Source organism: Magnolia sinica, chromosome 1 (assembly GCF_029962835.1).
Source record: "Magnolia sinica isolate HGM2019 chromosome 1, MsV1, whole genome shotgun sequence".
NCBI classification, from domain to species: Eukaryota; Viridiplantae; Streptophyta; class Magnoliopsida; order Magnoliales; family Magnoliaceae; genus Magnolia; species Magnolia sinica.
Genome location: NC_080573.1, coordinates 140,817,723 through 140,881,390, shown reverse-complemented (window position 1 = coordinate 140,881,390; position 63,668 = coordinate 140,817,723). Strand labels below are relative to the sequence as shown.

Below are 63,668 nucleotides of genomic sequence, written 5' to 3'. Positions count from 1 at the left end.
CATCTTATGGGCCCCACCTTCAATGTAGGCCATCCATCATGCGGAGCCCACGTTGGGTCTAGACCATTCATTATTAGGAACCTACCTTTGATGTGGAGAATCCATTGTGTGGGCACACCTTTGATGTGGGTCATCCATAATCCCACTTTTGATGTGGACCATTCATCATGTGGCCCCATCTTTGATGTGGACCATCTACCGTGTGGGCTCCACCTTTGATGTGGAACACCCATCATGTAGAGCCTCTTTCGATATGGACTATCCATAAGCTGGAGAGATAAAGAAGTAGAAAAGCCAAAAGTTGAAAAGCAGAAAAATAAAAATAAAACTAATTTTTACAATTAACCACTTTGATACCAATTTGATGCGGGACAATTTACCACTTGCTCTAAAAGCTCAAACTGTTAAAGTATGGTGAATTAATCCCTTTATCTCATAGCCCAGGCTCCACATCTCATGGGTTAGGACCTCCGCCGAACCCCTCTCGTGGGCCCCAAATCACATGGGCCGCCCACCTTAAGTGTGTCCCCGCATCCCGTAGGCTACCTCACTCGAGTCTGGTGTAAAATGCGCATTAATCACTCCCGGTGAGGAGTCTCGAACACGAGACCTCCCCCGTGGGCCCCAAATCACCTCTATAAGTATTTTATCCCTTTTTTTTTTTTTCATTTTGGTTTTTTTTTTATTTTTTTTTATTTTACAGTTTATATAATTTCAATTATATAATCCAACACACATAATCCTATCCATCTTAATCTTTGCGGGAAACGAGAATATTTACCGCTATTTTTAAAACATGGTCAACCACGTCAAGTTTCATCTGATGGACGTGTTTAAACTTATTTTTGGCGCCTTAGCGTGGACCAATAAAAGGCTACCACGTGTCGACACTACAGGTTTAGTGAGGGCAAAAATCTTACTCATGCTTGAGAGTATTTTCGTTTAATCTTCTTTCGATGTTACACATTCCGTTATTAATGTGAAGGCACAGGCTCTTACCCATGCTCTTAAGAGAACGAATCATGAATATTACATGCCCGCGTTTATCATGCTAATTAATGAGGCAATATGCCCATCACATTTATAAAAGTCCAACAAGATAACAAATCTTATCATGTATCTAGCTATGATATACTCAGCGAGGCTGTTTCTCACAATCCTTCAAAATAAGAGGTTTTCCTAGAGATATTTAAAGAGTTTGTATCATTCGAGAAGGTTCTAAATATTAGGGGATCGGATTGATATCTAAGCAAATTCGACTATGATTTAAACCCAAATTAGGAGAGCTAGACACAACAGCTAGATTGGGTCCCAATTCTATTCATTGATTGAAATTAAAAGAATAGGAGAGCCTGACGACCCGATCCTTCAACGGACGGTTCAATTGGGATAAAGAGAATGAGAGAAGTAGATTTGATCTAGTTCAATAATAGATCAATATCATGTGTCAAATCCATCTAGCATTCAAAACCATCACGAAGCAATGTTAAATGCAAAAGGTGGTTCAATTTGGACCGTCCAACACCTCAATTGGAATTACATGATGTGGGTCACTATATCAGCGACCATGATCAACTTCAAGTCTGGGATTAGCCTTGATTTCCTTGATGGGTCCTTAATCTTGGCTTGGTTGTCTTCATCAAAGGGATCTTTGTATTCCCGGCAATGATCCCAAATCCGATTAGTGAGCCACAAACATCTCCTATCAAACGAACCAGTTACAAAAAGAAGATCCGAGTAGCTAGTTTCGGATCTATATGTAGACTTTCTTATCTGGAGAACATCCCGGATATACAAAGGATGCAAGATTAGCAAGGAAACTGAACAAGGATTTTCCGCCTTGACAAGTTATAAAAGGAGCACACAAAGAAGAGTTCGATGTCCTACACTAAACACATTTATCTACTTTTCAATTTATTTTAGTATAGCCTAACCTAGTTCTAACATAGATTGTTGCTGCCTAGCGATTTCCATTACAATACCCTACAAGTATAGTTAAATATCTACAACCTTAAATATTATGATCATGATTAGCTGAGTTCCTATTTATTTGATCATACTCATTAGTCACATCCTACCGACCATTCACCTCGATTCTCTTCCAATTGAGAGAAGATACCTTGTTTCAACACTGAGGTCATGGTAACGATTCCCTAGTGGGAGTGGCTAACGGTGGAGGGTCTACTAATAGCAGGGTGTGTACTGACCAGCTAACCCATATATATATATATATATATATATATATATATATATATATATATATATATATTATGATTGTTTAATATATCGTAAACTATAATGTGTTATACATTAAAATGTTAATAAAAAATTTATTATTTCAATCTTTTTTATTTTTCTATTTATTTTTATTTAAAAAAATTAAATTAAAGTACTAGTGAAAGAATAAGTTCTTAATTTCAAAAATGCAAATCTCTTAAAAAAAAATCTATTTAGAAGGGTTAATTTTTATCCTTTCATAAATGGCGTAAACGGTCAGCTCAATCGATGATTGAGAGGATATAATAGGATCCTGAATCATGTCTCAAATAAACACCGGCCCTTGATTCAAACCTGGAGTCAAGTTGAGTAGACTTCAATACGTTCGGGCATCATATTCGCACACCAAAACCAAAGGCCTGGTTTACACGTATTATCTTGCTTTCAGGAACAGGACGGATTAGATTAGTGCATCACCTTACCACGTGTCCAAAGAGATGACGATACGAGTCCCTCCTTCCTCGACCTCAACGTTATCATCTCTCCCTCTCCCACGACACTTCCAAAACCTCCTTATCTCACTGCTTTGAATGACTTAAACACCCTCCTCTGTATTTTACCAAATTTCATCAATGACATCGCCTCAACGATGATTCTAGACGAGGGTATTTTGGTCAATAGAAACAAAAGGTACTCGTCCATTCATTAAATAACATGTACCATTTTGTAATTTACCTCGGAATTATGAACCGACTCTCTTCAAATAGCGCGGCAAATGCGACATGCACCACGTCACCAAAACCACGCAGATAACTGCATGTATCCAATGCCACGTGTAATCGCATGCGGTCACCTTCTACATGCAGGGGCGGCAATGGCCTAAGGCCCCCTAATTACGAAGGCTTTATATATTATAATAAAGTTAAAATTTCTTAATTATGAAAGTTCTATATTATCGCAAAATTAAAATTAAGAAGAAAAAAAGCCTAAATTTTTTAAAATAAAACTTATTAAAAGGTGAAACATCTAAAAATTAGTTTACGAATTTAAAATTGGAAATAAAAAACAAATCTTAGAAACTAACACTACAAATAATAGCAATCGAACTCTATCATTTCATTTCAATATAATAGCATCATTCTCAATAAATTCTTCTCCTAAAACCTAGGACCATAACTACTTATTTTATTGCTAATTAAGTTCTCAAAAAATTAAATTCTAAGCCTCTTTTAATGACTTGCCTACCTAATGCCCCCAAAAATGTTGCAGCCGCCCCTGTCTACATCCTCTGCCACGTGTCACGATCTATCTAACAGAAGAACCTATAACCCATGCACCAATCTTCACGACTCTCTGCCTCTCTCTGTCTCTCTCAAAACTAAAAACATGGCCATGGCTTCCAAAGACGAACCTATTCTATCCCGACTCGACCGCCTAGACATTATGGTAAATCTTTACTGTTCTTTACCTTCTAACATGCGCCGTAGGAGCTGAGACCAACTTATCATGTTGAAACACCCAACTCTGTGGGGCCCACCATGTTGTATGAGTAAGATCCATTCCGTCTATCATGTGCTGTCGTCGATGTTAGGCCTTGGGACCAAAAATCAGCTAGAAAGGGGATTGGATGCCAACCATATGTTTTAGTGCGGGGCCACCATGGTGGGTGGGTATCTTTCATGAAATCGGTTACAGGTGTAATACTTCAGAATGAAGAAAGTTACAAAAATCAGCCGGGACGGCTACATCACGTGAACTTTACATGTATCAGGAGATATTTCACATTATTCTCATTGATGTGGCCTACCTGAGTTTTCTAACGGTCCGATATTTTGTATGTACGGTTAAAATAAGGCTTCTAACATGCTGGACGGATTGAATTTTTATTAACACAACATGATGGGGCCCACAGCGTGAAGCAGGCGTTGTGGACGATTCGGGTCTAAGGCGCGTGTTAGGTTCATCGGTCAGTTCATAATTTCTAGTTATTTGCTGATGGCATATTTGTAATTTTATTGTGCAGATGGGGTATTTGGAGGAAATACGGGGTTGTAATAAGTCGGCGAAAAGCTCGTGTCCGTCTACGCCGACGAGTGGTACGGTGACGACGAGCGACGGAGGCAACTCCTCCGTTAATTCATCGCCAAAGAGCCTCGAGAAGCGTTGCCGTCCCATTGACGCCGTTATGGCAGAGACGCGGGTCAAAGGGACCCTCGTTGACCGGCTCATCCACCTAGAGAACCGGGTGTTGAAGGTACGTGCCAGAAATGCACACGGAAAATCAGGCTATGTGATCTGACCATAGAACTGATGGCCTCTCATCAAGAAAATTGCATGGATATGACTCTTTCAACCATACTACTGGATGGTCAGCACAAGCGTTGTGGGCTGTCCCATGAAGTATAATTCCATGCAATGATTGTTGGGCCGGGCCATCTTAGAGTGGGAAGGCCGTAATTTTTATTTTTATCCTGCAAAAATCTGGATTGTTCCTGAATTTGTTTTATTTATTTAGTGTAATAAATGTTGCAGCTGAGTATGCTGATGGAGCAAGAAATAGAGGAAAAGAGGAAGGAAAAGGAGGCAAAGAGCGAGAAAAAAGCCCATCAAAAGAGTTTAAAGCGCCTCGTCAAATCATTTGTGAAAGGCAAACCCAAGTCGAAGGACTGATGAGCCCCACCATCCATTTCATCCCCCTTCACAAAAAGCCCTTTTTCTTTTTATTTTTCTTTTTCTTTTTCTTTTTCTTTTTTAGTGGTTTTATGTAATTTATATGGTTGTATGTAATGCGTATTTCCTTGTATGTACGTATATATACTACGAAAATAATAAATATAGCCCATGAAGATGAGAGCATGCTGCCTTATTACACACACGGATCTTTATTATACTATGAAAATAATAAATATAGCCATTTGAATGCCTATGGTTTTTAGACGGGGCCGCCTATTCATCAACCAAGTAGCCCTGTGGTCGGATGGTGCAATGCAAAGCTATGCCATTTTGAAGTAGGGGTGGACAATGGTTCAGATACACCAACAGGAGGTAGGTGCATGTATGCCATCTAACGATCCAAACCGTGCTGGGTGTTAGGGTTGATACCTTTTCAAGTGGAACTTAGAAAACATAACCACACACATGTTTTCAACAAAAGGACAAGTGCAAAGAACCTTTCAATTGGCTCACCATTAGTTGCAACTGTCACTTCCTTTCGGTTGGTTAGAATTATAATATACGTCTTTTGAAATTAAAGATTTATGAAGAGAACCTTTCAATTGGCTATTATAACTGTTGCTTGAAAACGTTGATCAAAAGATCCTTTCAAGAAAATACATCTCATGGTTATATCATATTAATTGGACATTTGACGATGGAAGGGTGTCGCCCACCAATTCGCTCCTCATCTCTCAACTCTAGTGATTACAACCTTGCAGAGGCGCCACGCAATTGTGTTGCACCAAGCATAGTAAAATATTTGGTTCTAGATTTTCAAATTTTGAGGTTTCTCAAATAATAAATTTAGAATATTTATTGTAAATTAACAAGTATTTTAAAATTCAAATATATATACATTATATTATAATGAATTGACCAATTGGTTTTCACTTTTTTCTTTTTCTCTTTTTTTGAGTTAAAATGCAACATGAAAACAAGATTATTTAAAATAGGTTCATATTTTTTTTAAAATCCGTGACATATCGTCTAGTGTTTTCGGCTGAATCATTGTGGGACTTTCAAACTCTCGAGCAGAGTATTTGTTAAATTAGTGTTGGGTCAGATGAGTTACCGAGTCCATCCGACAAGTCTTTCCAATGACTCTGCTCCAAATGCAGAGAGAGATTGTAAAAGAGTCCTTCAAAGAAACAAAAATGCCAAACTAAGAAGAGTTTGAACTGGAAAAAAGAATCAAAACAAAACAAAATGAGAAAAAACGGCTTTACATGCCCATATGTTGATTGATCCGTCTCTACTAAAATTTTGTCGTTCTCAATTCCTATCAAACAGGTGTCAATCACTAATCTCTACTTTTTAAGTTGCCCTCGAAAAGTTTTTCTGAATAAAACACCTCATTTTTTTTTAAACTAGGTGAGTCAATTAAGGCCCATTTGGATACCCCACCAAATAAGTTACTTTTTCTACTTGCAGCAGTAGATAATTAACTTTTTTTGATAAGTTTAGTTTATGATTAGTTATAAGTAACTTTTCATTTAAATTTTTTAACTTTTTTACTTTCATAAGTGGCTGAAGAGAGGCATAGGAGAGACAAGAGAGGAGAAGAAGTTGATAAGTATGTTGTTTATCTAGTATACTTTTCTTAACAAGTAGAAGCTACTTATAGCATAAGTAACTTATCTTAAGAAACTTAAGATCCAAACTCCCCCTTAGGGAGTCAGACAAATTGACTTGGATCGGCTACAACCGTTGATTCACATTATGAATATGTACTATACAAAACTCACATTATATATGCATATGTAATATACAAAACTCGTCTGCGTTTTTTATTACTTGGGTAGATTTTTGCATCGACTTGGCCACCAAACTGGTCGGTGTTTTCTAATGCTTTGGCGGATTTTTGCATTGACGCAAGCGTGAAAACTCAGCCTAAGTCATTTATTATCATTATTATTATTTAAAATGCGACCAATCTTTTGGTATAAATGAACAAGTTTCTATTCCTTTTCTTATAAGTTGCATTTAATATTTACTAGCCATTCTTAATCTATTAATATCTTTAATTAAATTTTACATCTATTTATCTTCAAACCATAATCTTCTATTGTTCAAAAAAAACAATTTCCTTCTTTTTTTATCCACTTTCCTATATAATAATATTATCTTCTTTTTTAAAATTATTAGCCAACAATTTTTTGTCACAATATTCAAAATTGTATTCTTAAACTACTTTTGACAAATTGGCCCTTTGCAATTATATTCCTGCAGAATAGAAATTCCAGACTCTGAGGCGATCCTCGCCTTTCAATCAATGAACATTTTTTAACACTTTTTCCTATAAAATAGGATTTTTTATGGTACTGTCGGTTGGTAGGCTTTCGAATATATAATTAGTATTGTCCAGTGTGACTTTTGAGAGTTATGGCCACTCCACAACAGGGCCCATCCGATGGATAGCTTAGATCCAATATCTAATGCTTACATGCCTTGAGTGTTTGAAATTTGGATCATGAAAACTCATAAGGACTCTCTGAATACACCTTTATAACCAGGTTTTTTTAAAAAAATAATAATAATAAACTGATTCACTACTTGTCTAATAAAAAATAGTTTGGTAACGTAAAAGTAGTTCATTAACTTACCCCACATGATGAACAATTAACATTGATGGTGGTGCCCACGAGATGGATGTCCCACATCAAGGCGGGTCCCACACAAAGGACAGTCCACATCAAAGGTCGGCCCCTTGTGATGAACGACCTACATGCAAGGTAGGCCCACATGGAGGCCCACTTCAAAGTTGGCCTTGCATGGTGGACAGTCCACATTAAATGAGAACCTTGCATGACGGAAGCCCACTTCAAAGTTAAACACTGCATGACCTGCAGTCCACATTAAAAGGGACTGCGTTAAAAGTGGGCCCTGAATGATGGACGATCCACATCCATTGTTCCACATGATGGACAACTCACACGCATGATGGATAACCCACATCAAGATGGGCCATACAAGGTGGATGATCCACATTGAAAGTATGCCCCACATGATGGATGGACGATTCATATTGAAGACGGCCAAAGTAGGCCCAACACAATGAATGGTTAACATCAAAGGTTGGCCCCACATGACGGATTGTAGATATTAAAGGTGGACCCCTTGTTAAGTAAAAAATTGAAAGAGATTTTAATGGAAGGTATAGATTTAAAAATTAATTATATAATATTGAAAACTAAACAATCTTTTCTACAATTTGGTTGGTACGTATGCCACATTGACTGTCGCTGCATCTACCCTCTCTTTAGGAACACATTTCACCCATTAAGGATCAAAGCTATGCTCAAAGCCCATTCCATTATTCCAATGGCCGTTCCTTTCTCAACTGGCCAATCATCAGTTTTTGGTCCATTTAATAGTTTCATACACCTCAAGAATATAATTTGACATGGTGCCAACATCAGCAGAACTTACAGGCCTGCTCTATAGTGGGGAAACAAAGTAGGGCCATCTGAAAGAATACTGTAAAAACAACCGCTGGAGACGTAAGAATTGTGCTAGGTTCTCTATGGAATGGAGTATCCAACTTTGAATTGACCCAGTTCTCATAGCTGGTGGGTTCGCCATGGAAAGGAGTATGCAGTGAGTTTGAATTGACCCAGTTCTCATAGCTGGTGGGTTCGCCATGGAAAGGAGTATGCAGTGAGTTTGAATTGACCCAGTTCTCATAGCTATAAGGTTCCTTGCGCTACTATCTTAAGGTTCAACCAAGCAGTGGTTGGCTCTAACAAGATTTCAATGAAGTTAGGAGATTGGTGGTGATACAGGGTGAAACAACCCCGCATTGGAGGTGAATGATGCAATGCACCGAAATTGATTTTTAAACCAATGGTTAGGATATTCCAATTTGGGAGGTTTTCCGGGTGGGTTTGATCCATGTACAAAATCCTGCACATCAGCAAACTGTCCTTTTGCTTATGTGGACAACCCCATTGTTCCTCTTGATTACTGTTAGCTATGACAGCTCACATCAGCCTGAAATGATCTTTATGAAGTATGTGTTGTGCAGAAGTGAAGAAGTGAGCGAATGTTCGCATCTACACAAGGGTTCATTATTCTAAGATACAAAACTGCTTCCAAGGCAGTTGGAGGGACTGATTCAGAAAATCTACATCGTGCCGAGCTCTGACACGCAAAAAAAGAAACAAAAAATAGGACCCGCATTTCAACGACAACCCATTCTGGAACTCAACAGAAAGAAGGCTGGGCTTCCCGACTGATCGCTATTTGAACCAGCATCCCATGGCTGGAAAAGCATAAGCAGAATTGAATATGAAGATGTCATTGCAGAAACTCCTTCAGAAGTAAAGATTTTACCATTTTGGCCAGCAACGTCTTGGTCATCTTGCAATAAAATGATCCGAAGCAGTGCAGCAGTGCAACGCATCTGACTATCTCCTCGATCAATAAAACCAAATGCTTTGGTCATGATTTCTGGAAAACAAAGTATCCTACAGAGCCGTTCCCAAAGGTCATGCACTGTTCAAGGGCAGTTCTTACTCGAAACTGCAAACATGTAAAGAGGGTTATAAGTAACTCCAGCGGCAGAGCATGTTAAAATCATAGAAGGGTTAGGGTAGGTTTGGAAGTACACTGGCGATCAGGCTGCATGGAAAGCTTTTGCAAAAAATAATATTCCATTTGTTTCGAGCAGTGCTTGAAGCGAATGGAAGATCATTTCAGGGCTGGAAAAGTGTTAACCCAAACATCTGGCTTCCATTTTCCTGCGCTGTCCAAATGCTCAGTCAATTCAATTTGAAGTCACCCCACGAACACATTCAACCAAAGGTAAATTTGGAGGGTACTTCCAAACACCACAACAAGAACTTATTTGCACATAGATATTTGATAAATAACGATACGACCTTTACATCCAAGCAAGGATCATTGACCATGTGTTTTATTTGAGAAACTACGCCAGCACTTCTTAGTCTCATGACACGATCGGATGCACTGAGACTGTCCGGGTAAGTAAGATTCACGATGCACCAAATGGCAGCTGTTCGTAGCTGGCTGTCGTTATCCTGCAAAAACCTAAGTATAACAGATGGAGCACATCCACCTGCTTGAGGTGGAAGGAGGTGGTGCATCACCGCTTCTTTATGGAACTCATTCCCAGTCGCAACATTGCTGAGCACATACATTCCCTGGAGAGAGGGTTCCATGACTTATCAGGAACCATATGGTAAACAGTATCATTATCATTCATGCCTTCTGTATTTCACAAAGATTGCTCATTTTCAAAACCCATCATGCACGGGTAGGAGACAAATCACAGTTTAAATATGGAAGTATTTTCATAGAGGAAGCATCCACAAATCTGAAACAAATGAACATATGCTCTCGTACCCACAGAAGACTTTATTTATGTCAGATCTCTCCAAATAACGAGAGGCTAGCAGTACAGCAGAAGCTATCTCATTTCTAAAAAAAATTAATGCATTTATGTATGCATGTATGAATTTAAAATTTTTAATGCATTTATGTATGCATGTATGTATGCGTGCGCGTGCAGCAGTAGTAACAGAACTTCAATAACTGAAACAGGGATATTTTAAGGGACAAGAAAAGAAGCACAAATGAAGTTCAAACCTGAATGCAGACTTCTGATTTAGTAGCACTCCACACTTGCTTTGAAACAGCATTTATAATTATACCATCTTCTGCAAAAATATGCTCAATTGAATCGATGCCTCCATCAACAAGATTACGGACAAGTGCCATGGCTTGTTCTTGGATGGGAGGCTCTGGGTCTGCAGGATAAATGCAAAGGAAGTCGTTTAATTCACGTATTGAATATGAGTATCTTCCTGAGACAAACTTCAGCCATCAATCAGAAGTGAACATCATTACCACCAATCAGGCTTGCTAATGTTGATATTGTCAATTCCAGAACAATGCATTTTTTGCTCACTCTGTCAGCAAGGAAGATCAAGTTCCTCAAAGCCCATACAGCATGCAACCTGAGATTTGAATCCATTGATTTGGATAACTGAGCAAACTGTTTAACAGCTCCAAACTGGATGAAGAACGATTTACGAGTAGTAAAGTCGATCACAATATTGCTGATAGCACCAAGGGCTGCAACCTGAAAAAATACGTTTACTGAGGCAGATCAGATAAAAGCAACATTCCAAATGTTATGTCACCAAAATCTGGAGGCACTGATATTGTAAGATTCTAGAATGTATAAGCTTCGCTAGAGAGGATTGCCCCTCCTACTCTACCTCATGGTGATCCAGAGCGCCCACCATGATGTACTCCACGTAAATGGCCTACATAAAAATCCAGATGATTGGAGATCCCCATCGTTTCTTACACGTGTTAAAATCTGGAACATCATTTTTCACTCACCTTTGTATGGTGAGGATCTCCTAGATGAAACTCGGATCATCACATGGTGAGGCAGAAGGGTGAGCATCCCTAGCATTACTCTGTATTTCTTATATACTACAGGACTGTACATTTGTAGAGCAGTTTTAGATATTGCCCAAGGCTAGATTTTAGAAGATTTAGCATACTAGTGTTTACATCAGACTTTGATGACGAACGATGGAATCTGTCAAACCATCAGATCAATGGAAACATCAGATACTAATAGATGGCAGTCGTGTCAAGGAGATAAACATGCGCAAAATGCTTGACAGACAAAAAGTTAGAAAAAAAAAAGGTTAAAAAAACACCGAAGGCTAAGATATGTTCAAAGGTTACCTATTTGCATTTGAATGTCCAATTTACATCAGATGTTTGTTATGGTCAAAGCACTCTATAAAATTCTTCCTAAACCACAATCACAAACTTGATTCACGAGTTGATTATCCATAACGGATATACATAAAGGCATCTGAGGATATTACAAGACAGTGTATTAGTACTAATGGAACTTTTTATGTTTGGTTTTGTTAGAGGTCGTTGACCTAAGCAACTCATGTTTCAACAGGATAAATTATTCTCAAGTGGTTCGTTGTAGATCTTAGTAATTTGTAATGAGATCGCCTTACAGCATTCTCTCTGCAACAGGAAACAACATACTGCATTTGCCACAATAGGTTAACCATTAACTCACTCAGGTGTACCAATTCACTGAAATTTGCTGACAGGTAATACAAATAAGAATATAATCAGTTTAAAATAGAAGGACAGACAGAAAAAGTAAACCTGGACTGAAGTAGATGGGTCATGTAAAAGCTGGATCAAAGGAACGACAATCATTTCATTCGTAAAGCGACCTGCACTCAGATTCTGAAGAAAAATCATTTCATTAAATCAAATAGACCGTGGACCAGACCTCTAAATATCACTAAAATATGCTTCCCAGTTGCGAACCTTAACTGACCGAGAAATACTTTTTATACAGGTGCACGCTGCAATACGTACTTCAGCACAGTCATGCTTTAGTGCATCGATTACTAAGTTCAACACCTGTACATTGATTCCAAGAAGAAGAAGAAAGTTAGCACTTGCAGGTAAGGCAATCTCAAGTGCATATGGATGGGTTGATAGAGAAGATCTTACTCTAATCATCTAACTGTAGCCAAGTAGTTGCAGACAACACTTAATAAGTGTTTTTTTTTTTCCTTTCTTTTTCTTTTTTTCTTTAACTTGATAGCAAATTTAGCTTAATTGAAAGTGATAGCCTAAAAAAGAAACAGTTTTGTGCATAAATAACAAATTTGATGCGTCCTCCACAAGGGACCAGCACATGCTCTTCTGATGGTGAGAACAGCCTCTTCAGCTGCCCAGCCACTCAATGCCTCCTATCCTGTTGTGCAATTTCTAACCAAGAGATGAGTCTTTCAATATATGCAGTGAGATCTAGTTTAGTTATCTCTGTAGTTCATGCATATAATTATATGAGATTTTTTTTTTCAGCATTAAATCATCATATAGGTCAGCCCTGTGCACCTACAAGTAAATAAGAAGCGTCAAGGATAGTCCTAGTAATACCGGACTCCATAATACTATCGTTCATGCACTCCATACACTTCTATTTTTTAAAAATTGCAGGCTATTGTATTAGATCATCCCCAGGCACTTAACGTAAATAGGTAGCCACAAGGATAATTCTAACAATAGCACTTTCTGAAAATCTTTAGTTTATCGAAATAGTTAGTTCTCTACATCTTTACAACTTCTGCAATAAATTTTTTGGTCTTTTCAAATCAGTCCACAATAATTTCTTTCGTCTTTTCAAATCGGTTTCTTTTTCATACAAACATGGATGTATCGGTAAACCTAGAGTCTGCTAACAGATTAAACCCTTGGTTATCATCCACCAACAGTCTAAACAGTAAGCGTGGATGTTGGCCCCCAGGCATACATGTATCTTCAACAGTAAGTGTTGATGTTGGTCCCCAGACACATCAACATGGCATAACTTTAAGTGGCATGTCCTTATTGCATAGGGGAGAAAACCAAGCAATATAAAGGATACACGTACTTATTACCAACCTAGAACTTCCAATGGGCGAGAAACCAAAACCTGGACACTAGAACTTGAGCATGGACATGCAATCTTTTTTTATTTTTTTTTTTATTTTTAAATATATTCAGACCCCTTCCTTTCCTGGACTGCCCATGATCAGTTGTGAAAATGTCCACAATACCCTTGAATTTCTACACAGATATCAAATCTATACTTAGAGATGCAAATAACTAAAACAGCCACACAAAACAGATTTGGAAAGTGCAACCTACAGGAAAAGTTCAAGATGATTGAATTATTAAATTGGAAGGAAAAGAAACCAATCAGATCAAAAGAAAGCTAAAGGGATGCATCCAGTAGTCAACCATGCACAAGTCAATTCATCATGTGAAATAACACACCTGCAACGAGAGGAACCGACTCCTGCAACTTTCCAATTTTGAGCATAGTTCAGCTAATGCAAGCAATACACCTTGAAGGCGTTTGGCCTGTAATGAACCTTTAAGCAAGAAGTTGCAAAGTTTTTCAACAGCTTTGGCGCCAGATGCTAGTTTCTGTAAATCCTCCTTGTTTGCAATGAAATTTGCAAGCGCAAATGGAGCCTCATCACCAGCTCGACCCGATTCTTCCAAAAGCTCAAGTAGGATCAGTATCAACTTGGTTCTGATTTCTAGCTCTTGCAGATGGCATTGAGAAGCATGCCCTATAATTATCAAGCATACGCAGGCAAGCAATCTTGTCCTTGGATTCCTATCCTTCATTAACTCAGTTACAGCCCTCAAGGCTCTGCCATTGTCGAGGCCCAGAAACTTCGAGACAACTTCTGGGTTGTTTTTGAAAATTGCTGCTAGAGAATCTAAACTCGCATCCCTTTGATTTAAAGAACCTTCAAGTAGACTATTAAGCCTCTGTAGAACCCCAGAATCACACAGCGCCTTTTGCTCTGCAGTCGTCTCACAAGAGTGTGTTATGATACTTGCAGCAAGTTCTGTCACATTTTCATTCTCACTATTCAATAGTGAAAGAATGAACTCCATGTTTTTCTCTTTAAGGACATCATATTTCGGGGCCAGCTTGGATTGAAAAATCATCCTTAAAGAACGTGCACCTGCATCCACAACCTGAAAAACAAGCCAAACATCAAAATGACTTTTATAACTTCACATATATTGCGGCCAACTTTGATTTAGAAATCATACTTAAAGAACATGCACCAGCACCCACAACCAAAACAATCTAACTAACTAACTAACTAACAACAAAAGGCAACAAATCAAATGACATTTAGAATCTCAAATGATTAATACAATACTGATCCTAGTGGTAGGGCAACTTTGGCATACACATTCAATTAATAAACAATTTCTCATAGATTTGTAAGTTTATAACAAGTTGAGAGCAAGGAATAGGGGTAGCAATGTGTGCCAACAATACCACACTACTTCCTGACAATTTGAAAGGATGTGCGGGTTAATGATAAAGCAAAGTGTTCACCAACAGTACAGAACCAGTGCACTTCATAATATTCGCCTCTATCAATGGAGGCTAAATTGAAGATCCAATTCAGGTGAGGAGCAATGTAATCAAAGGCGTTTCAGGCACATGCCTAGGCGTTTTGGATACTTTGCACCTCGCCTAGACCCTAGGCGAGGCGTTTACCTCAGAAGTGGTCCACACAATAAGTGACAAAAAACACTAAGATTCCCCCAACAAGTAACTCTAAGAATCACATGAGAAAAAATGCCCAATCATGTGAACCACCTTCTGGACCACGCATCAATCAAACCACCATCAAGGCTCACAAAACTGTCCTAACAGAATTTGGAGCCCAGATTGCTGATCAAACAAATCTTGGGTCCCAAATTCTTATTGGCTAGTTTATAGGAACTGCAAAAAAGAAATGGGATTTTTATGGCAAATAATGCCTATAGGAATTGGGAATTGGAAACTCCTAGGTGGTGCTTTCAAGGAACTACATTACCAAAATGCCTTTGTTTATGTTTCTCTTCAAAAAGTGGTCAATTTGAGAATTTTTGATGCAGGACATGATGTAATGCTAGCATACAACGTGGAGATTATGAAAGAGTCTATAAGGTAATTCAATTAAGAAAAGATGCTAATCCACCAAATAATTAAGAGTAGGAAATAAAATCTTATTTAACCTAAATCACATAAATCAATTAAAACTAGGCTCGATGGAAGGATAGAACTTCCAATTTAGCATAGGCATGTTCCACACTCAAGGGAATGACTAGTAGGTTTTATGATTAGGGTTAGGAAGGGGAAAATCTGAAATTTGGAAAATTAGGGTTCATGGGAATTGGGGATTTTGGAATTATGGTTTTTAGAAATTGGGGAAAAGAGGAAATTGAAGATCTAGGGTTTAGAAGGTTGTAATGGAAGGAAAAAGAGGAAGACAAGAAAAGAATAAGAAGAGTACCTTTCGAAGAAGAGAAATATGAAGAATATACCTTGGGGAATCCACCACCAAACAAGCTTCTACCATTCCACAATTTAATTGGAATGGAGTGTTTCCAAAAAAACCCTAGAAAATAAGGAGGAAAACTCCTTCACACAAGAGAGCTTCTCTCTTCTTCTTCTTCTTCTTTTCTCAAATCTCCACTAGGGTTGGAACTCCACCCCCGTGCTTTTATAATTAAAAATTCAGAATTAAAATTCAGCATACTTACAGCTATGCCACTCAAGAGAAGTGGCCCATCATCCAAAATAAGAAAACTTTTTAAACATTTATTATCAATCCCAACAATCAAATAACTCATAAAAATAATAATTAAAAAAAAAACATAAATAAAGCAAGATCAGAGTCCAAGGGGCCCAGATTTAAAAGATCTGATGGCCCGATCGACAAAATCCAACGGTCAGATCGACACAAAATAGAAATCATATTAATAAAATGATCTCCCAAGCAGCCCACATGCATAATCCCAAAGTGGGGTCTTCCTGATGCACGTCCAATGCATGTGAGGTCTTCAAAATGGCCCGACAGGCCCCATCTGGAACTCATCTCCCATCTACAAAGAAAGTTTCGCTGATGTGGGTGGTCATCTCCATCTCTGGTACACGAATAGGTCCTTTAATGTCCCCATCAATTGTGGAGCCCACATGGTATGCGTATGATATCCAATCCATCCAAGATATGCACCCTGCCATCATGATCAAACTAACCAAAAATCTGGTGGATTCAATTATAAGGTCAGCCACACAACAGGCAATATACACCACTTAAAAACATCCAAATTCATGTGTTGCCCATCTGATAATTTGATCTAACAAACTATTTGTTTGTGTGCTAATTGCAGTGGGGTGCATATATTGGACAAGTTGGATATCATATGCATACCACACAGGCCCCATAATTCTTAACTTTATCACCTTTTCAAAGAAAAAGGAAAAAAAAAACCAAAAAGGCATTCTAGTAATCTCCCATCAAAAAACATTGTCCAGGAATTTCAGTTTGTCGAGGCATATTTGCTAAAATCTGGACTTTCTGAGGAAATTAGCTGTAAAAATCCCAAAAGAAAACCTCAAATTAAGCATGCTCTTAACCTTGCTCCCATACCAAAACCAGGCATTACAATGATGATTGGATGGTCATGATCAGCAAATAATCTCAATCTCAATACTTTCAAAACAGATCAAACACTAATTTTAAAATAACGACTAGATTCACATATTGAAGTCTAACAGCACAATTGGGTAAGCAATGCACCTTCCAATAATGATTAGATCACACTAATAAATGCAACCATCACACTCTGAACGAACATAGCATCACACCATGCCTGAATCGAATATCTCAACCAACAGATTTTTGGGATAGCTCCCTGTTGAGAGTGTAGTATGTTATAAGTTTTAAAGAGTCAATGGTTTGTATGCACCTGCACAACACCGTGGCATGTTAGAAGTTCTAAAGAGTCATACGAGGATTTTATTCTCATTTATTGTATTCTTATCTCTTAGGGCCTGTTTGGTTTTCCAGAATCCAAGTAAATCGCTGTAAAAAAGTAATCATTACATGTTTTCACTTGTTTGGAAATGAGGGAGTAATTTCACCTAGAAAACCGGACAAAAAATGTTGACTTAAATCCGTGGGCCCCACCATAATGTATATAATATATCCGTGTCGTCCATCTGTTTTATTAGAATATTTTGAGGCTTGATCCGAAAAAATTAGGAAGATCTAATGTTCAATTCGCCCACATGAAAGGAAACAATGGACTTAATTTGTCCACCGTTGAAAGTTGATTCTTTTACTGGGCCCACATTGAGGTTTATTTTCCATCTAACCCGTTCATAGGGTCATATGGACATGGATAAGTGAAAAATATAAATATAAGCCTGATCTAAAATTTCTAAGGGCCTCAACAAGTTTTTAATGATAGGCATTCAATTCTCATAATTTCGTGTGGTGTGGTCCACTTGACCTTTGGATTTGCCTAATTTTTGGGCTCATGCCTTAAATTCATTTGGCATAAGGAATGGGCGGTGTGGATAAGCCACACACATTATGGTGGGCCCCATATTTATTTTACAAATTCCTGGATTTAAGTGCTTAAAAAGTAACTGGTCAAGTCAGCATTGGGAAAGATGCAGGTAATTACCTTGGTAAATAATGATTACTCATTTACAAGGTAATTACACTTGAGCCAGAAAACCAAACAGGCCCTTATTCTCATTTATGGAGTCCTTGTCTCTTGTAATCATCTGTTATAGATAAACCATTTGTGAGAGGGAGAAAGGATCCTCTCACGCTCCATCATTGAATCTCTTTCATATGTCTCTTCTATTTCTCTAATATCATGTGTTAACACTGCAACAGCAAAAGAAATCTCTATGCATGAAAACTTCAGCCCTCTTTGGTAGACAACTAAAAATGAATTCATCTCATTTTAGGTACAAATATGCATTAGAGATCAATATATCTAATACATAATCGATGTTAACCAAAATGAGATGAACTCAGTTTTAGGCATCTACCAAACAGGGCTTTCAATTTTTATTTATTTTTTTTCTTTTTTTGAAAGATCAGGGCTTTCAAATTTTCATTCAACTATCTCGTAAAAGAGTCCTTCACATGTACATACATTTGTCCCAGAGAAAACAAAAGCCTTAATCTAATCTTAACCATTTATTAGTTCCAACCCTAACTATCTATTTTGATTTTATATATATATATATATATATATATATATTAAATTTTGACTAACATATCCCTAAATCCCTTCATAACTATAAAGGCCTTAGCTAAATGTTGCATAACTAGGTCAATTCATGCTAGAATTGCATGATCTTGAGCTTATTTGAAATCTAGCTCAATCGCTTTCAAACAACAAATTTCATGTTGTTTGGACATAGTTTGATACCGAAGAAGTTGCCACAAAATAAGTGGAAAAAAAAAATGCTAAAGGGAAACTTGCCCCACAATTCACTAACTACTACTACTATAAACGATCATGGCCCAGAGATTAACTGGACCGCCTTATGGGGTCCACTGCCTACGAATCAACTAGACCACCTTATGGGGCCCATAGATCAATCGGATCTTTTTCTCGATGAATTGGAATATTATTAAAATTTTGAAAAAAAAAAAAGAAAAAAACAAAGACCACAACAGGAACAACCATCAGGGTCCTACAAATTAGTTTGGACAGATTTTAGGGCCTAGGTCACTGATTGAATAGATCGTAGGGTCCAAGACTCCAAAATCTCTGATGGAAAAGTTTTTGAGGGGTCCACTTCACTAATCAACAGACCATGGACCCCACTTCATTTATTGGGGCCATGATGCAGACATCAGTGGTGCGCCCTTTAGAGTGTACCACAGGAGGAGGCGTCGCCGACAGAGTACCAAAGCGGAGGAGTTGATGTGGATCGACGACGGGTCCATTGGACCCACTTTCTGATGCACTACGAGTATAGGAGCGGCATGACCGCACCCCGACCATAGATCCCTGGGTCGGATTTCACACCCTACCACACGGGTGTTTACCCCGACCATAGATCCATGGGTCGAATTTCACACCCTACCACATGGGTGTTTTAGTTTTGAACTTTTTTGTTATTTTTCTTATTTCAGGGGCTTTAATGCAACTTTCTTTATTTTTCGTCTTTTTATTATTTTTCTTGTTTCCAAGGGCTTTAGTGCACTTTTACTTTTTTCGTAGCTAATATATACATTGTGAAGAACCCTATTTTCATTATTATTGAATGAATAAGAATTCGTCTATTTTCTTCCTCTTTATTCAAGAGATTAGGGTTTCAGGATTGACCCTTGGGTGTTAAGGATTCCACCCCAATTTCGGGTTTCCCTCTTTTTAAGATCTTCGAGGTGCAGGAAAAGGTAAGAATCATCCTCCTTTTTTTTTTTAACGACAAAGGACCTATACCTTCTTCATCTCGAACCCTTCATCCTTCACCCATTTCGTTTCTCTCTACATACCCCTTTCTAGTTCGAACGGAAAAGAGGAATGATTTGTCAGTAGAAACAGATCCAAGCTTACTCGTGGACTGACTTATGCTAGATCTGGGATATCCTCATATTCTGAGGTCCTCCCTTTTTACTGTTTACGTGATCTTATGCTAAGGGGCATGATCCTGATGGAATAACTTCATTTTTGTGTTGAGATTTACCTAATCCCTTTGTTTCGAAACAGTTAGTTAATTGGTGTATTTATTTGAATATTCTTTAACCTGATTATACATGCATCTAGGGTTAAGTTATCACATGTCCCTGCACCAGGCCACTCTTGGACTTTTCATCGCACACTCCTGGGCTGCATAGAAGGAATAAGTTCATAATCGAATTGCCCACTTTCACATGTCAATATCCTTCTCCATGCTTCCTTTCTGCTCCCGCTCATGAGACACTAGAGCTTTCCTTCAAATCATAGTTAGTCGCCCATGGATCAATTCTCATAACCGCATGTAGGAGCCTTGGCAGAAAAGGGTTTGCTTGAGCTTTCTCAAGCTCAAGCAAAAACATAAGGACAGTGCAGGAGGAACTTCACAATGCAAGGTATATTGAGTTTTGCTAAGGATCATTCTAGAAAATGAATCCTGTTATTAAATTCAGATAGTAGATGATAAAACACCGGGTTTTTTTACTCTCATTTTCCCTTTTCTAACAATCACTGAGTTTTTTCCTTTAGTAACAAGCAATGTTTTAAATATCGTTATCGCGTAATGTATCGCACCCTTGGGATACGGATACATATTGATTATCGCATGGGATATATCGTTTATATCGCGTAATGTATCGTTGTTGTTGGGAAATTTAGGAAATTGGTCAAATTTTTCAATGGAACTTCAGAGATTATTGAAAAGACATCAATACACACTTAGAAATCAAAACTTTACAAAAAAAAAAAAATGCACATAATATGGGTTTCCTTTGTATGGGGTCCTAATATATGCACTTTCCAACTGAACTGATGCAAGTATATTCAAAATCTATTCATATAATTTATAAACATAAGAAGACATGGAAATACAAGAAATGCATTCAAAAGCAAAAGAAGAATCACTAGATCGGGTTACATACATGTTTAATTTTGTGTTTGGATACAAAGATTGCAACTGATTTATGAGAAATTGAAATTTTTTTTATTTTTCTTAATTTTCCACAACTTAACCCATCCCCCCTAAATCTTGAAATTGAAGTTCCAAATCCATGATTTTTCATGGAAAATATGAAGAATCATAAATTTGTAACCATTTGACACTGGTTTAACGTGATTTACAACAAAAACATGGATCAAAAATCAAAAATGCTTACTGGATCGAATAGGTGGGATATATCGGCACTACCTATATCGTGAGATATATCGGCTGATATCGTCAATATTTAAAACACTAGTAACAAGATAAAGATTTCCCAAATATAGATTACTAGTGCCTGTTTTTTATCCCCTGTTGAGGAAGCAAACTACTATTCTTATCCCAAGTGCATTGTATGACAAAATCTTGAGTCCCACCTCAACCAGTGAAGAACTGTAACCTAATCACCCAATATTTTGTGTAGGATATGCTTCAAACTCCAACACTAGTCTGGCGCCCCTCTTCCAGCCTACAACTTTGATGTAGAATATACTGGATGCCATGGCTTGGGGGAGAATCGGATTGGCATTTGGACAAATCTGTTACTCACCCAGCTTCATCAAATAGGCGCTAGCATCAATAATTATGCAACTTGCCAAGCTTAGACTTGTTGGCAAGTTATTTTCTGCAAAGCTATCAGGATGTTAGAGGCTCGACAGTCACAATTATATCAAAACCAATGTTTGGTGACCAACCTCAAATTGAGGATCCCACAATCCCAACCACCGCTTTATCAGAACAATGCCTGAAGAACCAGCAACTGATTCAAGCAGAAATCAAGACTGAGCTCTTGAATTTAAATATTTGACCAAAGTAAGCGTTTGCTGAATAACGGGACGCCAATATTTCTATTCTTCATTGAACAAGTTTAGATATCATCACTTCCGAACCCTAAGGCCGTTTTGGTAGGGTGCCTAAAAAGAGTTCCGATCATTTTATTTAATAGTGAGATCTTGATCTCTAATACATAATTTCTGTTAAAATGAATTCATCATGCATTAGAGATCAAGATCTCTAAACCCCAATTATTGTTAACAAAAATGAGATGAACTCATTTTTTAGGCATCAACCAAACAGGGCCTAACATTTTAAAGATATCTAAGTCAACATTCAACAACTTCATCTGATACAAAACCCAAAAACTACAAAATAACCTATTCAGGTAAATTTCCTAAAATAACTCCTACAAATAGGGAGCCTACAACTAGCTATTCCCATGTTCCCTACTGCCATTTTTCTCAACCTTAATCCATACCCAAGGCCATTCCCAGTTTCCTATTGCTTGCAAAATCATAATAGCCCATGATTGCACGAATACTAACCACTTTAGCATTTCTCTGTGCATGATATCCTAGAATATTGATGCAATCGCCCCACATGTGGCACATGCACGCTCCACACATGTGCGCAAGAAAAAGGCTCACTTTCCCCTTTTAGCCTACCTCTATTTTCCCTTTCTTTTATATCTCTATGTTAAGAAATAAGTAACCTTAGATTTTTCTTGCTCAAGTTCTTTCTTGTTTTAGAGATTCTATGTTAGGAAATAAGCATTATTAAATTTTCTTGTATAAAGATTTTTCCTATTTAGGAGATCTTGGCTTTAGCTGGGAATCCTATTTTTAGATTCCATATATTATATTGAAGATTGTAAGCATTTATTATAGATAAGGCTTAGCCCTATGGAATAAGACACAGTTAAATCGCACTCTTTGAGCAAATTCTCGTGTTTCTCTGTGGTAGTTGTTTTAAGGGGTGGAATAAGACACGGTTAAATTGTATAAGACTAGAGAACTAATGAGCTTGCTCACAGTCATTCCATTCTTTTCTCTTTTGTGATTCAAACTTCAATTCGGTACGTTTTAAGGGGTGGAAGCTTCCCATGAGGTCGACCTCATAGTATCTTTTCCCTATGCATGCGCGTGCGCGCACACACACCAAACCCTTCTCTCATACTTTGTTAAAACCCGTTGTCATATGAGCGCCAGAAGAGGGACGAGTTACAATCATGGGATGGATTTAGAACCTCAAGATAGGACTGTATCAACCTTGCAACAAGTAATCAATTTGATCATGAAACGGTTAGACGATATGGAGACTCATTTCACAGCCAAAGTAGATACTCTAGAAGAACAGGTTATTGTTCTTGAAGAAGCAAGAAAGGGAATCAATCCAAATCATCAAACATCTATGGATGGCCCTAAGGGAGACTTGAATCCAGTAATGTTGACTCAAGGCATCTTAGCCGAAACGGTGATTCCATGAAGAAGAGTATGAGCCTAGCTATGAGATCCAACAACATCGCTATGCAACCAGGAACTACTAACGAGAATATTCGAATTATCCCAAAGGAGGGTGGAATGTTCACACTAGGAATCCCGCTAAACATGTTAAGATTGAGATTTCAGGTTACAATGGTAACTTGGATCCCAAGGTAGTCAATGACTGGCTAAAGTCAATCGAGCAATATTTTCGTTGGTACTAAATGGAAGAAGCCATCAAGCTACGTTTCGTTGCCCTAAAACTTGAAGGGCGCCACTCAAGACTAGTAATAGGCTACCAAAGAAGACTTGCAGCAATGTGGCTTTCCTCCCATAAGCAATTGTGAGGAAATGAAGGCAAGATTGAAATAGAGGCTTATCCCGCTATTATGAGACGACTTCTTTCCAGGATCTCCCCATGCTTCAGCAGGACAATCTAATTGTGGAGGAAAATACACAGCATTGTTATGTTCGTTGTTGCCTAACCAGTATTCAAGCATCGATATCGCTACAAGTTTCATTGGCCAAGGATACGGAAACAATATCGATATCGTTGATAACCAGAAATGTGGAGAAACGATGAGAAACAAGAGGGAAACGGTGAAATTTTTTAGTGAAACTTCAAGAGATGATAAAATACACATATTTGCATATTTAGGAATTAAAAAAATTGCAAAAAGAATACATGCATAATAAGTTTCCATTCAAGAGAGGCCTAAAAACATGTGTTATCATAAGAAATCAGTCCAACCATCCCATCTATCCCATCTATCACAATTAACCACTTGCTCTAAAAGCTCGAACTGATAGAGCATGGTGAATTAATCCCTTTATCTCATAGCCTAGGCCCCACATCCATGGGTTAGGTCCTTGGCCGAACCCTCCTCGTAGGCCCCAAATCACATGGGTTCTGCCCCCTTGTAGGCCCCAAATCACATGAATTCCACCGCACACAGGCCGCCCACCCCGAGTATGCCCCCACATCCCATAGGCCACCCCACTCGAGCCCAGTATGAAAATGCCCCTGCATTAATCATCCCCGGTGAGGAGTCTCGAACACGAGACCCCCCGCTCTGATATAAATTTGATGCAGGACAATTAACCACTTGCTCTAAAAGCTCGAACTAATAGAGCATGGCGAATTAATTTCTTTATCTCATAGCCCAAGCCCCACATCCATAGGTTAGGTCATCAGCCGAACCCTCCTTGTGAGCCCCAAATCACATGCGTGGGCCCCAAATCACATGCGTGGGCCCCAAATCACATGGGTTCTACCTCACATGAGCCACTCGCCTCACACGGGCCACCCACCCAAGTGTGCCCCCGCATCCACGGAACACCCACCCCGAGTTTGCCCCCGCATCCATGGGTCACCCCACTCGAGCCCAGTGTGAAAATGCCCCTGCATTTTCAATCCAACCATCTAACCTACCATCCAACCATCCATAGATTTTTTAGAATATCGACAACACTATTTCACCAAGAAATCGTCGACAACTGGAAAGAAAATGAAAAGTGTGATCTCGATATCACCCATATCGTTATGACAATAATAGCGCGATATTATTGATATTATCGTCGACAAATTGAATATTGCATACAACCATGCACACATTAAAAAAATTTAAATGGATTTTTTTCAATAAATAAAATTTTAGCTATATCAATTCATTTGCGAAATTATCGAAATATTGCCGATACATTGGTGAAACAAGTGACATCTTATACAGTCAAAAATATTGGTGATACATTGGCAATACAAGAGACACTTGGAATTTACACAGTAAAAAATATTGGTGATACATTGGCAATACAAGAAACACATGGAATTTACACAGTAAAAAATATTGGTGATACAACATCAATACTTGGAATTTCTGATACTAACAATGTTATCGGTATCGTTGCCCGTGTTATCGATATCGTCGAGGTAGAGATACAAATGATATTGAGGATATTTCGATAATATCAGGGATCTTTTGATAATACCGAGGATAATTCAAACGATGTGCCTAACTGAGACTGGAAGGCAACAAATGGCGCGTTATTGCAATGGGCTGCGTTCAATATTCAAAGAGAACTAGTGACCATTCGGCTCAACAGTGTAGGCAAAGCGTATCAGATGGCCCGAAAAGTATAAAAGCAAAAGTTCGCGATAAGACACAATAACCCTTAAGTCGGGAACTATGCATCCACTCGTCTTACTATTATTGACTTCACATTCCATAGCATTAGCGCGTCTACAACCAATCATGTCTCGCAGTAACTTTCCTCGGGTTAAGAAATTAGTCAAATATATCTTAAATTTATAATTTAAAAAAAGAAAAAAGAAATTAATCATAAATCAGCCTCTAATCCCCTTTCTCGCAACAGTGACACAAAGGGAAAGTTTGTTGCGGCAACTCAGGGGAGGTCGACCAACACTTATTTCTAGTGTGGTGGTCATGGACATTACGCGACAGAGTGTCCCTCTCATAATCTACAGTTTTGCAAGGGACGAGGGTGAATGGTGCAAAGAAAACTTCATTATAAACCAAATGGATGGTGAACATGAAAGCAATCTAAATGATGACGATCAGGAACCTGAGGAAGGACTAGATGGTCTTAACAAAGAAAACTTATCGTTGGTAGTCAAGAGGATTCTGATGGCACCCAAAGAGAAGGCCCAAGAAGATTGGTTGAGAATAAATATCTTATATACACAAGTATTGTGTGGTGGAAAGGTTGTTGAGGTCACTGTTGACGAAGGCAGCAGTATGAATGTGACCTCGCAAAGCATGGTAAACAAGTTGAAGCCGAAACCTCACAAGCATTCCAAGCCGTACAAGATTGTATGGGTGAATGACAAATTCAGTCCCATGACCGGGGGGTGCAAAGTGAACTTCTCCCTGAGTAGTTACGAAGAATCACATTGGTGTGACATCATTCCAGTGAAGATCACACATATTATTGGGGCACCTGTGGACATACAGCAAGGAATGTAACTCATAAGGACCGCAAAAACAGGTACGGCTTTATGTACAAAGGAAGCCCATTACTCTCAGCGCTATGAAGGATGATGAACCCAAAGAGGCACTCGACTTCCACAGTGTTGACTATGGCTTGATTCGTGAAGGAAAGTCGAGAATGGGTTATCATGTATGCTTTAGTAGGACGCAAGACCAATCCAACTAGCGATGTTGTTGTCCAACTACATGAGATTTAGGGCATTCTGTCCTAATTTCAAATTTTGGTCCCTAATGGACTACCGAGTGAGCTTCCACCCATGCGCGACATTCAACACACGATTGATTTGGTACCCAGAACGCCATTACCAAATCTTCCAGCATACCGAATGAAACCTAAAAGAGCATGCGGAGCTTCGTCGATAAGTGGAGGAATTGCTAACTAAGGGTTCCATTCGTGGTAGCCTCAGCTCATGTGTCGTGCTAGCGTTGTTGACACCAAAGAAGGATGGCAGTTGGCGGATGTGTGTCGACAGCCACGCCATCAACAAGATAACCATAAAGTAATGTTTTCCCATCCCAAGCCTAGATGACTTGTCGGATATGATGGTGAATGCTACAATCTTTTTTTAAGATTAATTTGTAATGCAACTACCACCAGATAAGAATTCATCATGTAGATGAATGGAAAATCGCTTTTAAGAAAAATGATGAATTGTATGAGTTGCTAGTCATGACTATTGGCTTGACAAACGCACCTAGGACATTCAAGTATAAATATAAAATAAAGAAATATGGAAGAGGGAGAGAAGGAGAAAAGGGGGGAAGAGGAGAGACGATTGCTAGGGCAACTGTGTTGTGTTGCTTGCTCTAAAGACCAACACACACACACACACACACACACACACACACATATTAGTTTAAAGGAAATGTTACAGTGCTCCGTTGGGGTACATAACAAACATACACATGCACACACACTATTAAATATACTTCCACACTCCCCCTCAAGCTGGAGCATGTATATTGATCATGCCCAGCTTGGAATACATACAAAGAAAATGAAGATAATGAGCGTGAATCATTGCTCCCCCTCAAACACAAATGGACATAAATTGTAGCTTGCACTTTCTTCATCCATTGAATATTCTCTTCAAGAACACAGCCATAACAAACAAAACTCGACAACACTCGAGTCACTAACTTGTCATCCACATGTAAATTCTCTCACGAACTAGTGCAACTTGCATAATAACTGAATGTGTAACACATGCAACACTAGAGAGCACACACAATAGCATGTGGTGACTTGTCTGCATCACGTGCAACACAGTGAGAGGGCATCACGTTAAACAACACTCACAACAAACAACGGGGTGGAGGGACACTCACACCAAAAACAGGCCCGATAGAGGAAGAGAAGATGAATTGAGAAGGAAGGATCCACCGTTTGTAAAGAAACTCCTATGAAGGTTAAGTGAAGCATTTCATCAAACACCTTGTGTGCGCATGATACAGAACTTCAACTTCGCAATCACAATCAGCATATCGGATCATGAAGAAAAAAAGAAAATCCAACGAAGAAACCAAAGAACAAGGGCCATCGACACCAATATCTCGCAAAAGACCTCGTCGTACACCCAAATCTCGATGAAACTTCATGATACTTGTTGCTAGAGATTGCTCTTGATCAATCGCACCTTTCCAATGTAGAACAACTACTAAAAAACCCTTCGGAAAAACATAAATCACGAAATCTGAACTTTCCGATTTTTCTTCATTTTCAACGGAAATACCACAAAAACTACTCCAAACTATGCAGAAAAATCTTTATTATTCTTCTAAAATTTGGATCTACCAGATCCCAAACTTCTGCTTCAAAAAGAAGCATCGGTCGTACACTGCTGACGTCATCCGTGCGCAAGGATGACATCAGCGGTGGCACCCACTGCCGCAAGTTGCGGTCAGGTCCTGGATCAGACACTCTGATACCTAGTAGAAATATGGAAGAGAGAGAGGAGGAGAGATGGCTGCTAGTGTTGTGTTGCTTGGTCTAAAGACCAACACACACACACACACACACACACACACACACACACTAGTTTGAAGGAAATGTTACAGTGCTCCGTTGGGGTACATAACAAACATACACGTGCACACACAATTACATATACTTCCACAATTCATGCAATGATGACACAAATTCTACAGCCATTCATAGGCAAGTTTTTTGTAGTGTACTTCGACGACATTCTTATCTATAGTCATTCACAAGAAGATCATTTCATTCATCTTTACCAAGTGATGAAAATATTACGCCACAAGAAACTTTACATCAATTTGAAGAAGTGTACCTTCAAGAATTTCAGCATGGTCTTTCTGGGGTTCATCGTTTCAGCAGAAGGCATGACTGTAAGGATTGATTCTGAATAGATAAGGGACATTGTTGACTGGCCTACTCCTATGAACATTCACGAGGTTCACAATTTTCACAATTTAGTGATGTTTTATCGAAGGTTTCCTGAAACTTTAGTTCCATCATAGCGCCCATTACTGAATATATGAAGGTCATTCCATTTTAGTGGACTAAAGCAGCAACAAAGGCATTTCAAAAAATCAAGCAAAAAATGACAACAGCTCCAATTCTTAGGCTTCCTGATTTCGAAAGGGCATTCGAAGTTGTTGTGATCAATCCCACATATGAATAAGAGGTGTCCTCAGCCAGGAAGGACATCCGGTGGCCTTCTTCATAAAAAAATTCAATAAAGCATAGAAAAAGCATTCTATATACGATGTGGAGTTTTACGCTATTGTATAGGCTTGCAACATTGTTTTCATTACCTCATTCATTGGGAGTTTTTGCTCTATTCTAATCACGAGGCGTTCTGTTAGTTGAATTGTCAGAATAAGTCAGGCAAGGCACGCTAACTGAAGTGCTTATATTCAAGAATTCGCATTCAACCTAAAACATTGAACAAGAATCGAAAATAAGTAGCGGACGCACTAAGCTGAAAAACACATCTATTGTCTACCTTATGTCCTTATCAGCCTTCGTAGTTGGTTCGAGGAACTTAAAAGAGGTTATGCAACAAATGATAATTTTGGAAAGATATTTTCAGCACTGACTACTGGCTCAGGCACTGAGTAACCACAATACAGCCTGCACGATGAGTACTTATTCTATGATATTGGGATGTGTCTTCCTAAAAGTTCCTTACAAAAGCTTGTTATACAAGAGCCTCATTCAGATGGTCTCGGTGTTTACTATGGTATTGACAAAACAACAGCCCTGATTGAGGATCATTTCTATTGGCCAGTTTGAAAAAAAAAAAAAAAAAATTGTTGGAATCATTGTTCATCAATATCGAGTGTGCCAACTAGGCAAAGGTAGCAAGTATCATATTAGTCTTTATACTCCACTATGCCAAATGCTCCATGGGAAGACATCAACATGGATTTCATCCTGAGATTGCCTAAGACTCAACGTGGCTACGACTCTACTTACGTGGTGGTTGACAAGTTATAAAAAATGGCTCATTTCATTCCTTGTAAGAAGACATTAGACACCCTACACATTGCCAATTTTTCTTCAAAGAGGCAGTCCCTATACATGATGTTCCCAAAATAATTATATATGATGGTGATGTTAAGTTTATGAGCTACTTCTAGCACACATTGTGTTCTAAGTTGGGAGCTAAAGTAAAGTACTCAAGTGCTATCATCTGCAAACAGATGGGCAAACATAAGTCGTCAACCGCAACCTTGGGAATCTACTTCGATGTCGGGTTGGTGATCACATCAGTCCCCATCATGTATTCTTTTTTTGCATGTGTATGGTTGTTATGTATTCTTGTGGAGTATTGCTCCTTTTCCTTCAAGTTATATGTGTGTGTGTGTATCTATGTTAGTCTTTTGACTAACTGCAACACAACACCTCTTGCCCCAGCCGTCTCTCCCCCTCCCCTTTCTCTTTTCTCCCTTCTCCAGATTTCTTGTGCACCATATTTCCACTTGGTATCAGAGCCTCCCCTTTTGCATGAAGGTTTAATTGGAGCCATCGGAGACTGCTGACGTGAGCGTCCGTATGGCTGACATCATCAATTGTACTATCTGTATGGATTAGTGATCCAAGAAGCGTATAGGTTGATATATCTTGATTTTCAAAGTTTTATGGTAATTTTTGTGGATTTTTTCTGGAACTGTTTAAGGTGTATTTTGAGGCCCACAAGGTATGTTTCAGAAACAACCCATTTTTGAGATTTGTTGTCATTTCTCCCAATCGAAGGGATTTTTCTAAGAAATTTCTCCACATGGTTGGTCAAATTTACTGTTATTGACCATTCATACATAAATTTTACTCAATCATTGGAGTTTTATCAAGTTCTTGGGGTTTTCCATGTGCGGTTGCCCCATTTTTAGGCCATTTTCCGAAGAAAATGATGGGGGTTCCATTGCTTTGTGAGATTCCATGTGCCTAGCAGACATCATGCCTTGCTTTGCCATATGGCCCATATCTCTATTGAGATTCATGTCTGGTATATGAGGATTTCAGATTTCTAACCATTTGGACCGTCGACTATACACCAGACGTTGGATATATATGATGTCATGTTGTAGATTTCTTGATTGATTTTTGTTTTATATATCTGGTCATCATCAGCCTTCTCTATTACTTTAAAATGGAGGATTAAACTTCCTTTTGGAGCTGTCATGGGGCATGTCGAGTCTCACAACCTATTGATCACTACTGTCAAGTTAAACAGGAACAATTATCTACAATGGGCCCAATCAATCAAGTTATTTTGGGGTGGAAGAGACTCGTATATCTTGGATTATCCTCCCGAGTCTACAAATGGAATTTTAAAACCTAGACCAAAGAAAATTACCCGGTCATGGCCTAGCTAGTAAACAACATGGAGGCTACAATTAGTAACGTTGTTATGTTCTTAACATCAACTAAAAAGATAAGGGAATACTCTTCGGGACATGAATTCAAAAAATCGCAATATATCCAGAGTGTACAAGTTAATCTCGAATGTATGCAAGCTTCAACAAGATGCCAGAAGTCTTAAGGAGTATTTTACGTGGTATATGGGATGTGCTAGATATGTACCATCCTCTTCCTTCTCACTGTACTCAAGAACATGAACTCATTCGAAAACAATGTGAAGAAACTCGAATTATGCAATTCCTCTTTGGATTAAATCCAGAATGCCAAAGTGTACGCCGTCAGATCTTAGCTATGGAGCCTCTTCCTTCACTTCCGGTAGTATATGCTCTTGTTCAAAGAGTTGATGTTCCATCTCCTGGTATTCCCGTGGGCACTGATAGATCAGCATACATGGCTATAGATCGTCCTTCTCCTGGTTCCAATTCTAGGGCTCCTAGGCGGAACTCTCCTAGTGGTAGTCGTCCTCCTGGTTGTGGTGATCGAGGCAAGGGCCGATCTTATGATAAAGGCGGTCGTAGTAACCATACTTTTGGTGGACGTGGCCGTGGTCATGATGGTTCTCCTCGTTCTTGCACTCATTGTAGTGGTACTAATCATCCAGTTGATCGATGTTGGAGTATCGTTGGCCGACTTTCGTGGGTAGGTGCTTGTATGACTAGTTCAATGTCATCCGATCCTGAGAAGACTTGTTTGGTGTCTACAACATTATCTTACGGCATGTTTGCTTTAGGCGGTTTTGTGACTATATTCAGAGAGGTGTATGATGCTTTGATGCAACGCTATAATCGAGACGTGAGCTCTACTTCTTACGCTAGCTTGGCCCAGTCAGGTACTACCCTCTAAGTTCCTCTTCGTCTCCCTCCTGGGTTATTGACTCCGGGGCTACGTCTCACATGACCGGTAAGCTTCAACTTTTTTACTCTTATCAAACCTCTAGTCTACCTAGCTTGGTTACAGATGCATATGGTAATCAATATTGCATCTCCGGTACTGGTTTCGTTACTCTTATCACCCTCCATGCAATTATCTTTTGTTCTACATGTTCCTTCATTTCCATTGAACCTGTTGTATGTTAGCTCTCTTACCAAATCATTAAATTGGTCTATAACATTCTTCCCTTCTCATTGTGTCTTTCAGGACCTCCAGACGAAGCAGATGATTGGTGGTCGCCATGAATGTGGTGGGGTTTGCTTTCTCAATTATACTCATGCAAGTTCTATAAGCCTTTTGTCCTTAGACAGAGGCACTATATCTAAATAGCATTGTCGTTTAGGACATCCATCCTTATCTACATTAAAACTCATCTTTCCTTTTATTGATGTTCTTAAACCATTATGTTGTGATACGTGTGAATTTTCAAAGCGTCATAGAACTATGTTTCCTCCCAGCTCAACTGGACAAACCTTTTGAGCTTGTTTATTCTGATGTTTGGAGTGATGAAGCGTTTCATATATTCAAGGCCTTTTATAATGAAGTTATCAACCAATTCCAGTGTTCCATTAAAATCCTTCACTCTAACAAAGGGGGTGAATGGTATACTATCTCAGACTTCTTGCCCAAGGACTCCCCAACAAAACGGTGTTACTGAAAGGAAGAATCGCCAACTTCTCAAAGTTACTCGTGCTCTCGTCCTCGATATGAATGTTCCAAAATGTTTATGGGATGATGCTTTACTTACTACTGTTTTCCTTATTAATAGACTACCATCTCGAATTCAACACAATAAATCTTCTTTTGAAATCCTCCATCCTCATGACAAAGCATTTCCATTATCCCCTAGAGTTTTTGGATGCACTTGTTTTGTTCACAAACTTGATGGTAGTAATTACAAGTTAAGTCCTCGATCGGGAAAAATGTGTATTTCGGGGATATTCTCAATCTCAGAAGGGCTACAAATGTTATAATCCCCTGACTCGCAAGAAATATGTATCAACGGATGTCACTTTCTTTGAAAATGTTCCCTTATTCTCCCCGGAAGGGAATTCACTGCATGATCCTCTTACAAGTCAAGGGAAGACTTTGTTGAATCACCCCATTCCCCTTCTGATTCCCTCTCTTGATGAAGATTCCCATCCACCCAAACCTCTCAAACCATTTCGTGTGTATCAACGACGAAAGAAATCCTTTGCCACTCAGACTCTCATCATACCATCTACTTTTCATGGAGATCCAGGTATGGTTTTTCCATCTTCTAATGATCTTCCTATTGCTTTTCGTAAATCCACTCGTGCATGTACTCTTCATCCTATCGATCGTTATGTCTATTTTCAGAGTTTATCTCCCATCTTCAGGGCCTTCACTACCTCGGACTCCTCTTCCTCTGTTCCTAAGACTCTCAGGGAGGTCGTCAGTAGCCCTGACTGGAAGCAAGCTATGATAGAAGAAATGTGTGCTCTAGAGCAGAATGATATCTGGGAACTAATTCCGTTGCCTAAGGACAAGCGGGACATGAGGTGTCATTGGGTTTACTCTATTAAATATCTCCCAAATGGATCAATTGACATATACAAGGCTCGATTGGTAGCCAAGGGCTACACTCAAACACATAGTGTGGACTACTTTGAGACTTTCTCACCCATAGAAAAGCTCAAAACAGTTCGCATGATCATCTCTTTGGCTGCAAATCTGTCTTGGTCGTTATTCTAATTGGACGTGAATAATGCCTTTCTACATGGCAACCTTGCTAAAGAAGTTTATATGGATCCTCCACCAGGTTTTTCTTTAAGCAATGGCTCACATCGGGTATGTCGCCTCAAGAAGTCTATCTATGGCCTTAAGTGGTCTCCTCGAGCCTGGTTTGACAAGTTTAGCCATGCTTTGTTAGACTTCGGCTTTGTTCGGAGTCATTCAGATCATCCTCTCTTCATCTGTCAGTGTACTTCTGGGATTATAGTTCTGTTAGTCTATGTCGACAACATTATCTTGGCTAGTGATGATGCCACAGGTATTACTGACGTTGAATCCTTCCTTTAAGCTCGCTTTACAATAAAGGATTTGGGTACGCTTTGTTATTTTCTTAGCATTGAGGTGGCCATATCTAAATCTGGCATTGTCCTATCGCAGTGGAAATATGCTCTTGACCTCTTTATATGAAACCAGAATGCTTGGGTGTCGTCCAGTTGCCACTCCTATGGATGTTACTCAAAAGCTTGGTATTGTGATGCATGGCAATTAACCAATTGCTCTAAAAGCTCAAACTGATAAAAGCATGGCAAATTAATCCATTTATCTCATAGCCCAGGCCCTGAATCCATGGGTTAGGTCCTCAGCCGAACCCTCCTCGTGGGCCCCAAATCCATGGGTTCCACCTCACACGAGTCACCCACCTCACACAAGCCCTAAATCCATGGGTTCCACGGGCCACCCACCCCGAGTGTGCCCCTACATCCCACAAGTCACCCCACTCGAGCCCAATGTGAAAATGGCCCCGCATTAATCACCCCCGGTGAGGAGTCTCGAACACAAGACCTCCCACTCTGATACCAATTTGATGCAGGACAATTAACCACTTACTCTAAAAGCTCGAACTGATAGAGCATGGCGAATTAATCCCTTTATCTCATAGCCAAGGCCCAAATCCATGGGTTAGGTCCTCAGCCGAACCCTTCTCGTGAGCCCTAAATTCATGGGTTTCGCCTCCTCGTGGGCCCCAAATTCATGGGTCCCGCGTCACATGAGCCACCCGCCGATGGGTTCTATGGGCTGCCCACCCCAAGTGTGCCCCTGCATCCCACAGGCCACCCCACTTAAGCCTGATGTGAAAATGCGCCCGCATTATATTGATGATGGCAAACCCCTATTAGATTTGGGCATGTATCAGCGTTTGGTTGGTCATCTTATTTACCTTACTATTACCCAACCTAATCTATCATATGCAGTAGGGGCATTGTTGTCAAATAGCATAAGCGATTATATGCGACCCAAGGGGCATGTGCACATATGTGATCACAAAATCACATATGCCATCGCACAGCCTTGCAAAAAAATTACATTTTTTCTTCACATTAAGTGATGGCATAATCGCATATGCAATCGCATAATATCATAAATCATTGCATATGCCATGGCATAATCGCATATGTCATGGCATAATAATACCTACTAGTCATAAAATCGCATATGCCACTATGTATATGAGATCTACAACCCCAAAATGGCATATGCAATTGCATATGACAACACTAAGTAGGGGTGGTAAGCCGGTTCATGCATGCTCCTCGTACAGTACATCTCACTGTCATATATTGGATCCTTCGTTACATCAAACTGTCTCCTAGTAAAGGCTTATTGTCATCTTCATATCCTTGGTTACTTTTACGCTGACTGTGCTAGTAGTCTTTATGATTGGAGGTCTACATCTAGCTATTGTACTTTTGTTGGTGGAAATCTGGTCACTTGGAAGAGTAGGAAACAATCAATGGTTGCTCGATCATCTGCAGAAGCTTAATATAGGGCCACGGCACATGCAACATGTGGACTTATGTGGCTTCGGACGTTGTTACAAGAACTTGGCTACTCCTCTCCTGATCCAATTCCTTTGCATTGTGATAATCAAATTGCTATTCATATAACTAGCAATCCTATGTTTCGTGAGCGCACGAAACACATTGAAATAGATTGTCACTTCATTCATGAAAATGTGGCTACTAAGGAAATTTTCACACCATTTATTCGTTCTAGCAAGCAACTAGCCGATATGTTCACTAAATCCCTTGGTTGAGATGCCTTGTGTCGTCTAGTAGACAAGTTGGGCATGATTGACATCTATGCTCCAACTTGAGGGGGAGTATTGAAAGTGTTTTGTATTCTTTTTGTCCATGTGTATGGTTGTTATGTATTCCCGTGGGGTATTGTTCCTTTTTCTTCAAGTTGTGTGTGTGTGTTTGTGTGTCTGTGTTAGTCTTTTGACTAACTACAACATAACACCTCTTGCCCTAGCCGTCTCTCCCCTTTCTCCTTTCTCCTTTCTTCTCCAAATTTCTTGCGCAACAGATTTCTACTGTGTTACCACAAACTAAGTTTGCTTATAACAAATCTATAAACCACACTACAGGATTCTCTCCCTCCAAAATTGTGAAAGGTATGCGACCTTGACAACCTATTGCAACTTGATTGAGCCAGAACACCGAAACTTTTGCATAGCATATTAAGGAGATACATCAAGAAACCAGGTGAAAAACCACCCCTAGCAATCAAAATTACAAGGGGCAGGAAGATGTTCGACCACGTTTTGCACAATTTCAAGAAGGAGATAAGGTCATGGTGCAGCTCAAGCTAAAGACGTTTCCAGCGGGCTCTCATAAAAACCTCCACTCCAAAGTCCCTGCATATTTTGAAGCTAGGTGATATTGCATGTCTAATCAGGCTTCTACCCAAAATGAAGATCAGCCCCACTTTTAATGTGGAAGACCTTGCAGTTTATCTTAGACATCATGAAGAGAAGAGCACAGGAGAACAGAATATCAAGATACCTGAAGTGTCATGCCAGCCCAAAGAAATCATTGGAGATATTAGATTATCAAATAATTCCCATGCACAAAGGAGGGTATCAAAACTTTCTCGTCAAGTGGTAGAGCCAATAGAGATTTGATAGCACGTGGATCTCAACTGATGATTTCGAGTGCATCAACTCAAAAGTTGCATGAGGGGCACATTTCCATTAACTCAAAAAAGCCGAATTTTTTCAAACTGGGAGAAATTGATGCAAGCGCCCCACATCCCACACATGCACACTCCACATGTGTGCACAAGCAAAAGGCCCATTGTTCTCTTTTAGCCCATTTCTAATTTCTTCTTTCATATCTCTATGTTAGGAAATAAGTAATCTTCAATATTTCTTACTTAAGTACTTTCTAATTTTAGAGATTCTATGTCAAGAAATAAGCATTATTAGATTTTATTATTTAAAGATTTTTCCTATTTTGGATATCTTAACTCGATAGGAATTCTATTTTTGAATTCCGTAGATCATGCTGAAGATTGTTTTTTTGTTTTTTTTTGAAGACACAGGGTGTCCCCACCTCTTTTTTGAAGTGAGACTAATCCCTGCAGATACACGCAATCACCCACAACCACGTAGATCATGCTGAAGATTGTAAGCACAAATTATAAATAAGGCTTAGGCCTATGGAATAAGACACAATTGAATGGTATTCTCTTTGAGCAAATTCTCTTGTTTCTCCATTGTAATTGTTGAGGGATCTCTAATGTAAGACTAAAGGAATGATGAAGTTGCTCACAGTCATTGCATTCTTTTCTCTTTTGTGTTTCGAACTTCAATCCAGTACATTAAATATTATTGCAATTAGTTTCTTCCTTGATCCAATTGCATTAAATAACCCCCTCAAAACATGACTCCTAGTATTCCACAAATAACCCTTTCGACCCGTGAGGCTTATTCTCCGTCCAAGAATGCCCTCAATGACCACAAACCCAATTACCAGACTGATGTTGTTTTCAAACCTTAGAAAAGATTACTTAGGAGGCATGTAAATTAAATTACAATTCATTTGATTTATTATGAAGGAAATGACCACAGTTGGGATACCACCAATTCAATGCATAATGAGAAAAATCCATATCACAATTTCTTGCACCTCGAGTCAGAATTTTAAAGTAAGAAAGATAGTGATCAGAAACAGGAGAATATTTTGAATTAAGTAATCGCAATTCAATTCAATTGAATGTCCAAACAGAGCCTCACATAATTCATCTCAAAAACAGTATACAAAAATAATTAAAATTCAGGGAAAAACTACGAAGAAGGAAATAGCAAGATTCAAACCTTGTCGTCAGGATTGGAGAGGATTCTGATGAGATGTGGGAATGCGCCAGCGTCGAGCACAGCACTGACACCAGCGTCAACACCGCAGGCGAAGCTGCCAAGCGCAGCAGCGGATTGGACAAGCAGGCCAGAGTCAGAGTCTCCGGACGAAGAAAGGATATCGACGACTCTGGGGACAGCTCCGAGCTTGATGTAGGACAACTTCTTCGTCCGATTGCCGATGATCTGGTTCTTGACCTCGCGTAGGGCTTTCAGCCTCGCGCCGCCACTCTCAGCTGAGCTCAGTATCGAGATCAGCTCCTCCGGCCGGTTGCTGGACGCGGATGCGGGCATCCTTGTCGGAATCCGGCCGGAAAATGACCCACGCTTTCCGGGGAAGAGAGAAAGAGAGAGGGAGGTATTTTGAAAGATTTGTGGGTTTTTTGTTTTTTTTTCTCTCTCCTCTCTTGCGTTTTCCTCTGCTGGGCTTGCGAAGCTTGCGATGTATTGGGTGGAGTACAAGCAAATTTTGCTTTTTACCTCTCTCTGTTAGCGTGCGCGGGAGTGCGTACGTGGCTAACGAGAGCCCGGGCATGTGGCTCCGAGGAATTGTAGGAAGCTCGACTCGGTACTTTGCAGTTTGCGCAGTATATACGGTTTCCATTTCTGATCTGTGGGGGCCATAGTTCGGCGATCCAGACCACTGGTTTATTGCATCCCATGATGAATTAGAAATTCACAACAGATCTCCTCGATAGAGTAATTTCAACCTTTCTATTTGCGGAATATCAATAGACGGTTAAGAAGAGAAAAACGACATTCGTGGATCGGGTTTTACGGTTATTTGGAGAATGATCGAAACAGACTAACGGTTTGGATTAACGACTGTGGACCCCACTTTTCAGAACTGGAAACCGCGTTGCACGTATCATGTAATTGTTCGCGTGAGAAAGGAATGTACGGCGGGAGGCTGAAGGCCCCTCTCTCGATGGGACATCATGCCATGCCAATCGAGCCCAACTTTCGATGATCCACATTGATAATCGGTGAGATCCACCAGGTTTGTCATGGTGCAAAATTCTACCGTTCATTTCTAGCCGTCCAATCGTGCGAATGGATCTTTGAAAACAAGAGGTCAATGATGGCCTATAAGAAATGGATGGAAGTCCAGTGATCAGATAGCCTGGGATTGTTCGATGGAGTTGATAATTGGCCAATCGTCGCCATCCGTTTGTTTTATAGCCTGTGGCACACTTGAGGGGCGAAACATCCTAATATTTCGGGCCAGAAGACAATGGCCAAGTTGATGGAAAGCTTGGATCTTGCACACGCGTGCTATATGGCACGTGCAATGGGGTGGATGTTAATGGCTCGGCACACGCCTGGGCTCTAGAAAGAATTCTCGGCAAATCGAAACTCAATGACATGGATACACTGTAGCCAATGCTGGTGTATCGATTTTCCGATACCACTCTCACACGTGCATGAATTATTTGCACGTGCATGTAGCCATAAATTATGGTTTACACCCGCTCATCGATCAGGCCCCACGGCGGATATCAGCGTGCCAATGGTCATGACTCTCAAAGTCAGACGATCCTAACCACAGATTCGAGCAGGGAGGAGATGGGTTGGTACATTAAATCCAGACCGGTGATTTAATGGGCCTTACGGTAGATGCAGCATCAACCAACATTTGCTTATCCATGACTTTCAAATGGAGGCATATGATAAAGTTATATCTTGATACCAAATTATATCACTTTGGACCAAAGGGCCATGCATCATTTACTTGGACCCAGTCGGATCAAGCATCGGAGATAAATTTCAAGCCTGCCAAGGCCAGGCCCTTTAGTGCCAGCAACCTGGCCCATTGCCACTTCACGATTTAAGGGCACGGATTGTGAGCTGACTACTGGAGAGTGCTCTGTGGGCCTCACCATGCTTTATATGTTTTATCTGTGTCATTCATCTATTTTTTCTGATCATTTTAAAGTATGGGTCCAAAAGTAAAGAAGATCCAAATCTCAAGTGAAACACATCGTTGATTAGGTCAACAAAAACATGGATGAAGGAAAAATAAAAATATCAGCTTCAAACAAAACTTTTGTTGCACCTAAAAAGCTTTTAATGATGGGATGCTCAATCATCACTATTTCCAATCACCAATGCTATGATCCACATGAGATTTGATCCACCCTTAAAATGATATGAAAAAGTGGATGAATGAAATGGCTAAAACACATGCCTTATGATAGGGCTCACAGAGCACCATCCAATAGATACCGGCTACTAACGTGGCAATGGGCCTGCAGCCCATACCACCCGATCTCAGGCCAATGATCAATGGCCAATCTAATTATTAAATGGACCCACCATCATACTGGTTTAAAGACACTTGTTAGTAATTTATTTTAAATGGAACTCAGGAAAAAAAAAATCTTAAATTAAAATTATTTCAAACCTTTGATCACTTTTTTTTTATGACACGCGCACACCCCTCCAATTACAGCCTTTAAGAATATGTAGGCCCACTTGAGTTTTCAAGTATTGCGACGGTGGGCCCAATTAAAGGTTTCAAGGATGGAGTTATCATCCCCACATTTTCCTATATGTGGCCCACTTGAGATTTTGGATCTCGCTCCTGTTTAGTCTCAATGGATTAGAGTCTGAAGATAACACAAACATCACGATGACCTCACATTGCTTGGCATAAACATCAAGATGACCACACATTGCTTGGGCTTCATCACGATGACCTCACATTGCTTGGGCTTAATGGGGACTGTTGTAAGTTGTAAGCCGTGTCACAGTCTACTCGCATCCGTCCTCATGCATCGTAATGAAACAGTATCCTGCTATAAATTATCTAACAAACAGAGACGATGCCTGTGATCTGGACCGTTGATATTATGTATCCCATGTAGATGGGAATACCTGGAAATATTCTAGGTTGGATGATTATAGCCATTTTATCCATTGCACTTCCTCAGGACCGTTGCTATGTTTTTTGTTAGTGCTGATTGAAGGGTTAGGATCTACTAATCTGTGAGACTTTAGCAGTATCTCCTTATACAGTGCTTCCACTCAACGGTATGGATGACCAAGATATTGGCACCGGTAGAAAGAATTGGCACATCCGGACGTGGTCTGGTGATCCCAAACATCAAACAGGAAACAGTGAAGATAAAAGACTCCAACTGTTGAAATATTTTTAGGGCCCACCGTGATATATTTTTCCATCCAACCCGTTCATAAGGTCAATCTGACCTTGATGGGAGTAAAAAAAAAATATATCAGTTTAAACAAAAACCTCGGTGGCCCGTTTTTAATGATGGGAGTTCAATTCCCACTGTTTTGCGTGGTGTGATCCATTTCAGCTTTGGATATGCCTCATTTTTATGGAGTAATGACGTAAAATGAGCTGGAAAACGGGTGGATAAAACAATTACATCACGGTGGCCCATGGAGATTGGCCCCGTTGTGCTTCATGTATATCCTGGAGAAAGGTGCTGCAGGCCATCCACTTCCCTTCAATTCACGATAGTTCCTCTCATCCAAATGTTCGGGTTTTTCGGTTCGTACAAGTAAAGTCAATACTCAGCGATCCGAACCATTGATACGACGGGACCCAGTGGATGAAATATCCACCAAACCTAACCCCGATTAAAAAGGGATGATTTGATTATTTCGATTTGCATGTTCCTCCCCTGTCGTAGACGTTAGGAGAAAACTGCACACGTGTGGGGTCCACCATTATGAATAAGTGGTATCCAACCTGTTCCACAGGGTCCCTCCACCGTCAATTATTTACGCTAAAAATCCAATCTCGAGTGGACCACACTTGCAGGCCACCTGATGGCTGGATCAGCCTCATTTTTTAGCATTCCATTTGACGGGGAATCTACAGCAGATGCATAAAGAAGAGTGGAGCTACTTACAATTGTCCAAGCAAAAGGTAATTATAATGATCTCATCTAAAATTTATAGCCTTTAATAATATGTCATTTAAGGACACGGGTACAAGTGATTATATTCCACCAGAAAAAAAGGGTAAGTAACCTGCAACTATCATTTGTCAAGGAGTGATGTAGAGCGGGTGCAGATGCATTCTCAGCACAACTGAAGTAAAAAGAAGCCGGAATGAAAGTGGGAGTAATATGTACAAACAGGTCGAACCCAATGTAAGATATGATTTAATTAAGCCACAAGCATGTCTTGCTCAAAGAAATTCATTTTAAATATAAAGAAATTATTATTTGAAGTTGGCTATAAATTATAACCTTAACTTTTGATCTGAGCTGGGTCCTTATTCTTGCTCCGGTGGTAGACTCTCAAGAGTTTCAACATCTGGTCAAGGGTTCAAGTACCCAAAGGTGGTAAAATCCCACTATGGCATGAGAGTGGGGGGGTATCCCACTATGGCGTGAGAGTGGGGAGGTGTGTGCGTGTGTAAAAAAGAAATTTTTTTTAAAAAAAATTACTTTTGATCCAAGTACCATCACAAAATGCACAACATATTGATCTTTATATAACGGTGCATTCAAAGTCAGCCAACCCACTATGCCAATCAAATTCGTCTGTTTCGCAAGAAAACGCCTGTTTTCAATGTCAAAATTGTTATTTTAGAAAAATAAAATAAAATTTACTTTTAGTAATTTGTTTTCATTGTATCTCTATGTTCTTATAATTTTAGGATTTTCTTTTCCTTTTTAGAAACATCTTGTAATAATGCTGTGAATGCTTCATTGGGGTTTTATTGGATATTTTTATTTTTAGCAAGTTTAGTCTTTGGGAGAAATTTGTTATTTCGGGTAATTTCTATTTAAATTAGGATTTCGAGTTTTTCATGTAAGTGATGTAATTAAGTTTTTCAATATTATTATTCAATAAAAATCACTCAAAAATTTCCTCTTACTTATTGTAGATTTAAGAACTCACACTGTGAATTTAGGGTCTTGATTACTTGAGGAAGAAAGTGATCTTCTTCATTATTATTCTACGCTAAAGTGGTTCCCATCATTTCAATGTCACGGGTCATTGAGCCATGGCCCACCGTACAAACTAAGTATTTAAATATATTGCTTGGACTATAGGCATGTTTGTTGTTGGATATGTTGATCCCAGCTCTTCTCTAGCTCATTACTTGAACTGGTCGAGATAGTGTAGTGCACGTGTGTTAGTCAGGGTTGGATCCTTAGTTGACTTTCTAAACCTTACTAGTTAAAAAAAAAAAAAAAAAAGTGGCATGTGCTCTAATTAAAGATAAAATAGGATCCAACTAAACAACTTTCGTAACTCTCTTTCTTAAAAGTATTTTTTGAGGGAAATTTTCTTAATCTATATAAAAAGAATGATTACAATTATGTTAGATTACATGAGATAGAGAGACTACTATTTGAAGAATCCTAGCCATCTGACATACATGAAGAGTCCTTATATGTTGAAGACTATTTACCACTAGTTTTAATAAATGAAGAGCTCTTGTATTTAGAGATTGCTATCGAAGAGTCCTTATGTGTTGGTATTCTTAACTCAGTTGAAGAGCCTTGGCCAGTGGACGTATGTGAGCATATCTCTACACTCCCACTCAAACTGGGCCAAGGAGCAAGCCAAATGCTTAGTTTGGATTGAAGCATCATAAACCTTTGACGTGGTAGTGCCTTCGTAAATATGTCGGCCACTTGATTCATTGACGGGATAAAGTGAGTGACTAGTGAGCCTAAAGCCACCTTTTCATGGACAAAATGATAATCAATTTCAATGTGCTTTATGCGAGCATCAAAAATAGGATTGATGGTGAGATGGAGCGCTGAAACATTATCATAAAATATTGTCTGAGGGTGGTCTAAGTAAAGACTAATGTCTCTAAGAAGAAACGTGAGCCACGTGATCTTAGCCGTCGTAGATGCCATATCTCACTATTCTGCCTCCGCACTTGATCGGGCAATAGTAGGCTTCTTCTTGGCACTCCATGAGATACAATTACCCCCCAAGATATGTACAAAATCTAATGGTGAAGCGACGGGTAGTTGGACATCCGACCCAATCTGCATCAAAAAAACCCATATAACACCAAAGGATTTTTAGCAATTAATCAAACCTCATGATCAATAGTTCCTTGGACATAGCGGAGAATCCTTTTGACGAGTTGAAAATGATATTTAGTAGGCTAATGCATGTATTGGCATATATGATTGACGCTAGAGGAGATGCCAGGCTGAGTGAATGTTAAATATTGAAGCCCACCCACAATTCTTTGATAAAATTGTGGATCGAAAAAGGGTTCATCATTATTAGATGGAGGATGTATGTCACGCCCCGAATTCGGAAACCGGGCTCACAAAATTCTCGATCTCCGAATCCAGCGCCGACAGGCTCCGTAGAACCCCATTCTCGGCTCCCGGCACCCATTTACCAGGTTCCGATCCTGGGATCCTACAGGGAGGATTTCTAATATTAATTTGATTCATAATGAGCATAACCATAAGCATAACCCATGAATAGTAACCACAGGAACACCATCACAAAATCCACTATGATAAAAAAAACTTTTAAGTACAATGCGTATGAAAGGGAAATACAATATAATGAAAATAACAGAAACTCCAAAAGCTCGACTGTACGCTCCTGCTGCTCCTATACTACGGCTGCGTCCTGGTGTCACCTGCACGCATCAATTGTGCATAAGCTTATAGAAAGCTTAGAGTGTGGTGTAAGTGTGTGCGCAATATAAGCGTGCTCAAAATGTAAGGTCAAAGTAATGCAGAATCATGGTGATGAGTACATATATGCAATCAGTCGTACTAAGGCTATGCGGTGCAAAATATGAATGCTATCGGCCATAACATGGCCATGCAATGCGAGATGCAACTCAAGCATGTCAATCCTCATCATATATCAGTACAGTTCTCATTCTGGATAATCACCGGGGTTTAGTACACTTCAAGTGGCACTGCCGCTCTCCTAGCCGCACAGTCCAAGTGAGCATAAAAAATCTCACTATCCGCCTGGCCAATAGTCTGTCAATACCTATCCGTCATGTCGATGGCGGACCCATTCACAAGTTGGTCAAACTCAGCCTAGTATTGCCCCTACCCTCGGGCGAGTAAGGCCACACCCCTTTCCAACCAACCACGACACAGTGGGAGACGCGGTCTCCTGGTATTCAGCCCTCGTGCGCTCATATATCCACTCGATTTTGACCTTGGAGTCATCCTCTGGTACCATCGGGTTTAGGAATTTTCACTCAGGGACATCTATGGCGCCTCGATGTTTAGTAACAATATTTTCGATATCCAATCCAACTACCCACGATGTGTCTGTGGAGGCTATGGTCCTGATGTCACAAGGCATACAATAATCATAATCACATAAATGCAAGTATATGAATCATACTATCAGACATGCAACAATCCTGTGCGTACCGAGCACTCATGTGGGGCGACTTCGCCTATCAGGGAGCCCATAAACAATCTGCCCGAAGGCATATGTTATGATCAGTCACTTCTCATATCAGGCATACATATGATGCGTATGAACATGAGTCATGGATCTATACTAAGCATGTTATATGATGATGGGCTCTGTTCATACCGAAGGTGGGCCTAGACGGCCTACACATTGCAAGTATGGGCCTATTAATGGGCCTTAGGGAGAGTGACAATGTGGACATTTAACCGACATCATCCTTACAATGTGGGCATCTAACCATCATTGTTCCCAAGGCACTACCCGTTATAAACATCATTATATACACCACGGAGGAATCACGCATTGCAATGGACATAATTGCACCCCATTGGGCCTTAAGTACATCAATTTGGGCCATATCAATGGGCCGCACCAACGGACCTTACGTACATTGCAATAGGCCATAACCCATGGGCCTTGCATACATCATAATGGTATATATATATATATATATATATATATATATATATATATATATATATATATATATATATATATATATATATATATATATATATATATATATATATAAGGTGAGCCTCAACAAGGGCCACCAATACATCAAGATGGGCCTCAACAATAGGCCTTATGCAAATCAAGGTGGCCTCAACAATAGGCCACGCGTATACCAAATCGGCCACACCCAAATACAAGTGGTGATAAGGAATCCCACCATTAGAATTTCCAAGGTTTCATGGTGGGCATTCAAGCCCACTGTTTTCTATAATGTGGCCCATCTGATCCTAGATCCATCTTATTTTATTTTATTTTTATTCCATCACCTGCCTTAAAATTATCTCTAAAATGGTTGGACGGTTTGGATGAAACACATGCATCATGGTGGAGCCCACACTAACGGAGGGTGTGGATTACAATACATACATAAGTGGGTCCCGTGTGGGGCCTACCATAATGTTTATTTCTCATCAAACCCATTGATAAGGTCACTCAGACCTGGGGCCCACAGTAATGTTTATTTTCCACCCAACCTGGGCCCACTGTAATGTTTATTTGAATCCAACCTGTGCATAAAGTCACGTGGACCAGGGCCCACGGTGATGTTTATTTACATCCAACCTATTGATAGGGTCATGCAGACCTGGGGCCCACCGAATGTTTATTTGTCATCCAAACTGACCAGGGTCCCACGGTGATGTTTATCTGCCACCCAAACTGTTTATAAGGTCATGTAGACCTGGGACCCACGGTGATGTTTATCTGCCATCCAGTCCGTTGATGAGGTCATACGGACCCAAATGAAGTGGGAAAACAAATTTCATAATAATCCAAAACTTCTGGACACCCAAAAAGGGTTTCAATGGCAAATGTTCAACCCACTGTTTCCTACCGTGTGGGCCACCTGAGCTTCTGATGAGGCTGATTTTTGGGGTGGTCTCCTGGTCCGAGGTGTAACATCCTGGATTTTTCCCAACTTGGCAATGGACGTCCTTGGACGTAGAACTGCCTTAGGACCTTATTCTGTTGTAATTAGGGCGTACTTTTGTTAAGTATTAATAGCTTGGATCACTTTCTATACAAACTACAAAGGCCCAAGTACCACCTCAAGTAGAAATTAAATAGGACCAAATCCTTTAGAAACTAAACGAGAATTAATTTAGCGCTAAACTAGATTCTCTGTGCAATGGGCCATAATTACTTTAAATACAAACTGCAAGACGCAAAATGAGTAGAATTGATACCACTACAATACCTTAAAACTTAGGATCAATCTTTAAACCCAGTTGCTCTCAGGAGCACCTTGAAACTTCGTATCGGACCTGGACCGCACGTCGAAAGTTCGGTTATTGCGAAACCATACGGTTAGGACCGCATTACTGGACTTGTCAACCCCCTCGAAACTCAAGCCCTAATGATACCCAGAAATGCACAACTTGAGTCTGGAGTGAAGTGCGTGAGAAACGTGAATATCTTTAGAAATAAAATCTGAAATTAAGTAATCAGAGTCGTGTCACTTACGGGCCAAATATAAGGATTTAGACCGTCAGAATCTGACCCAAATACACCCTCGGATCAAGGAAAATGTCCCATACATGGCAACGCACTTGTGGCCCTGATCGAGTGCCCGTGACCGTTGAACTGAAACTGGTCCGCCACGGTCGATCTATAAACCCGATCGGAGAGAAAACTCAGCCTGACTCAGATCCAAGGTCAGGGAGCTTAAGTCCAACCGCACGCAAAAAAGGGTCCTCCAGAAGTGCTCCGTTGGATCGGGACGAGTGCCCTTTGGCTATAACTTAAGTATACCAAGGCCCTGGGGCTATTTTCGTCGGTTTTAGGCCTATATAAGGACCTTAAACCCTCTCTCATTCACTCTATACGAATTTGAGAAAAACCCTAGGAGAGAGAAGAGAGTAAAGAGAGAGAAAGTGAGAGGAAACTTGGTGAAGATTTCTGGTATTCTACCCTGCCTCTTCCCATGCTTATTCATCGCTACCGGATCGCTATTCTAGCGAATTCCATTCAACTATTAGGTAAGGAATCCTAACCCTTAATCCGTCCTAGGGTTTCCATTAGTTAAAGTAACAAAGTAACTAACCTATTTCATGAAATAGGTTGCCGTTGGGTCGTAGATGGAGCGTGAGTAGACGAACTGAGTTCGTTACGTGTCTACCGGCGTAAGGTGCGGACTATAGACGTATAGGTTATGGTTTTCAAAGCTTTCAATGTCGGTTAATGATTTATAACTGACGTGGGTGCTATTTTACATGCAAAATGCGTCGTCTGTTTCGTTTTACAAGTATATATGAACTATGTGGCATATAGTGTATTCTATGTATATGTTGTGATGTTTGAATACGTATGGAATTTGGATTTGTGCCTAACATGATTATCTGTCGTGGATATATGCTTGTTATATATGCAACAACTCCTTAGCGAAAGGACTTGCCCTAAATCACGCCACGGCCAATATACGTTATATATGTTAAAGTGTGTAGCCCAAGTGTTTGTGGAAATGATTAAATGAATATGGAACCCGGATTCATGCATGCCATGATTATCCGCCGTGGGTATATGCGTGTGGTATACGGGGCAACTCCCTAGTGAAAGGATTTGGCCTAATACATGTGTGATCAACATACATCATGTATGAAGATGTATGTTGACTAAGTGTTTGTAGAAATGTCTGAATGAGCTAGTTGTTACTAAGGAGTACTTTGTATGAGGGTTGAGATATGAATCTCGGCTACCTTAATTATGTGTATGATTTCATCCATGTATGTTACACTATGATGTCTGTTTCATTATGGAATGAATGTTTGTACACTCATGTTTACGTTGCTTTTCACTATATGCTCATATGATAATAGAAATTGAATTATTGTCCATTATTACTTTAACGGTCTCGTATAATTACTTGTGGAAACTGAATGAAGTTGGGACTATGATATAGTACAGGCAATCGGTAATAGGCCCTGATTTAGTGGTTGAGGTTGTTTTCGCCACATTGGACGTGTTAGGTGAACCCAAGTCGTACTTAGTCGTCGGCAATGGTTAGGCCACACGAAGTGCTTACGCACTTCATGTCGATCAATTCGATGTGCGCTCATAATAGTCGAGCTTGTTAAGTAACCCGATTGGCCCTATTGTATGTTCAGCATGCATGGACGCTACTGTTTGAACCTAAGGTACTAAACTTACCAGTGAAACCCCGTTAACATTGGTACCTCGATCCGCTAAGACTCATGAGCCGGACATGGAGGTATGGGACACCGTGGTCGAGTTTTCGGCCTACGCTGGGGCGACGAGCCTCCCCGTAGTGTCCATTGAGCAATATAGACTCGTAAGCCGAACACGGTGGTATGGGACACTGTATTCGCACGTCGACCTACACTGATAGGTGACGACCCATTTATAGTGACCTCGAGCATACTCTGAACCAGCGGTGAAGCGACAAGCCTTTCCGTAGTAATTAGAGTATAACTAGGCCTGCACTGATCTAGTGATGAGCCCTTTACAGCGACCTAGAACTGCAATATTGTATGAGATTAACTAGGACTGCCGACCCTAGAATGGATCCTTGTTTGGGAATGATACAAGGGAGGTATCTTAGATTCCCAAATCCTACTGTATGAAAGGGACTAATAATAACTATGTAATCACGCTCATTCTATCGCATTGCATGTGCCCCGGGTTGAAGAGCACAGAGGGAAGAAAGCATGCCATGACCATAAGATGGTGTCGCACGAGGGAGTGTAGGCGAGGGCATGCATCATACTTACATTTCATCCTTGCATTAATAAGAGTATCTAGGAATGTCTGATATGTTTGCTTTATCATTACTGCTTGACTGAATTGATAACATGTTAACCTTTGCTCTATGATTCCACTGAGTTGATTACTCACTCCCACATTACGGGACGGTGTTTTAAACACCAATCAAACCCTGTTGTAGTTTCAGATGATGGCGCAACCTGTGAGGCGGAGCCGAACTTTGAGAATGATGAGGAGGGTTTCTCCTATATGTAGCTAATCAGGTGTGTCTATGTAGACCGTGTTCTGATCGACGGGGCTTACAGGGATGCTGACTAGATATCATTACACTCATTATGATTGTATTTTGGGGCACACATGTATATTCATTTTGTACATTTTGGGAGTATACATGTACATGTTTAACCTAGTAACCTGATCATACTTCAGAGACTTACTACAGTTCATATATCTTACACATCTAATATAGTCTTCCGCTTGCAAAATTCACTTGTCTCTGGAGTATGATATGTTGTTTTGGTATAATCTCTACCATGTTTAAGGCACTAATATGGACAACATTTAATCATCATTATCTATGTTGCATAAGTAATGCGTTGGAACTCGGGAGTCGAGTCTATGCTCGACCCCCGATTTTCAGGGCGTTACAAGTTGGTATCAGAGCATGATTTGGATTAAACCGGACCTGGGTTATGGTCACACGACGTACGCTGACGCTTTTCGACATAGTTGGGTGCGAGAGAAATGTAGAAACAAGCTTAGGTTTCCCCGATTTCGCCAATTGGCAAAGTTCACCGAAATCGATCGCTTTACTCGGGTTTATACCCATCTGTGATCGCATGAGTCGATCCCAAATCACCCGTAGACCGTCAATTGACAGGTGTAGACCATGCTTTATTCCGTCCCTGCCGTTTAAAATCGATAAACGTGAATATACATCAGAATCTATTCGAAATGACCCGAAACGAGTCAAATCGGAGTCGGGGGCCTAATAGCATATCTCCAGGGGGACCCAGGGTGGGACCCACACCTTTTTGGGACCCAGGGGGCAGGAGGACCTCGCCCAAAGGGCGAGCCCTTGCCGGATGGTCCAGAGACCGGCGAGGACCTCGCCGGTTTGGCGAGGCCTCGCCGCCAAACGGGCCTGGCCAGGCGGGCCAGCTCAGGCCGATGGGTCTTGGGCGTTGTGTGGCCCACGGACGCATGTGGGGTCGATTAAAACCCCTCCTATGCTATCTTTCCTTCACAAACCACCACCCCAAGCTCTCCTTTTCTCCAAAAAAATCCCAGATTTTCCATTCAAACCCCTCCTCCAAATGCTCCTTTTTCTCATTTTCCTGCAACCCTTGCACCACCCCTTTAAAAACCTCTACCACAGCTGCCAACCTCCTCCAAACGTTCCCTTTCCATTTTCGTGTAAAACATTGATTATGCTAAGACAATTGAATGATAGACTTAGTTGGTCGGCTTGATTAGGTTGGAGTGAGACCTTATCCTTTCGTTAAATTCTCTTGATACTTATAGGCTTCTTTAGTAACTCTTGGGAAGCTTGATTAAATCTAAACCAATTGTGATTTGAGGAATAATGGTGAAATATTAATCTAAACTTAAAGAATTCTGAGGAAGGGAACTAGGGATTCAGAGGATCCACTTGTAGAGATCAGGGAGATCAATTAGGTATGATTTCATCACAAATCCATGCCTAAGAGACATGGTAAACAACAGAACTTAGACCAATCCATAACCAACTAAAAGATGTATGAGTGTTAGGAAGGATTCCATCATCCAACCATGTCTATGAGACGATGGTGAACAACAGGGTTTTCGAACATCAAAATAAAAGGAAAGGAATTATTCAAGCCATCACATATCTACTGTAATTTAAATCACAACAAACCATTAATGACTAAAAGAATTTCTTAAGTCAAAATAAAGTCAATCAGTTCAGTTTAATCAAACTTGTAGAAGCTCCCATCACGCCACAAGCTTCACCTCTTAGCCCTAGCTAAGGGATTTAGCCTAACATAATCATAGGAAAAAGAAGAAAAATAAAGAAAAAATACATAAAAATTCCAAACACTTCTCTCGCCGCCTCTCTCTCTATCTGACGTCCCCTATTTAAGCACACCCTCTTCTCCACGTTTGAAACTCTTTTTATAGCTTTTAGAGTGGCAAAAATCGGATTTGGGAAGCTATCGCACGCACAGCGAAAGCCTTTTCGCAGCCAAGTTCGGGGTTTCATAACTCTCGCGTTCCTTGCATTATTTCTGTAAAATCAACATCTCTTGGAAGTATTTTGGCTGGCCTACACAATAGATGGTTTAGATCTGTCATATGATCAAAGATGGTGGGCCACAACTGCCTGGAAAATCAGATCTCGCGGACGTGCATAGCCTTTCGCACGTCGCTGACGTGATCGGTGGGCCCCACAGAGGTGTTTTCGAAGAAATCCACCCCGTCCATTTCATCCAAACATCAATTTGAACGTTGCAGGGCAGTCCACTTATGGCCTCTGTATCGCGCACGTGTGCTTGCATGGGTTTAAAGAATTCATGGCCCTCTACAAGATGGACGGCTTGGATCATCCATATGTAAACTATGTGGGGCCCACTAGCGTCCGTAAAACAGCCGCCGTCCGTCCGTTACGCTGTGTCAAAACGGAAATTGCCATTTTGGAAGAAGATGCGGGTCAGCGCTGCTGACCCGCCTTACGTGGTTCGGTGCGCAGGGCACGTGTATATGGCCCTCAGGCCATGTATGAAGTTTTGAGCCAATCAGATGGCGAGAACTATGTGATCTTGCATTTTTCACCAATTTCGGGCCTCTTTAACGTGAATGGCTTGATTTTCTCGGATCCCTGGTGTGTAATTCCATCGATCTTGGTCCCCTGGAGTCCGTCCCTTGCCTTGGGTGTCATCAGAGCGTTAAATCCATGGTTTAAGCACCCTTTTTCAGTTCATGCTTGTAAATACACTCTGCATCACAAACACGATTAAATCAGGTTATTAAACGGTATCATGCTTGTAAATCCATGCAATAACTGGGTCTGATATGCAATATTTGACCCTCAACAGCTTCTTTAGTAACTCTTAGGAAGCTTGTTTGACTTAGAAACTATTCACGCTGAGAGGAAACTTATATATCCCTTGGATTGAACGTTAGATCAAAACAACACACCCCTTATAATTGTCTTCTCAAGGACTTATTTTAATCAGGAACACGAAGTAGAAAAATGATATATAAGCGAAGTATTCGTGATTTGAATCGAATTCTCAATCCTGGTAGTTACCTAACTAGGCAGAAGGTCTATGTATCCGGCTCAGACCCACTATACAAATTTCTTTCCGTGTTGGCCCTACCACTTACAACCAAAAGTTTATTACTTCGTCTTTGAGAAGTGTTAAAAGTATATAGCCAATAGTTATTTTTTCTTTTTAGGCCCAAGAAGTTTCTCAAATGGGTAACAGATAGTTAGGAATTAAGTCCTGAATCACAGACCATTCTGGCATACATATTGTGCATATGAACTTAGAGGATCGTCTACCCGTTAACCTATTTTATCCAAATTCCTTATGTACTACCAATGTATAGATTATCTTACGGTATTAAACTGGACATAATTAAAGAGGGTAAGTTAGGACCATAACAAAAGTTCTTTCTTGGGTAGAATTAGACATCTTGCCACAAACTTACACCCGCCCCTGGAATCAACCACAACACCCATCATTTTAGCTTCTTTCTATAACCATAGGTACCAATACCATAGCACACATCATCGATGGAAGGAAGACCAATGTATTAGGAGATCATATCCCATTTCATGTCAAGGATAGGTCCTAAATTATACCTTGTTCCGACATACGGATCAGGATATAGATCCTTGAGCCTTGAGGGTGAAAATAATTTTTAAGGGGGGGTAGAACATTATGAGCCCAATCTAGTTAGGTTAGTTAATGCTTCCATTTAATCAGAGTTGTGCAGCGGAAGCGTGGTTGGCCCTTACCCCACTGGGCCAGGATCGAGGGAAGTTGATCCAGGTTAGATGAAAAGATAGATCACTAAATAGGAGCTGAACCTTCGTATTAAAGAATAGACTTAACAATAGTTACGAGTTAAGTCACAATAAACAAAGTTAGTGCATCCGCAAATGTTAATAGAAACCTTAGCCAATTCTATACTATTAGAAACCTCCTTAGGATGATCTATTACGATATTGATTTACCCCTTCCTCGGACATAGATTAAAACAAGGACTCTCTTAGACCAAGACCTAAAGGGCAACCTTAAAAATAGAAAATTTGAACCTCTCAGTGATGGGCATTCCCTAAGCTTTTAGAGTGATTGGACTACGAAATTACTGAAATGTACAACTCCGAAACATTCGCGGGTTGGCCCAATTCTCAATTCTGGGCAACTACCAATGGACTCACTGCTTGACCGAGCAGAAGACTAGGAGCCACCAAGACTAGGAAGGGATAGGATGAGCCTTCTACCCTAGTCAAGTAGATGATCGATGTATCGGGATCAAACCCACTATAACCGTCTCTCCGTGTTAGTCAAACATTGAAAAAAGGCTATCTTACTCTAAATAGATAGGAATCATCGTCAAGACTCCAAAGAGGGAAAGAAATCCATTATAGCAAACCATCAGGATATAAGTAAGGGATAAAGAAATAAGTTTTTAAGGGGGGTAGAGACTAAAATGTACTAGACTAGCATGGACAATGTACACCCTACCACGCGTATAAACTTGAAATAAATAAAACTTAGGCAAATGAAATAATCAAATCGTTATTTATTTCCTCTTAGGCAATTTCGGGGACGAAATTGATTTTTAAGGGGGGTAGATTGTAACATCCCAGATTTTTTCCAACTTGGCAATGGACGTCCTTGGACGTAGAACTGCCTAGGACCTTATTCTATTGTAATTGAAGCGTACTTTTGTTAAGTATTAATAGCTTGGATCACTTTCTATACAAACTACAAAGGCCCAAGTACCACCTTAGGCAGAAATCAAATGGGACCAAATTCTTTAGAAACTAAACGAGAATTAATTTAACGCTAAACTAGATTCTCCGTGCAATGGGCCCTAATCACTTTAAATACAAACTGCAAGACCCAAACGAGTAGAATCGATACCGCTACAATACCCTAAAACTTAGGATCAATCTCTAAACCCAGTTGCTCTCAGGAGCACCTTGAAACTTCGTATCGGACCTGGACCGCACGTCGAAAGTTCGGTTATTGCGAAACCATACGGTTAGGACCGCATTACTGGACTTGTCAACCCCCTCGAAACTCAAGCCCTAATGATACCCAGAAATGCACAACTTGAGTCTGGAGCGAAGTGCGTGAGAAACGTGAATATCTTTAGAAATAAAATCTGAAATTAAGTAATCAGAGTCGTGTCACTTACGGGCCAAATATAAGGATTTAGACCATCAGAATCTGACCCAAATACACCCTCGGATCAAGGGAAATGTCCCATACATGGCAACGCACTTGTGGCCCTGATCGAGTGCCCGTGACCGTTGAACTGAAACTGGTCCACCACGGTCGATCTATAAACCCGATCGGAGAGAAAACTCAGCCTGACTCAGATCCAAGGTCAGGGAGCTTAAGTCCAACCGCACACAAAAAAAGGGCCTCTAGAAGTGCTCCGTTGGATCGGGACGATCGCCCTTTGGCTATAACTTAAGTATACCAAGGCCCTGGGGCTATTTTCGTCGGTTTTAGGCCTATATAAGGACCTTAAACCCTCTCTCATTCACTCCATACGAATTTGAGAAAAACCCTAGGAAAGAGAAGAGAGTAAAGAGAGAGAAAGTGAGAGAGAACTTGGTGAAGATTCCTGGTATTCTACCCTACCTCTTCCCGTGCTTATTCATCGCTACTAGATCGCTATTCTAGCGAATTCCATTCCACTGTTGGGTAAGGAATCCTAACCCTTAATCCATTCTAGGGTTTTCATTAGTTAAAGTAACGAAGTAACTAACCAATTTCATGAAATAGGTTGCCGTTGGGCTGTAGACAAAGCGTGAGTGAACGAACTGAGTTCGTTACGTGTCTACCGACGTAAGGTGCGGACTATAGACATATAGGTTATGGTTTTCAAAGCTTTCAATGTCGGTTAATGATTTATAACTGACGTGGGTGCTATTTTACATGCAAAATGCGTCGTCTGTTTCGTTTTACAAGTATATATGAACTATGTGGCATATAGTGTATTCTATGTATATGTTGTGATGTTTGAATACGTATGGAATTTGAATTTGTGCCTAACATGATTATCTGTCGTGGATATATGCTTGTTTTATATGCGACAACTCCTTAGAGAAAGGACTTGCCCTAAATCACGCCACGACCAATATACGTTATATATGTTAAAGTATGTAGCCCAAGTGTTTGTGGAAATGATTAAATGAATATGGAACCCGGATTCATGCATGCCATGATTATCCACTGTGGGTATATGCGTGTGGTATACGGGGCAACTCCCTAGTGAAAGGATTTGGCCTAATACATGTGTGATCAACATACATCATGTATGAAGATGTATGTTGACTAAGTGTTTGTCGAAATGTCTGAATGAGCTAGTTGTTATTAAGGAGTACTTTGTATGAGGGTTGAGATATGAATCTCGGCTACCTTAATTATGTGTACGATTTTCTCCATGTATGTTACACTATGATGTCTGTTTCATTATGGAATGAATGTTTGTACACTCATGTTTACGTTGCTTTTCACTACATGCTCATATGATAATAGAAATTGAATTATTATCCGTTATTGCTTTGACGGTCTTGTATGATTACTTGTGGAAACTGAATGAAGTTAGGACTATGATATAGTCCAGGCAATTGGTAATAGGCTCTGATTTGGTGGCTGAGGTTGTTTTCGCCACATTGGACGTATTAAGTGAACCCGAATCGTACTTGGTCGTCGGCAGTGGTTAGGCCACACGAAGTACTTACGCACTTCATGTCAATCGATTCGATGTGCGCTCGTACTAGTCGAGCTCGTCAAGTAACCCGATTGGCCCTATTGTATGTTCACCATGTATGGACGCTACTGTTTGAACCTAAGGTACCAAACTTACCAGTGAAATCCCGTTAACCTTGGTACCTAGATCCGCTAAGACTTATGAGCCGAACATGGTGATATGGGAGACCGTGGTCGAGTTATCGGCCTACGCTAGGGCGATGAGCCTCCCCGTAGTGTCCATTGAGCAATATAGACTCGTGAGCTGAATACGGTGGTATAGGACACTATATTCGCGCTGTCGGCCTAGACTGATAAGTGAGACCTCGAGCATACTCTGAACCAGCGGTGAGGCGACGAGCCTTTCCGTAGTAATCAGAGTATAACTAGGCCTACACTGATCTGGTGATGAGCCCTTTGTAGCGACATAGAACTGCAACATTGTATGAGATTAACTAGGACTGACGACCCTAGAATGGATCCTTATTTGGGAATGATACAAGGGAGGTACTTTAGATTCTCAAATCCTATTGTATGAAAGGGACTAATAATAACTCGGTAATCACGCTCATTCCATCGCACTGCATGTGCCCCGGGTTGAAGAGCACAGAGGGAAGAAAGCATGCCGCGACCGTAAGATGGTGTCGCACGAGAAAGTGTAGGCGAGGGCATGCATCATGCTTACATTTCATCTTTGCATTAATAAGAGTATCTAGGAATGTCTGATATGTCTGCTTTATCATTACTGCTTGACTGAATTGATAACATGTTAACCTTTGCTCTATGGTTCCACTGAGTTGATCACTCACTCCCACGTTACGGGACGGTGTTTTAAACACCAACCAGACCCTGTTGTAGTTTCAAATGATGACGTAGCCTGTGAGGCGGAGCCGGACTTTGAGGATGATGTGGAGGGTTTCTCCTATATGCAGCTATCAGGCGTGTCTATGTAGACCGTGTTCTGATTGACGGGGCTTACAGGGAAGCTGACTAGATATCATTATACTCGTTATGATTGTATTTTGGAGCACATATGTATATTCATTTTGTACATTTTGGGAGTATACATGTACATGTTTAACTTAGTAACCTGATCATACTTCGGAGACTTACTACAATTCATATATCTTATACATCTAATACAGTCTTCCACTTACAAAATTCACTTGTCTCTGAAATATGATATGTTGTTTTGGTATAATTCCTACCCTGTTTAAGGCACTAATACGGACAACATTTAATCATCATTATCTATATTGCATAAGTGATGTGTTGGAACTCGGGAGTCGAGTCTATGCTCGACCCCCGATTTTCAGGGCGTTACACGAGGGGACCCATCAAATGCATGGTGTTGATGGTCGACACACATCATAGTAGGGCCCAAGCCCGTCCGTCCGCCAGGCGCAAGCAGCGCCTGCGTGGGTTTTCACATGTGGGGCCCGCATCAAGGAAATCCACTCCACCCATTGGTCTTTTTGGGCTCACTACAAACCCGTCAAGTCCAATATTGGATGGATTTTGATGTACGGAAATATCGGGGTGTATTTCAACGGCAAGAATACCATTCTCTATGCTATGGCCCGCTAGTAAATCAGATTGAGTTCATTTTTCAGCCCAATTCCTAAAATGATTTAATGAAGACAATGGACGGCTTGGATTAAGTACCTGCATCAAGGTGGGGCTTGCATAAGTGGCCCACCCCCAAGCTTTGTTGGAAAGTACACCCCAACGTCAGTTCACACTTTACTGTTAGCCACACTATGCCCACGGCTGCACGTCTAGTGTCCCTGGACGCTGGACAATGTTGATACAACACATGCACCATGGTGGGTCCCACATGTATGTGGCCCACCACCATGCATATATATATAGTATTAATATAAAATAAATATAATATATTATATATAGTATGTGGAACTTCCCACCATCCCAAAAATGGATGATGGATTTCACCTAAAATGTGGTGGGCCACACCATTGATGAATGAAGTGGATTTAACATGATTTGGTGGGGCCCACTTCATTCTAGAGAAAGGAAAGAGAGAGAGAGAGAGAGATACGGTGAAAGAAAGGAGGGACCCCGCCACTATAGGCCCTCCATTGATACATCACATACATCAAAATGGGTCCCACCAACAAGTGGGCCCTCAAATCATGAAATCAATGGTAGAAACTCAAAGATCACCCACCTCTAGGCCTCCTCCTTGCTCCCTTAGCCTTCTATGCTCCTTGCCTTCACTTTTGATGGTGGTTGATGGGATTTTGATGGTGTGGATGAGAGATGAGAGGGTGGGCCACACTTGTGGTTTGGGAGAGAGGGAGGTTGGACGTGGGATGTTGCTTGGGATAGATTTTTAAGAAATGAGGGAGAGAGAAATGATGGGATGATAAGGATGGGTGATGTAGTGGTTGTAAGAAAAAGGTGATGGGAGGTATGGTTGTGGTTGAAAATGGGGTAAAAGAGGGATGGTGAGGGGAGAGAGAGAGTTGACTTTTGAAAAGGGAGGGATGGGGCTTATACTTGAGGTATGGTTGTACTTGACATTGATTGATTGATTGATTGATGGGACATGACGTAAAGATTCCCTTGAAATTCACAATGCGCAGCGGTTTCTTCGAATTGAACGCAAGCTTACATCTTCTACCCTGGGTATCGGTTCGGTGCGCGAGTCGCGGCATTGGAACCGCGACGATGGCGCAATCTCCAAGGTACAGGTTTTGGTTCGAGCCTACTTCGGTATGCAGGACTCGGCTTAGGATCGCGCGCAAACGTCGGATACGAGTCAAGAATTGCTGAAATTCGACCAGAAGGACCGCGGAAGCATACGAAACGGTACGAACTAGGGTACAGGTCTTACAACTCTCCCCTCCAAATAAAAATTTTGTCCTCAAAATTTACATAATCATCGTAAGAAAACATAACTCATAATAGAAGAGGAAACAAGGTATCGTCATATAAATATCGGAGATAACATACAAGATACAACATACAATCAATCATCAAAGAGATGGGGATAGCGCTCTCGAATCTAGACCTCGCTCTCTTAAGATGCCTCATCAACGTAATGGTGACCCCACTGAACCTTCACCAAGGGAATGACCTTGGTCTGGAGGACCTGCTCCTTCCGATCAAGGATACGAACTGGCTGCTCAATGTAAGAAGCGTCCTCACGAACCTCCAACGACTATCAATCAATAATAGGAATTACGTCTAACATACATTTTCTCAACATAGATACGTGAAAAATGTTGTGGACGCCAGACAACTGAGATGGTAAGGCAAGCCGATAGGCCACAACGCCAATGCGCTCAGTGATCTCGAAAGGTCCAATGAATCTCGGGACAAGCTTGCCCTTTACAACAAATCGGACTACGCCCTTCATGGGCGAGACCTTGAGATACACATGGTCCCCTACATCAAACTCCAAAGGACGACGCCGGCGATCAGCAAAACTCTTCTGCCGACTCTGAGCTGTGCGCATCCTCTGTCTGATGATATCGATAACCTCTGACGTCTGCTGCATAAGCTCGGGACCTAAGAGACGCCGCTCTCTAACCTCGGTCCAACAACTCGGAGATCTACATGGTCTACCATATAATGCCTCAAAAGGAGTCATGCCAATGGTCGCTTGATAATTGTTATTGTATGCAAACTCAGCCAATCGTAGATGCTTATCCCAGCTAGCCCCGAAGTCAATCACGTGGGCCCGAAGCATGTCCTCAAGGATCTGGTTGACCCTCTCGGTTTGGCAATCGGTCTGCGGATGGTACGCGGTGTTGAGCTGCAAATCAGTGCCCATAGCTCTCTGAAAGCTCTTCCAAAACTGAGACATGAACCTTGGGTCTTGGTCAGAAATGATCGAGACTGGTACACCGTGCAGTCTCACAATCTTCTCGATGAATAACCTCACAAGCCGGTCCAAAGGCCAAGTCGCACGGATCGTAAGAAAATGTACCAACTTCGTCAGACGATCCACGACAATTCAGATGGCGTCATGACTGCGCTGGGTCCTCTATAAACCCATAATAAAGTCTGTAGATACATGCTCCCACTTCCACATCGGGACACTTAACGGCTGCAATAGACTAGGGGGTCTCTGATAATCGGCCTTGACACGCTGACACGTGTCACACTTGGCCACAAAACTGACAATCTGGCGCTTCATTCCCGTCCAAAAATACTGTCTCCTTATATCACGATACATCTTCGTTGCGCTAGGGTGGATAGAAAACCGGGATCGATGTGCCTCAGTCATAAGATCTCTGCGCAACTCAGGAATTTCCGGGACACATAATCGGCTTCTGAAGCGAAGTCCACCATCAGAACTAATCTGTCAATCTGTCTGACTCTCAGATGCTGCGTCTGCTCGGTAATCCTGTAACGACTCATCTGTCTGCTGAGCCTTGATTACCCTTGCAACAAGAGAGGGTTGAACCGACAGGTTCGGTAACTGCACAATAGAAGACTGCAAGATGATCTCGAAGTCAAAAACTGATAAATCTTCGAGCATCCTCTACTCCTGAATCATCATGTGTGCCACCAGGCCTCGTGGCTGACGACTGAGGGCATCCGCCACCACATTCGCCTTGTCTGGGTGGTACTGGAGGTTAAAATCATAGTCCTTCAGAAGCTCCATCCAGCGTCTCTGTCTCATGTTCAGCTCAGACTAAGAGAATAGATACTTCAAGCTCTTATGGTCAGAGAAGAGCTTGAACTTACCCCCATAGAGATAGTGTCTCCACACCTTCAGTGCGAAGACAACTGCTGTCAGCTCCAAATCATGCGTGGGGTAGTTCAGCTCATGGACCTTGAGCTGACGAGATGCGAAGGCTACAGGCCTGTCGTGCTGCATCAGGACAGTACCTAAACCAATATGTAAGGCATCGGTAAATACAACAAATCCATCACTCCCAGAGGGAAGAGTGAGGACAGGAGCGGACATTAGACGGTCCTTCAGTTCCATAAATGCTCGCTCACAGGCGTCACTCCAAACAAAATTTGCGCCTTTCCGAGTCAACCTCGCCAACGGGGCTGTAATACGGGAGAAGCCCTCAATGAAATGTCAATAGTATCCCGCTAAACCAAGGAAACTGTGGATCTCAGTCGCAGTAGTAGGCTGGCCCCATTGACACACTGCCTCAACCTTCGAGGGGTCCACCGCGACACCCTCGCTCGTCACCACGTGACCAAGGAATCTCACCTCCTCCTGCCAGAACTCGAACTTCTCCAGCTTCACATACAGCTGGTGGGCACAAAGGGTCTGCAATACAATCTCCAGATGCCGCATATGGTCCTCACGGGTCCTTGAATATATCAGAATGTCGTTGGTGAAGACCACCACAAACTGATCGAGATATGGACGGAAGACCTCGTTCATCAACTGCATGAAGACCGCAGGTGCATTGGTCAGTCCGAAAGACATAACCTGAAACTCAAAATGACTATAACACGTCCTGAAAACTGTCTTCGGGATGTCCTCCTCTCGGACTCGAATCTGATGATAACCGGAACGCAGGTCAATCTTTGAAAAGAACTGTGCACCCTGCAATTGATCAAATAAGTCATCTATCCTCGGGAGCAGGTACTTGTTCTTGATCGTGACCCGGTTGAACTTGCGGTAGTCCACGCAGAGCCTCAGCAAACCATCTTTCTTCCTAACGAAGAATACCGGTACTCCCCAAGGTGAACTGCTTGTACGAATAAATCTCAACTCACGTAACTCGTCCAACTGCCGCTACAGCTCACGCAACTCCATCGGTGTCATACGGTACGGGGCCTTCGAGATAAGTACAGTACCAGGCACAAGATCTATCTGGAACTCAATATGACGGCGCGGCGGCAATCCCGAAATCTTCTAGAACACGTCAGGAAAATCACAAACAACCGGCCACTGATCAATACAAATAGTAATAGGCTCCTCAACGGCGCAGGACATCAAGCATGATAACGACTCTCCTCTAGGCTCGGCGACGAACTGAAACTGTGAAAAGCCGGGTATAAAGAATGTGACGGTCCTCGCGGAATAGTCGAACACGGCGTGGTACTCGGCAAGTTAATCCAAGCCTAGGATGACGTCGAAATCTGACATCGGCAGCACAAATAAATTGACGGGCAAAAAGATATCACCGACCAGAACCAGGCAAGATGAACAGAAATGGCCCAATCCTGTGGTCTTCCCTAAGGGTGTTGATACGGTCAACCCCTCACGAGCAGATTCTGTCGGCAATCCAGTCGAATGACAAAAATCCTCGGACATGAATGAATATGATGCACCGGAATCAAATAGTACACGTGTGATACATGCGGAGACGGAAAGGATACCCTCAATGACTCCTCCAGATGATTGTGAATCCTGCTGAGCTGTGTAGAACCTAGCCTGAGCTGGTTGGGGAGGTGCTTGTCCCCTCTGAGGTCTCTGGTGCTGTTGCTGCCTCTGCGGTGGCTTGTACTGCTGTATCTGCTGCTGTTGGGGCCTCGGTGGCTAAGGTGGTTGCGGTCATTGCTGATGGGGTCGCTGCTATGTTGGAGGCTGCTGCTGAGGTCGCTGCTGCGCTGGAGGCTGCTATGCCCCTCTCGACTACTGCAGATGAGGGCGAGGGCACTCAGATAGGCGGTGCCCTGTCCCACCGCATCCAAAATAAGCCCATGTAAACGCTGCTGGGGTGGCACTAGAGGTGCTGCTGGGGCTGCTGGTGCTCTAGCAGGTGGGTGGCTCCTATACCTCTGTGGCGTCGATGCTGCTGGGAACTACTAGAGGGGGCCTTCCTCTTCCGATTCTGACCCCTCCTCTGATCTCGGTCGCTCTGTGAGCCGGCCCACTTAGTCTCGTAAATCTGAGCCTTCTGCACTACCACCTGAAAAGTCAGGAGCTCATACCCAATCACACGGCCTCGAAGACCGTAACGTAAGCCGTTCTTGAAACGGCAGGCCTTTCGCCCCTCATCATCAACCATATATGGTGCGAACCTCGATAACGCCACAAAACTGGCCACTTATTGCGTCACGGTCATAACCCCCTGCACCAGAGTCTCGAACTCCAGTGCTCTCTGACGTCGTATGTGGTCAGGGAAGTACTG

General features: G+C 40.9%; 2 protein-coding genes across 4 annotated transcripts; one reads left to right on the top strand and one right to left on the bottom strand.

Annotated features, from left to right (window-relative positions):
• Positions 1–3,503: 3,503 nt before the first annotated feature.
• On the top strand, positions 3,504–5,141 carry LOC131221391 (uncharacterized). Of its 3 annotated transcripts, none has more exons than XM_058216655.1 (3): positions 3,504–3,663; positions 4,241–4,471; positions 4,750–5,141. In XM_058216655.1, exons 1-3 carry the CDS (start codon positions 3,604–3,606, stop codon positions 4,885–4,887), a joined length of 429 nt encoding a protein of 142 aa, XP_058072638.1. In that variant the 5' UTR covers positions 3,504–3,603; the 3' UTR covers positions 4,888–5,141. The 3 variants fall into 3 exon arrangements, with proteins under 3 accessions (XP_058072638.1, XP_058072650.1, XP_058072644.1); XM_058216667.1 differs by lacking the exon at positions 3,504–3,663 and adding an exon at positions 3,830–3,883; XM_058216661.1 differs by lacking the exon at positions 3,504–3,663 and adding an exon at positions 3,965–4,051.
• Positions 5,142–8,917: 3,776 nt separating this feature from the next.
• Positions 8,918–38,397, bottom strand: LOC131221334 (uncharacterized). Its single transcript, XM_058216560.1, has 8 exons — positions 37,928–38,397; positions 13,774–14,493; positions 12,274–12,369; positions 12,106–12,189; positions 10,801–11,035; positions 10,540–10,700; positions 9,813–10,094; positions 8,918–9,453 (listed from the first exon to the last, which is right to left on the bottom strand). Exons 1-8 carry the CDS (start codon positions 38,258–38,260, stop codon positions 9,373–9,375), a joined length of 1,992 nt encoding a protein of 663 aa, XP_058072543.1. The 5' UTR covers positions 38,261–38,397; the 3' UTR covers positions 8,918–9,372.
• Between the last annotated feature and the right edge of the window lie 25,271 nt (positions 38,398–63,668).

Coding starts and splice junctions, on each gene's coding strand:
- LOC131221391 (XM_058216661.1), top strand. CDS start 3,980: ATGTATCAGGAGATATTTCACATTATTCTCATTGATGTGGCCTACCTG. Junction 4,052..4,240: donor TTCTAACGGTCCGATATTTT/GTATGTACGGTT, acceptor TTTATTGTGCAG/ATGGGGTATTTGGAGGAAAT. Junction 4,472..4,749: donor TAGAGAACCGGGTGTTGAAG/GTACGTGCCAGA, acceptor TAAATGTTGCAG/CTGAGTATGCTGATGGAGCA.
- LOC131221334 (XM_058216560.1), bottom strand. CDS start 38,260: ATGCCCGCATCCGCGTCCAGCAACCGGCCGGAGGAGCTGATCTCGATA. Junction 12,190..12,273: donor GTATTTCTCGGTCAGTTAAG/GTTCGCAACTGG, acceptor ATTTTTCTTCAG/AATCTGAGTGCAGGTCGCTT. Junction 9,454..9,812: donor ATCCTTGCTTGGATGTAAAG/GTCGTATCGTTA, acceptor ACATGTTTGCAG/TTTCGAGTAAGAACTGCCCT.